Genomic DNA, 72,089 nt, shown 5'->3' with positions numbered 1-72,089 from the left:
CTCTTCATCCTCTTGCATATGGTGTTTGTGAACCATTAGAGGAGTGACAATTGTGACTCTAAGCTTTCTAAAGTCAATACAAGGAGATTTGTGATTGTTATTGCTACAAAACAATCAAGGTAACATTATAAACTCATTCTTATGTAAATATGATTACTTGTATGCTAGAATTAGGGTTTGTAGTCTTGGGTAACTTGCATGTACAATAGAGAAACCTAGATCCTAGCATTAGGGTTTGTATGAGCACATAGGATGTTCTTATGACCAAAACCCATCAGTGGTATCAGAGCCTAACTTGGTTTCAATTGTATTGATGCATTACATGTTCAAAAAATTCGTTTTTTGGTGTTTTGGAGGCTAGACTCGCCGAGTCCATGCAGACTCGACGAGTCCAAACCTGACTCGACGAGTCAACTCGTCAGATGGAGGGTATTCTGGGTTTTGTTGCTGTTTTTGCTTATGGATAGTTACCTTATCATGTTAGATCAATATTAATCCGATTATATGATATAGTTGACTATAATTTTGACCTAATTAAAGATATTTATCAATTAATAAGATAATTGTTTCCTTATGTGATAATTGATCAATAATTTTGAGTAAATTGATAAATTGTTTTGCAAGAAATTATTAAATAAATCAAATATGGATAATTATGTGATTAAATGTTAATTTGAATTATATGTTATTTGATCCCTGTTGTTATGAAAAGTTTCATATTTTTCCCTTTAGGTTTCATAGTTTAAATTTGAACCCAAAGGTTTTGTAGTTTTGAAATTTAAATAGTTAAAACCCTAATATTTTGAAAAAGGTTTCAAAACTTGCCCTCAAGTTTTGGAATTTAAATTTTGATTAATTTTTTAATTGTGATATATATTTAAATTCTAAACCGTAATGTTTTGAAATGTTTCAAAACTTGCCCTCAAGTTTTGGAATTTAAAAGTTGATTAAAAGTTTAATTAGGAATGTTAAATTCTAAAACCCAAGTAATGTTTTGAAAAGTTCAAATCACACCCTTATGGTTTTATTTATTAATTGAGGTGTACAATTAAAAGAAGTTTAATAAATCCATAAAAGTTTAGGTTTACAATTTAATTGAATTAAAAGTATAATTGTTAAATTTGATCACCTAATATTTTAAAAGTGTAAAATGCACCCTATACTATATATAACATTAAAAGTCTAACATTATATATATGTATGAGTAAAAGTCAGTCTTACCGTTAGTAGGCCTCATTCACGAAGCTGGTCTATAAGGGGTGTTTAAGGAAATTGCCTATAAAATGGCGATTGAATGGGTATCCACTCTTACCCACCGCACTCTTGACTAGTGGAGGGTCGTTAGCCGAACGGGTAGGATAGGATGAAACCTTCCATTATAAGTATAATGAAATACAAAAGTAACTAAATGTTTTTACAAATTCCCAATCTTAGTTACTTAGGCAAAGTGAATTGATGCAATTCCATGAAATTACACTTTGTGCCCTCGCGAAGACGTTAGTGGAGCGTGTGTGGTTTACCGGCACACTAAATGGTTCTAAGCAAAGATAGCAAAGGGTGACTCAATGTTTGTCATAGTTCGGTGGAGCGTGTGTGGTTTACCGGCACATCGAATAGGTGACTGTAACATGTGAGGGCACCATGTAAGTTTGCATGGTTATTCACACCCGCTTTGTGATCCTCGGCATCCCAGTCACAAACAAGAGGGGCATATCGAGATTTAAACATGCCATTGAAATGTTCAATGAATCTCAAAGGATCTAGGAGTTTTCATAGATTTAAAACTTAAATTTATTTTTCATTTTTCATGGTGGAAATTAGTGAATCCTCATTCACTTACCTTCAAATATTCTGCAACTAGATTACGACATCCCTTTTCTAGGTTGTAGCGTATTGTGTTGGGTCCTAGCCTTAGTATCTCATTTGGGTGATTTACTAAGGACTCAATCGATCAACTAACTTGAATTTGTTTCTCCCGTTTTGTAAATGTCAAAGTTCGACAACTATGGTCTTCCCAAATCCCGTGGAACAAGCATTCCACATGAAGATGATATTCCACGATTCGATCAAGGAACAAGAAATCATGCTTCACTTCCTCCTCCTCCTCCTCCAATGGTTCTCCCTAACCCACAAGATCGAAAAATTGAAAGGTTCAATATCACTAAGGCCCTATTGGAAATGAAACATGAAGATGGTAAATCCGTGTGTGCCCTCATTCTAGGAATGAAATCACACATTGATAGGTTGATAATGTTGGGTGTGTCATTCCCGAATGAGTTGGCTGTAAATTGGGTTTTGCAGTCACTTCCTGAATCATATAATGAGTTCAAAAGAAAGTATTATATGATGGATCATGACGACAACCTCATCGACCTAACTTACATGCTCATTGCTGCTGAATCAGAAATGATTTGGTGAAGCAATGGAGCGTATTTGTTGGAAAAGTCAACCGACCATGCTTCCGAGGACGTTCTAAGAGAAGCGACCTGCGTTTGCTGCCAAGAGAAAGGGCATTGGATAGAAGTCTGCCTCAAGAGCCTGAAAATTCCAAAGATGGGAGAGTCAAAGAGTATGACTACGCTTCAGGTAAAATCCACTATCCAACTTCGTTAACTTCCTATTCATTGATTCAAATACATGATGTGATAAGATTACATTTGAATGTTTTTGTAGGATCGGTGAAAAGAAAGGAAGTTTGGTGAAAGAGCAAGATGAATCTAATCACAAGAAATAGATCTTGATTGCATGGACTTGAAGATTAGATTTTGAGCTTAGATAGTTATAATAGAGTTGTTAGAAATTTTCATTTTGAAATACATAGTTTTCAATGGATTTTGCATTGTAAGGATAAATGTTTTCCGTTGCTTTTATAAATAAAATAATTTTTGTTTGACTTATTTATTTATTTGTTCACTTCCTTGCAATGAAATCGTTATGAAAATTGATGTTTGCATATTTCTACAACAAATGGATATGATGCTTATTTATGGTGATTATGGAAATGTCGAGAATTTACCAAATAGGGAGAGTTTCTCATCGCCCAAATTTCAACTGGACAGAAATTTGGAATCACGCAACTTGGTTGCATGATGAATGAGAAATTTCATATTTGGAAATTAGACTAATTCGTTGACAAAGTGTCAAGTGAAAGGACTAGGAGATTGAGCACACAAAGTTGTGTGTTGATCAAGTCCACCATAAGAGAAACAAAGATATTCGTCATGATTTACTAAAGGTTTAGTAAATATGATTATACTTATAAGATGAAGTATAATTCGGAATTGATTAAAAAGGTTTAAATCAATAGCAAAACGAATAAGAATCAAGTAGGCAGAAAGATAAAAGTTTCTCCATTCTAAGAAGAAGGGAGAGTACCTTTTATGCTTTATGATAGGTCATTATGATTAAGAACCATATCTCAATTGATTCTCTATGTAAGTCTTAGTACAATTGTATGTTTAAGAAGAAGAATCAAGAATTGAAGAAATGATTAAATCAAAAGGTCAATCATACTTCGTTCCAATAACAAGTCTTAAAGTTAAGATTGTGACAATGAGTGACAAGTATTAAGAAGGTTTATAACATTCATCAAATGTGGAAAGTTGTGATGTCATGGATAAGACAAAGGCCAACTAGGACCAATTTATGAAGTGTTTTGATAAAATCTACACTAACTCTTGAATATTTGGTTGTCAACAAATGTTTATTGACAAGAGAATCTTATATGTCAAGGAGTCAGTGGGAGTCTTAATGGTCTTGAAAAGTTTCAAGAACAAATCAAATAAACCTTATCGATCATCACTAGCACACGAGTTGAGGTTTACAACCTATCGTGTTGACATTATTTTGTTTCTGTGCTGTTTCCAATTGAGTTAATTATGCATGTGAGTTCTATGAGTTCTCATTCTGAATGTGTAAAAGGCAAGGCACCTTGATCAATGAAAGGTACATTGATAGGAAAAGGTGAGCTACTTAACTACTTGGAAGACGTGGTGGGTAGTTGTGCTACCATAAGGCAAGAAATCAAGATTAAGAAAGTTCGGTCCATATGAGTTTGAATTTGTCGTAAACTTTGGTTTTAACAAATTCACATGGATAGGAACACATACACCGTTTAAATCTAAGTGTCATAAGATTTCCTCCTTCATGAAAATGACTGTGAGGAAATGCTTTCACTAAGAAAGATTTTAAGAAGATAGTGATTGTAAACTTGCATTCTTGAATTCAATTATGGTTACGGTATCCTTTTCCATGATTTGAATTGTGAGGTTTGGCAATTAGTCTTAATTGTTTAGACACACATATGAACTATCTACGACAAAGGTGTATAAGTTCAAGGAGCTTTGATAAAGGATTATCAAAGTACTAAGCATTATAAACATTGACTTAAGAAATTCAATAGGTATTGTTTTCTGAAAGTTAAGATGTTTATGAATACATGTCGAAGCTAGTGGGAGCATAAGTGCTATGTTTAATAATAATCATCACGATAGTGGGAGCATAAATGTTATGATTGTATGATTATTAAGGAAAGTATTGCAAGTTGGCAATATTAATTATAGAAAACAAGAGTCATTCTTTGCAAAGATGTAAGGATGGAATAGTTGTTTTGCTATAATTAAGGTAGAGAATATTATGCTTCATTTCAAATCTAAAGGCTTAGGTTGAGAAATGTTAATAAATTTAGTCAAAGGTACATAGTGTGTTCTTAAAAATTTGATTATGATTACGGCATTCCTCTTCACAATTCGAATTTTGAGAACATAGCAAATAAAACATTATGCGTCGTGTCCCATACGCTTCGTGTATAGGATCGATTGCAAATGCTTTAATATTTGACCGTTCTAAAATTTTCCAAATGTCTAGCGCATTTAGAGGAAAAAGGGACTAGAATTGGTTTTGACTAAAATAATTAAAAAAACCATCAAAGGACAATCCAAAGTCTGACGAGGATTGGTTGTTTGTGAGTAGTTGGAAGCATGGTATTGAATGGACTATATCGACATTATTATGAATAGATAAGATTCTATTAAGAATAAGTTATCATATGGAAAATATGGAAGCGTGTCCATATTGGAAATTGAATATTGAAAAATCTATGACTAGATTAGAAACCTTTATGCAATAGGATGTTCAAAGGAGTGTACTTTGAGTGAGAGACATCATATCTAAGGAATTGTCTTGTAACAATCTCCGATAGAAGACTTTGTAATATCATTGGCAATAGTCTTTGTGACTTTGGTGCAGTGACATTACGAAAGAATCATTGCATAGAATGTTATAATCTAGCATATTCTATAAGTAGCAAGAATTTGATATTCTTTCACTTATGGAAAAGGATTTGGAGTTGTGAAATGAGAATGTTTGGAAATGTGTTCAATTTGATCTATTTCACAAAGTAAGAACCATAGGTAAACACTGTGTGCATGCTAGGAGCATGGGATAAGTGTTGTAATTCAAGTAAGAGGTTGATTACCCGAAACGACAAATAACGAGTAATCGATATGGTGATAAATAAAAGGAGTTTTATTTATACTCAAAGGTTTGAGGCCATATGGGATTAGTATTATTCTTGTGTTTCACTTTGCATGTTTTGACTTCCAGAATAATTGAGTTTATTAAGAATAATCAAGTTATTCGAACGGGCCACAGTCGTTCATATGTTGGAAGTAGGTATGAATGAAGGCTGTCGTGAATTGGTGTGTGGGTTGTCTAAAAGTGTATTAGACATAAGCAAATGTTTGCTGCAACGTTCATGAGTGCTTATGAATATGAATTTGAGCATTGGATTAAACCCACGCTCACTTGGATCACTCCATGAATTGTATCACGAGTGATTGGTGAGACGATAACATCTTATATTCTTGAAACCGAGATGTGTGAGTTGTATCTTGCTAATCGGTTGCACATTGATAATATGTAAATGCACTAGTAACGTGGTGTTATAAAACATACTGTTGTGTGTGATTCGGTGAGTGAGTGCAAGCAAGAATTGTATCAAAGTTTATCCGTTCCTTTTATTCAAAGTAGAATAAAAGCGATATCTTTGGGCCCCTCGATGGTTTAGTGATGACAAACATAAATGCTCGGCTGGGCTAGGGCTAATTTGATTTGTTCAATTAGTCAGTCGTCATAAATCGGGAATCGAGAAATAGTACAAAGAGAATGATTAGAAATCATATTTCATACGATATCTAGAATGGAGGAATATATGATCCCTTATCTAAGGACATGCATATCTGATAGGATCAGAGTTGACAACGGCTTTGAAAAGCTACCATTGCAGATCAGGATCTGAAGTCATACGCATAATGGTTATTAGACTTATCCAAGTGGGAGACTGTTGGATTAGTGTCTAAGTCCATAACTATTTTGGTATGTACTTGACCCGATGGTGCATGGTCCTTTTGGGTTACCTTCACCAAAGCAACTTGATAGGATGAATTATGGAGAGAAAGGATTAAGTATGATTTATTAATTTATTATGAGAATAATATATTAAAGGAGAAATAATATTGTTTAATTAATATTAGTCAATAATTAATTGGTAATTAGTTTTGTGACTAAAAGAGATTAATTAAACTTAAGGGACTGGAATTGTAATTATAAGATAATTATAATTTGGGCCATGGATTGCCTTATATGTTAAGGTGGACCAATTCCATGGGGAAGCCCATATGAAATCGTCCAAGGCCTTGAGGAAAGGGCTCCATGGGTTGCTTAGGGCTTAAGCATCCAATTTAGGGTTTCCTTGTTAGATAACCCTAATAGCCTTACTATATATAAGACCCTTATGACCCAAAAACGTGGCTAATCATCTTTCTAGGGTTTCACACGTTTTTGGGAAGCCTCCAACGTCTGTCCTCTTCATCCTCTTGTTTATGGTGTTTGTGAACCATTAGAGGAGTGACAATTGTGACTCTAAGCTTTCTAAAGTCAATACAAGGAGATTTGTGATTGTTATTGCTAGATAACAATCAAGGTAACATTATAAACTCATTCTTATGTAAATATTGTTACTTGTATGCTAGAATTAGGGTTTGTAGTCTTGGATAAATTACATGTACAATAGAGAAACCTAGATCCTAGCATTAGGGTTTGTATGAGCACATAGGATGTTCTTATGACCAAAACCCATCATTGTTACCAGGGACTACACCACTAGCAAAAGCACCGTATCGACGGAGAAGAAGGAGCTTATGATGCAACTTCAGGAGTTGTTGAACAACAGTTTCATTCGACCTAGTTCATTACCCTAGGGAGCTCTAGTGTTATTCGTGAAGAAGAAGGACGGAAGCATGAGAATGTGTATAGACTACCGAGAGCTGAACATGGAAACAGTGAAGAACAAGTATCCATTGCCAAGGATTGATGACCTATTTGATCAGCTGCAAGGTTCGAGCTACTTTTCAAAGATCGATCTTAGGTCGGGATATCATCAGCTGAAGGTGAGAGAGCAGGATATTGAGAAGACTGCATTCAGAAGTAGATATGGACACTACGAGTTCTTGGTTATGTCATTTAGACTAACCAATGCTCCTGCAGCGTTCATGGATTTGATGAACAGGATTTGTAAACCATTCCTTGATAAATCCGTGATAGTGTTCAACGAAGATATCCTGATTTACTCAAGAAGTCAGGAGGAGCATGGCAGATACCTGCGAGAAGTCTTAGAAGTACTGAAGAAGGAGAAGCTTTACGCTAGGTTCTCCAAATACGATTTTTGGATACGAGAAATTTAGTTCTTGGGTCATGTGGTTAACCAAGAAGGGATAATGGTTGTGTTGGATTAATGTCTAAGTCCATAACTGTAATTGGTAAGTGTTCAACAAAGATATCCTGATTTACTCAAGAAGTCAGGAGGAGCATGGCAGACACCTGCGAGAAGTCTTAGAAGTACTGAAGAAGGAGAAGCTTTACACTAAGTTCTCCAAATACGATTTTTGGATACGAGAAATTTAGTTCTTGGGTCACGTGGTTAACCAAGAAGGGATAATGGTTGTGTTGGATTAATGTCTAAGTCCATAACTGTAATTGGTAAGACTTGATCCGACCCGACATGGTCCATTTGGTTGCATGGCATCATGCATTTGGATAGACTATAATGAGAGAAATAAGACACTTATGGTTATTAATATATTATAACTTCTAGTATATTAATAATAAGAATAATGAGATTATTTAATTAGTATTGATCAAGAATTAATTAAGTGATCAAAAGAAGACTAATTAAATATATGGGTTGATTGTGTAAATCATCCATACTTGTATAGTGGGCTAATGCTCCATGGATAATCAAGTTGGGATAAAGCCCATAGGATGATCCATGGATGCTCCATGGTGTATTTGAACCCATGGATCCAAGGAAATGGAAAGTCATGAAAATTAGGGTTTACCCTAATTGTATAACTATATAAGCATCTTATTCTTGATCAAAATCGGCCACTAGAGTGAGAAAGAAAGGGCTAGCCGATTTCATGAAGTGTAGAATTCTCTCAAGTTATTCCAAGTGCTTATGGTGTTGTGTGAACCATTTGAGGTGTCACACTTGGGGCACTAGGCACTCAAGCTTCATGAAGACAAGCACTAACAAAAGGTATGTTATTCTAACTTGTGTTATTCAAAGTTTAGTATGCTAGAATAGAACAATACCTTGGAAAGTTGATATTTGCATGTATAATAGAGAAAACATAGATCCAAGGTATTTAGGGTTGCATGTACAATTAAGAGTGTTAGAATGCTCAAAACCCAATAGTGGTTTCTGGGACTAGGCTTGTTTTCTTGTTATACTTGCAAATGGAGCTGAAAAATCGAGTTTTGATGCTGTCTAGCCAGCTGACTCGCCGAGTCCATGAAGGGACTCGACGAGTCCAAGGCAAAAAGCATCCAACTCATCGAGTTGTTTAGTGCACTCGCCGAGTTGGATCCCCAGACAACATAAATTCGACCTTTTTGGCTGGAATTGGACTAGGAACATTACCCTAAGATGTTTTTGGACATATAAACTTGTTTTTGACATGGTAATGTTCATGCTAATCCAATTTCAAAGATAATTGCCAATAGATTCGTGTTTTGTATTAGTTTAAGGTTTAGACTAATTACATGAAAAAGTTTGATTTGAATTATCTTGTTCTTATGAGTTGCTTAGATTAATAGAAAAGTTGAATGAAATAGTTGTTTTCAATCCAAATTAATCTAAGAGATGATTCTAAAATGTGTTTTTGTAACTTGTCCTCAAGTTATTTGAAAAGTCACATTTAAGTTTCATAAAACTCATAAAAGTTGGCAAAGGTTACAAAAATGAAGAGTCTAGTTCTAATTAAATGGTTTTATGACTTCATAACTTGTCCTCAAGTTATGGAGGACCAAGAGTCTCTTCATTAAATAAAAAAATTAAAAAAAAGTGTAACCTTAATTAATTCCATAAGTTAAAAAATAAAGAAAAGTTAATTATTTTATTAGTTTAAAGTCTTCCCTAACTTGTCCTCATGTTATGGAACTTGAAGAGTTTTTGGATTAAAACTACTTTAAACACATAAGTTATGGAATTTATTAGTTTTGAATAGTTTCAAAACTTGCCCTCAGGTTTTGGAATTTGTAAAGTTCTCTCTTATGAATACTTTAATCCCAAGTTAGCCCTTAGAATTTTAAAAGTTATAATTCAACCCTTATACTTTATAATATTATAAGTTAATAATATATATATATATATATATATATATATATATATATATATATATATATATATATATATATATATATATATATATATATATATATATGTATAAGAGTAAAGTCAGTCTTACCGCTAGTACGCCTCATTCACGAAGCCGGTCTATAAGGTGGGTATAAGGTTGTTGCCTATAAAATGACAACTTAATGGGTGTCCACTCTCACCCACCGCTTGCTTGACTGGTGGAGGGTCGTTAGCCGAACGGGTTTGACAGGACTAGAATTCTCCCTTCATTAAAAGTATTAATGATAAATACTAAGTAACTAAACTCTTATAAATACCCAATATTAGTTACTTAGGAAAATGTGAATAAGGTGCTGATCCATGAAATTACACTTTGCACTTTGTTTATGTCGGTTAGTGGAGCGTGTGTGGTCAACCGGCAAACTAACTCCTATTTAACAAGGTAGGCAAAGGGTAACTTAATGTTTATCATAGTGTCGATGGAACGTGTGTGGTTAACCGGCACATCGATTGAGGGGTAAACACTTAAGGGTACCAAGTAATTTGCATGGTTACTTCACACCTTGTTTTGTGATCCTCGGCATCCCAGTCACAAAACCTGAAGTGCACACTCGAGATTGATACATGCCATTGAACAGTTCAATGAACCTCAAAAGATCTAGGAGTTTCAAAACCAATTAAAACCTAATAATACATTTCGTTTATCTTGGTGGAAATTGGTGAATCGTCATTCACCTACCTTCAAATTGTTTTATATCTTGGATTACGGCATACCTCTTCTAAGTTATAAAATAGTTTGTTGGGTCCTAGCCTTAATATTTCATATTGGGTGTCATATTAAGGACTTTAAGATCAACTATCTTGAATATCTCCCAAAACATGTCTGGTTTAGACATTTATGATCTTCCCAAATCTCTTGAAACAAGCTTTCCTAAATGAAGATGATGTCCCATGGAAATCATACTTCTTTCACCTCCTCCAATTATTCTCCCTAACCCACAAGTTCTTGAAAAGTTTAAGGTTACTCGAGCCCTATTGGCAAGTAAAGGTCTAGGTGTGGTCACATCTTGGAGATGTAGTCACATATTGACAAGCTGGGAGAGTTGGGTGTCAAAGTCTTGAGAAAATTGGTGGTTCAATCACTTTCTATGTCACATAGTGAGTTCTTTTGGAACACGTATGAAACAAACTATGACAAGACCCTTAACGATCTTATCTATTTGTTAAGATCAACTTCCTCAAAACTTGATGGACATTGCCAATAGTGACACAGGAAATCCAGAAAAGCATTCTCTTCCCAATGGAAAAGGACCGGCCATAGTCAACTCGGTTGACCAAATGGTAAAGAGAAAAACTAAGTCTATCATAGTCCCGTGTACCATTATCAAAGGGTCCATATGTTTATATTGCCAAAGAAAGGGGCATTGGTTGCGAAGCTGCCAAAATTTACCTAAGGATGTTAAAGTCAATAAGTTTGACTCTACTTCAAGTAAATTCCACTATCTAACTCTGCTAAGTTTCTATTCTGAGATTCTTGATACATGATGTGATTGGGTCACATGGTGATGTTTTAAGAATCAAAGAAAAGTGAAGAAACTTAAAGAAAGAATATGCTGAATCTGATCGCGTAGATGGATTTCTATCGCGTAGTTTGAAGATCGGATTCTTGAGCTACTTCTTAGGAGTTATGAGATGTTGCTTAGGAATAGATAACAACAAGTTTTTCATATGGATTGTAAGAATATGTTTTTCCGCATAGTTTTAAAATAAAAGAAAATTTTTGATTTTATTTATTTTAAAATATCCGTACAATGGCATTTGAGGAAAAATTGTTGCTTATATGATTCCATTAATAGCAAGAGTGGAAATATGAAATTGATTCCTTCATTTGTGGTAATGTCTAAATTTACGAAATAAGGAAAGATTCTCATCACCCAAAGTCTCAATTGGACCGGAACTTGGAATCATGCAAGTTGTATAGCATGATGAATGAGAACTTTCAAGTATTGGAAAATTAAGACTAATTACTTGTTCACATGGATGTGTGAGTCAAGTAAAGGACTAAGGGATCGAGTACACATTCTTGTGCACTGGTCAAGTCCACCACAAAATATTGATAAGACTATTCGTCATAGTTTACTAAAGCTCAGTAAATATGTTTATACTTACAAGCTTAAGTGTAACTCTGAGATATTGGAAAAGGTTCCAACGTATGGCAGAGCGAATAAGAAGAATCAAATTAGGCAGAAAGATAAAAGTTTCTCAAATTTGAAAAGATGGGAGAGTACTTTAGTATCAGTTTTGTGATCATCTTAATGATTAAGAAACCATATCACAATTAGTTCTCTAAAGGAAATCTTAGTGCATTCTTATGACTAAGAAGAGGAACTTGAATTGTTGAAATGGTTAAATCAAGAAGATGAGTCATACTTCATTCCAATACAAGTCTTAGAGTCATACTCCAAGATTGTAACTTGAGTGACATGTATCAAAGAAGGTTTAAAACACTTGTCAAATGTAAGAGTAAACGTTTTCTACTCTTGTACATTTGAAATTGGTAAGTTGTGATGTTTTGGATAAAACAAAGACCAACTTAGGCCAACTGTGTGAAGTGTTTGTCTTGGTTAGAATCCACAGTATCTCTTGGATGTTTGACAAAGGAGTCTTATAGGTCAAGAGGATAGTGGGAGTCTTAAAGGTCTTGAAAGTCTCAAGAACTAATCAAGAATAGAACGTGAAGTTCTTCACTAGCACACGACTTGAGGTTTATAACCTATCGTGTTGACATATTCTGTGCCCATTCTAGTTAAAGTTGGCTTTGCATATGAGTTCTTAGAGTTCTCAATGTGTTGCACAACAACTTGGAAGCAATGGCAGGCCCTTGAGCTTCCAGGTGGCAAGAAGTTAAGATTGAGTTCTGTCCATATGAGTTTGGATTTGTCATTATCGTTGTCTTGTGACTATGGTTTTGACAATTCACATGGATAAGAACACATACACCATTAAATCTAAGTGTCATAAGGTTTCTCTCTGATTCATGAAAATGATGGTGAGGAAACACTTTCACTTAGTAGATTTTAACTAGATAGAAATTGTGATATTTGCATTCTCAAAGTCGTTAGTGGAGCGTGTGTGGTTTACCGGCACACTAACCTGGACTTGTGAGAAGTGGCAAAAAGGTCTAACCATTATGATTACGGCATCCCTCTTCATAATTGTTTAGACACACAAGTGTGCTATCCAAGGGAAGGTGTATGTTTTTGATAAAGTCTTATCAAAACAATCTAGTATCAGAAATCTCAACTTTGGTAAGAAAGTCAATAAAGTATTGATTTCTAGAAGTCCAGCTGATTTCTGAGTACATGTCAAAGCTAGTGGGAGCATAAGTGTTATGCTAATGATTATCATGTTAGTGGGAGCATGATAATTATGATACGTATTGCAAGTTAGCAATGTTAATTATAGAAAACAAAAGGTTTCAATTGGGAAAAAGTTGTTTTGCTATAATTAAGGGAGAGGAAATTATACTTCATCTCAAATCTATAAGCTTAGATCGTGAGGTTTTAATCTCTTAGTCAAGGATATATATGAATTTCATGTTGGAATGGCTCAACATAAGGAAATTCTGTATATGGGTCCATTATTTGCGTTCTTAAATTCGATTATGATTACGGCATCCCTTTTCATAATCTGAACTTGGCAAATAGAAATGGAAATGTTATAGCAAAACACTGGTTTAGTCTTTATGTGAGACATCATGAATCGTGTCCCATATGCTTCGGATATAGGATCGATTACATGTGCTATATTCATCCTTTCTAAATTTTCCAAATGCCTGGGGCATTAAGAAGGGAAAAGGTTTAGAACTGGATATGACTAGAAGGATTAAACAATTGTCGAGGACAATCTAAGGTTTACCAAAGATTGGTTGCTCAAGGACAGTTGGAAGTATAGTGATAATTCTGGAAGGACCATATTGACATAATCTGGAAGGAGGCAACTCTTGTTTAGAAGTGATAGTCAAAATGGAATCTGGAAATGTTTCAAAGTTACAATTTTCAATCTGTTTAAGATTAGGAAACTTAATGCAAGAAGGATGTTTCTAAGGAGCTGATCTCCTTTGGAATGCTCTGTAATGGTTGTTGTCAAGTCTTTCTGACTTTGTGCATAATCATTACAAGAGGATCAATGCATATAAGTTTAGAATCTAACAGATTTCAGTAAATGACATGAATTTGGAATTCTTGTATTTACAGTAATGATTTGGGAGTGTGAAAAGAGAATCATTGAAGTTATGTTCAATTGATCTAGTTCACAAAGTAAAGATAATAGACAAACATAGTATGCATATTTGGTGTATGGCATGACTAGTGTTTAAAAACATCGTGTACATGCTTGGAGCATGGGGCAACTATTGTTTTAAATTCAAGAATAAAGTTGATAGCTGAAACAGTATACGATGAATAATGTGTAATGATATGGTGATAAATAAAAGGTGTTTTATTTATGTTCATAGGTTTTGATACCATATTGGATTCAATTATTATTGTGTTTCACTTTGCATGTTTTGACTTCCCGAATAAACTAGGTTATTCTTCCGGAATGACTAAGTTATTCAAACCATCCACAGTCGGTCATATGTTGGAAGTAGATATGAATTAAGACTGTCATGGGTTGGCTTATAGAGGTCTAAGGTGTTGGAAAAAGGGATACAACACTCATGAGTGCTCATAAGTTCTGAGTATTGGATTTAACCCACGCTCATTGGAATCACTTCATGGATTTTATCACGAGTGATCATGAGACGATAATATCTTATATTCTTCAAACCTAGAGATATGAGTTGTTACTATGAGTTAGTTGTACATTGATTGCACGGAAACGCATTCGATAACTCGGTGTTATAAAACGTGCCTTTGTGTATGATTCAACAAGTAGTAGAACAAGCCATATGAGTCGAAGTTTATCCATTCCTTTTACCTTCGGGATAAAAACGATATCCTGTGGGCCCCTCGATGATTTGATGACGACAAATGGAAGTGCTCGGCCGGGCCAGGACTGATTTGATTTGTTCAATTAGTCAGTTGTCATAAATCGGAAATGGGGAAACAACAAATGGACAGAGAGAATAATTATAATCCATGTATCAGTCCATATGATATCTAGAATGGAGGAATATATGATCCCTTATCTAATGGACAAGTCATTGACAAAGGTTAGAGTTCATCGACAAGGTCAGAGTTCGACAAAAGCTTTTGAGAGCTACGATTGCCAGTCGGTTCTTGAAGTCATACACAATAATAGTTTTAGACTTATCCAAGTGGGAGACTGTTATATTAATGTATAAGTGCATAACTATAATTGGTAAGACTTGACCCGACCCGACATGGTCCATTTGGGTTGCATGGCATCATGCATTTGGATAGACTATAATGAGAGAAATAAGACACTTATGGTTATTAATATATTATAAGTTCTAGTATATTAATAATAAGAATAATGAGATTATTTAATTAGTATTGATCAAAAATTAATCCAGGATTAATTAAGTGATCAAAAGAAGACTAATTAAATATATGGGTTGATTGTGTAAATCATCCATACTTGTATAGTGGGCTAATGCTCCATGGATAATCAAGTTGGGCTAAAGCCCATAGGATGATCCATGGATGCTCCATGGTGTATTTGAACCCATGGATCCAAGGAAATGGAAGGTCATGACAATTAGGGTTTACCCTAATTATATAACTATATAAGCATCTTATTCTTGATCAAAATCGGCCACCAGAGAGAGAAAGAAAGGGCTAGCCGATTTCATGAAGTGTAGAATTCTCACAAGTTATTCCAAGTGCTTATGGTGTTGTGTGAACCATTTGAGGTGTCACACTTAGGGCACTAGGCACTCAAGCTTCATGAAGACAAGCACTAACAAAAGGTATGTTATTCTAACTTGTGTTATTCAAAGTTTAGTATGCTAGAATAGAACAATACCTTGGAAAGTTGATATTTGTATGTATAATAGAGAAAACATAGATCCAAGGTATTTAGGGTTGCATGTACACTTAGGAGTGTTAGAATGCTCAAAACCCAACAGGTTGACCCAGCAAAGATCGAAGTTGTAATGAAGTGAGAATGACCAAAAAGTCCCACATAGATTCGAAGCTTTCTGGGATTAGCCGGATATTACCGATGATTTATCCAAGGCTTTTCTTCGATAGCTGCTCCATTAATAGCTTTGACCCACAAAGGAGCTACTTATACGTGGACTGAGAAACATGAAGAAGCATTCGAGAAGTTAAAGAATAAATTATGTGAAGCACCGATTCTTTCTCTACCCGATGGAGTTGAAGACTTCACGGTCTATAGTGATGCATCTGGAGTCGGGTTGGGTTGTGTTCTGACCCAAAGAGAAAAGGTGATAGCATACGCATCTCGACAATTGAAAGAGCACAGAAAGAACTACCTCACTCATGATTTGGAGTTGGCAGTGGTAGTTTTCGCTCTAAAAATATGGAGACATTACCTCTATGGCATGAAGTGCAAACTCTTCACTGATCATAAGAGCCTCCAATATCTCTTTAAGCAGAAAGAATTGAACATGAGGCAACGATGCTGGCTAGAATTACTCAAGGACTATGATTGTGAGATACTTTACCACCCTGGTAAAGCAAATGTTGTTGCTGATGCTCTCAGTCGGAAAGTCAATCTTGAAAGGAAAAGCCCAAGAGCATTAAGAATAGAAGTTGTCTCGATGATTGTGGAAACTATCAGGGAAGCTCAAGAAGAAGCTTTAGAGAAGAATGACTGAAAGGAAGAACATTTGGGAAAAACGTTAGTCTTCGGTACAAACAGTCAAGGACTAAAGGTATTCCAAGATCGGATTTGGGTACCTAATATGCGAGGAATAAGAGAACTTCTGATGGAAGTAGTGCACAAGACCATGTACTCAATTCACCCCGGTAGCATTAAAATGTATAGGTACCTAAAACCTTATTACTGGTGGTCGACAATGAAGCTCGATGTTGTGAAGTATGTGGCCGAGTGTGTGACATATGCAAGAGTTAAGGCATAACATTAGAATCCATATGGGAGTTTAGAAACTTTACTGTACCCATGGGTAAATGGGAAGACATCACCATGTATTTTGTGACTAAACTGCCCAGGATGAAGAACGGTCACGACATGATTTGGGTTGTCGTGGATCGTTTCACTAAGAGTGCACATTTCATAGCAGCCAACGAAAGGTGGTCTATGGATAAGCTCGCAAGTGCTTACGTGAAGGAGATAGTAAGACTTCACGGTGTTCCTCTAACAATTGTATCAGATCGTGATAGTCGTTTCACATCACGGTTTTGGAGAAGTCTACAAGAGGAATTGGGAACGAAGTTGTGTTTGACTACAGCTTACCATCCGCAGACTGTTGGTCAGAGCGAAAGAACGATTCAGACACTTGAAGATATGCTAAGAGCATGTGCCCTGGAATTCCAAGGTAACTGGGACGAGCACTTACCTTTGGTAGAATTTTCATACAATAAAAGATTCCACTCGAGCATCAAGATGGCACCCTATCAAGCCTTGTATGGACAGAAGTGTCGTATGTAGTCTTCTTGGCTTGAGGCTGGAGAAAAGCAGTTTATGGGCCCCGAGATAGTCCATGAGACTGCTGAAAAGTTAATGGTGATTAGGGAAAGAATGTTAGCAGCTCAGGATCGTCAGAAAAGCTATGCTGACAAGAAAAGATGACCAATGACCTTCGAAGTTGGGGATTCGGTTTTGCTTAAATTCTCACCGTGGAAGGGACTTAAATGATTTGGGAAACAAGGAAAGTTGAGTCCAAGGTTTATTGGACCGTTTAAAGTTTTTCAGAAGATTGGGAACCAAGATTACAAGCTGGAATTACCCAAATAACTCAATGGTATTTATAACACTTGCCATGTGTGTTATTTGAGGAAATTCAAAGGAGAAGTTTTGGACATAATTCCAATTTTGGAGTTAAGAAGGGATGAGAATAAGAGGCTAATCGAAGAGCCCGAGGCAATTGTTGACCGTAAGACTAAGAAGTTACGACACAAGATGGTCGACTTAGTGCTAGTCAGATGGAAATATTTGAATGGGCCAAATCTCACTTGTGAAACAGAGAGTGATATGATGAGTCGCTATCCACATTTGTTTGCTGATGCATGATTCCGGGACGGAATCATCCTAAGGGGGAGAGAATTGTAACGCCCGGGTTTTGGGGCTAAGCATTTTAGACAATGTAATAGTCTAGGTCAACTATTGTAACTCTTTTTGAAGTAATAAAGATGAAATATTTGAGTATTATGTGAATTATGTGAATTTATGTGTTTATACTTAATTATAATGGTATAATTTATAAAGAATAAAAATAAGCATCAGAATTAAAGTGTGAGATAAGCATGATATCTTTACATAAAGTTGTAGTGGTCGAAAAAAGGATTCCGGGGACATAAAGAACTCCGAAATCCGAGTTATAACGAAGAAGTTATGACCCGTCGAAGTTTTGCGATGTAACCGGCACGACACCAGGAAGCGTAAATAGTGAATTTATGATAGAAGAATTTTTAGCCTTAGTAATCTAAACCAAAGTCATAGAGTATGTTAAACCGAGAAAATCCATAAAAAGAACGCCCAAATCTGACTTCATATGAGGTAGTTATGATTTTTCAAAGTTTTGGCTTAGTAGTGTATAGCCCTAAACTTGAATTTTAGGTCGAGCGTTTTTTGGCTTATGCGACCTAAATTAGAGTTGAAGATCTCATTAATAGGAACTCAACGGTAAAAATACAGATGAAAACGGAGTCCGTATGAAGGAGTTACGAATTCTTCGTGGTCATTTAGCAGTCTAATCTCCTCCTATTGCTAAATTTAAAATCGATCAAGAATTAGCTGACGGTGTCTAAATGAAAGTTGTAGATCATGTTTTTACCTACGCGTGAAAAAAAAGAACGTCGAAAACTAAGCTCGTATGCAAAAGTTACAAGGTTTAGAAGTCAGCAGGGTGCTGCTGCAAAAGGGGTGACATGGCACAATGTAGGCCACACACGCTTCACCACCAGAATGCTGACACCTGGCATAGAACTTGACGTGTTGGAGGCCAACTCGACGAGTTTTTGGGATTTCCAGCCTATAAATAGATGTGCCGGGTTCCCTCATTCTTCATACCTTCCCAACTTCACTTTCGCTCTCTAGTTTCTCTCTATAAAGCCCCCCCCCCCCCCCCCCCCCTAAAGTCAAGGTAAACCCCCTAGAACCTAAAGGAAGCCCCGAGGCTCTTGAAGCCCCGAGAAAAGAGTCTTTCGGCTCAGAAACGCTGCTCCAATAAAGCCTGGTTTTGAGAAAAACCCGTTATAAGTGAGCTATGCCTAACCTATATTTAATATAGCTTATGTTTTAATATAGTAATGTTATTAGTACCTTATAATACATACTTGGGCTATTATTATGTGTTATATAGGTATCATATAACGCTTATAGAATAGTAATAATAGCTAGACTATTAATTAGTCTCGTTGAATATTAGACTAGACCCTAGTGGTAATGATACTAGGTTTTGCCGAAGGAAAATTGTGTTAAGAGTAACGAAGTGTTGTCTGAGTGCCAAGTCACCACCTTCTCAGGTGAGTGCATAGTTACTTTCATCTTACACATAGATATGAAGTATTATATATAAATTACAAGCTAAGTGTGCATATTATATGAATACTTGCTGTCTATGTTGGATGAACGATTTTATACATGTTTTAAATGATTTAAATTGTATAAGTATTTTATATCTACAAAAGTGTTGGGGTAAAACATGGGTAGATGTACTAAGATGATGTGTGATAAAATGACGAGAGGCCTCGATGTTGTTGTTGTTGATTATGTCATGTAGCGGAGTATGGATGATGACCACAGACTCTTCTAGACAGTCCAGTGGAACGCTGACAGGCTCGCAACCTGTAGGTGTTTGTGAACGATGTGTTCACCGGTGTACTCCATCCCCCTCATGGTTTCCTTTAGGACATTTATTGCTAAGGAATCCCTTAGCAGTAGTGTCCATCCTGATGATGATCCTTAGGATAGGTCCCTTATGATAGGTGTTTAGGGACGTAATGTGAGGATAACGGGAATGGGTAATCGGGTTATTGTTGGTTGATGAAATTAATAAACTTATTTATTGTGGGTTGAAAACCCTATGTGCTCACCAGGCTCCCAAGCCTTACCCACTCAGTTTCATGTATTACAGGTAGTGGCGCTCGAGCATAGATGTGATGTTTTGGATGCGGGATTACAGATATAGGCCTTTAGATATGAAATAGTGTAGTAAGGTGTATATTGTATTGTTTATACTTTTTATCTGTATCGAACATGACATCCCGAGTCTTTTAATGAAATACATTTCTACGAAAATGCTTTGATAAATCTTTATCATATTTTGTCTTGGGGTCGAATTCCGCAACTCTTTTATTTAAAATATTACTCTGATTTTTTAAACAACGTATAAACAAAATCGGTCTTTTCTGGCTGTGATTTTGGGGATATCACACACATAGACTCCAAGATAAATGATATGGCTGGCCATGAACTACTAACCTTTATGGATGCATCAATGGTGTTTCAACAAGTCAAAATGGAATTATCTGACCAAGAGGATACCTCGTTTATTACCCCAACAGGTATATACTGCTATACCGCTATGCCCTTTGGTATTAATAATGCAGGTGCAACATAACAAAGGTTAGTCAACCGAATATTCAAGGATAAACTGGGGACACCATGAAAGTATACATTACTGGCATGGTCGTAAAATCGAAGAAAGCTAAGGATCACCTTAAGGATCTTGAAGAAACCTTCATTATAGTAGACGAATATATCATGAAGTTGGACCCTTCCAAGCCCCACTATGGATTAAGGTCATGCAAGTTCCTTCGATATATGGTTACTAAAAGAGGATTAGAAGCATGTATGGAGCAAATAAAATCCATCCTCGATTTAAGATCCTCATCCTCGATGAAGGATGTTCGGAGACTAACAGGAAGAGTAGAAGCACTTAACAGGTTCATCTTACGATCCTCATAAATGGGCAAGCCTTTCTATGACATCTTGAAGAAGAACAAAAGATTTGAGTGGTGTAAAAAACACCAAGATGCTTTTCAGGAACTCAAAAATTATCTTAGTTTTGTACCCTCTCTACTGAAAATACGAGATGGGGAACCATTCTTCCTATACCTTTCAGTATCCTCTAATATTGTAAGTGTGGTTTTAGCCAATGATCTCAACAGGGATCAACACCCCATATACTACGTAAGTAGAAGTCTCCTGGATACTGAGACTAGGTATCCGCATCTTGAAAAACTAATACTTGAACTAGTAACTACTTCAAAAAAAAATTAAGACACTATTTTGATACACACATTATACAAGTGAGAACTAACTACCCCATCAATAATGTTTTATGAAAACCAGATATGTCAAGTAAATTGGCAAAGTTGCTCGTGAAGCTAAGCATAGGTGACATCAAGTATGAACCAAGATCATCAATAAAGTTACAAGCGCTATTATACTTTATGCCTGATTTCGGTGATGATCTACAACCTAAAGCAGAGTTTGAAAGCAAGGAACTCTAGAAACAAGAAAGCACGAGAAGATGGATACTTTTTACTAATGGATATTCAAACTTTGGAGGAACAGGCCTAAGGATCATACTAAAATCGCCACACAGGGACATCATACCCCAGGCACTCAGCTGTGAATTTGATTCAACCACAATGAAGTTGTATGCAAAACATTGGTCATGGGATTACAACTAGTCGGGGATCTTAAAATGAAGGATCTTTAGGCATTCGTTGACTCCTTATTATTAACTAATCATTTTAATGGATCCAATTCAGTAAAAGGCAAAAGACTAGCACTATACCTCAAAATCCTCAAAAAGATGGCCTTTGGATTTGAAGCTTTCAGCCTAAGCCAAGTTCCCTGAGAAGAAAATCTTGAGGCTGACGCGCTAGCCATCTTGGATATTCCCTTAGGATCCCGCTAGAGATCAGGATCCATATAACCTATATACTAGTCCTAGTGATAGAAGATACCTCCATTAAACTAGATGATCCTAATCACCATGACCAAACAACTAACATGGAATAATAGGGGATCCTGACCCTCAACCACTTTCTCAGGATCCTAACCTCCAGGATCCTAATATTCATAATCGTCCACAACAGTCCAAATCTTGGATCCAGTCCATTGTGGAATGTTCCTAAAATGGTACAATCCCAAGAGAAGAAAAAGTGAAAGAGCATTCAAGATGAGGGTATCACAATTTGTGATGATCCAAGGAAAACTATACATGAAATCCATGGCAGGTCCATACCTTAGATGCTTAGAAGATCACGAAGCTGCATAAGTGCTAAAAGATATACACGAAGGAAATTATGGAAACTTCACAGGGGGCAGATCATTATACTCCAAAGCATTAAGGACTGGATACTATTAGCTAACAATGAAAAAATATGCTTTCTTACATGCCTAAAAATGTGATGCTTTCCAAATACATAGCAACATCCTACATCAACCAGTAGAGCCGTTGCATCCTAGCATCTCCCTTTATCCATTCATGAAATAAGGAATGGATATAGTTGGCAAGTGACCAAAGGCCTCTCAGGGAAAGGTGTTTATGCTACTGATGACGGACTACTTCTCAATATGGGTAGAGGCTATAACCTTTGTTCAAGTACGAGACAAGGAAGTTGTCTCGTTTATCAAACGAAATATCTTGACCAGGTTCGGGATCCCTGCTAAAATCATATGCAATAATGGATGCCAATTTATAATTAAAAAGACTAGAGACTTTTACACAAGTTGGGAGATTAAAATTATAATGTCCACTCTCAAGCTAATGGTTAAGTTGAATCCAACAATAATATCATGGTTAACAATCTAATGAAGATGTTAACTGAGAATAAAGGAACATGGGCTGAAGAACTTCCTCTTGTCGTATGGTCCGATAAGACCACTTCAAAGGCAGCTACTGGTCAAACTCCATACTCCTTGGTGTTTGGAATAGAAGTCGTGATCCCTTTTGAAGTACTAATCCCAACAACAACATATCAATTGTAGAAACAAGAGATTAACGATAGGATCCTAGCCCAGGATCTCGACACTACTGATGAATTCATGGATATTGCTAGGATTTGCATTGTTTCTCATCAAAAAAAGGATTACTAAAGCATATAAGAAGAACATCAAGGTTAGAAGGTTCCAAGTAGGTGACTTCGTACTTAGGAAAACGTCTGAAAATACCAAGGATCCTAGTCTAGGTAAATTGGCACCTAAAAGGGAAGGATCATATCTCATTGATTCAAAAGCAGGAAAGGGTGCATATTGGCTAGCCACCCATGGAGGTATTGTCCTGCTAATATCCTACAACATCATCCACCTAGAAGTATACCTCATGTTCGTTATGCTGATCATTTTCAAACAAACTCAAGGTACATTCTCTTTACCCTCCACTCTTATTTGATTATGTTTATTATTATGAAAGCCAATACTAACTTAAGCATAGTAGGGGCGTTATCCAGGCTAACGCCTACCCCATGTTAAACTTTTCTTTACGTAGGAAATCAAAGATCCTAACATGTAAGGATCATAACATTAAAGGATCATAACAGGTACGGATCCTGATGTTCATTGATGCTGACATTCGAGGATCCTAGGATTCAAGGATCCCAATAGATACATGGTTCAGTAGTCTTGACGATTGCAATAGGTACTTATCCATATAACAAAAAATAAAGACTGATAATTTCCCATACGACTAAGGGTACTTAATCCCCTCTAAGGTTTAAAGAGTTAATTACCTCTTTCATACAAGTTAAGGTTTCTACACCTCACTTGGACACATAAAATCTTACTGTGGGTTGTGAATAAGGGGATCATTTCATGCCTTACTAACTTGGAAACCCTCTTATTCCTAAACATATGTTGAAATCCTTACATTTAAACATAAGTTCTAAAACACTTATGTGTTATCCTAAGTTGGGATCTTCCCCAGTGATTTCTTAAGGTTAATAATGCTTACGTGTTATCTAAAGTTGGGATCTTCCCCCGAAAAAACTTAAGATTTATAAGATTTTGATGTTATCATCCGATTTGGTATTTTCCCTAGTGATTTACTAAAGCTTGTGACACTAATGTGTTGCCTTGAAATTGGGCTTCCCCAATGATCTGCTAAGAGCTATAACATTAACGTGTTGTCTAAAGTTGGTATACTCCCCTGAAAATATGCAAGGCTTGTCACATTATCATACAAAATAAGAGTTTCCCTGGTTTCTTCTCCAAGATGGCATTATTTCCAATTGATTCTTAAGGTGGGATCCTTCAAAGTTCACTAAGTTAAGGATCCCCCCTGCTGAACTCCTAAAGCAAAGATCTTTTCCATATGAAAACTTCAATACTTTTCATGAGTCAAATGCTCGCAAATTCTAAGGATGACTAGGTATTATGTATCCTTTACAATTATTTTTCCTACATACCAAATATTTTTTTATCCTAAAAGATATTAATTATTTTAAGATCCCAGTTTGATGACCAATTGTTTCAGGCTAATCAGATCTTAAAATATTCTTGTAAGATTTGAACTTTTCAGGATCGTGACTATGAAAGGATCCTCAGAAATCTTACAATCTTATCAAGCAAATTAACCATGCAAGCAGAGAAGTATGAAACAACCACACATAAACAAAGAAGCGGTACATTAGTTCCATAAGAAACAAACACTATTTTGTACAAAATGGTGCACAATATTCTTATTTACCAGGCCTAGACCTTGTCTTGGTCGTCATTGCCTGGGGTGTTTTCCTCCTCATGTGCTTTCGACTACGACCATACGGATCCTCATTAGTTTTAGGAGGATCATCTTTTAATTTGGCTAAGTCTGCTCTCCATACAACCAGATTACGGGATCCTGCGTTGGCAACATCTTCGTCTAGTTTGATCTTGGCCACCCAAACAGCCAAGGCATTGCTGACCTTTACCGCGGTGACCACTTCTGTCATGTCCACCTCGTGCTCCTTTTTCTCAGCCTTCTCTTTACTCAAGAGTTACACCCTTTTAGAAAGTCCTCATTGCTTTCTTTCCACTTCTTCTCTTGCTCTTTAAGGACTTGCTCGACCTTTTCAGCCCTAATCCTCAGATCAGTAGAGATAGGGTTAGAGACCTGAAACAAAGAAGACATTAGAAGCAATATAGAAGAAAATATGAAAAGAAAAATGATGTTGGTACTTAAAACCTTAGAAAAGGAAACCAGTTTCCATAGTGTGTTCTCTACCATGAGATTCTCCAAGCTCAAATCCGTATGACCGATGTTCTTTCTATTTTAGATCCTGGAATTTTCGCTATTAGATCTATGGGAGCTCTCATGATGGGAAGTGGACCAACTCTTTGCTTTCTTTACCACTAGTATGCTTGTGGACATGGCCGTATCCACGTTAGCAAGGGAGAAGTGGGCAACAGAGTGAGTACTCTTAGATCATGAGCATGACAAAGGAAACATTATGAATTTAGGATACTTCTTAAAAAGGAAAATGTAGGAAGGATCCTTACCTTTAGACATGGAGATAGTTACATAGGAACTTTCTTGATGATTGAACTGACCAAGTCTAAATGATCTCTCTGAATCGGACAGAGTTAGGAAACTCTAGATTCTTTCCTCGGTATATTTAGTAGGAGGAACAAGCTCGTCGAACTTGAAGGCTGCAAAACATCAAACAAAATAAGAAGTATGAATGTCAGGATTCTTAATACATAAAAAAGGAAACCCTACCCTTTTTAATCCAATATTGAGATAGAAGATTTCCAACATAAATTGAATCACATTTCATGAAGAAATATCTCCCTTTCTAAGCACCATCATTATGCTTGGATTTCAACATAAGGGATGATTTATGGGTTTGATGTTCAATAGGAAGTGAGAGTTCCCAAAAGTGGTAAGATCATAAATATAGGCTAGCTCATTTAAGCCAATGGTAATATCCATGGAGTGGTTTAAATGATCGATCGAATAGTGGATCCTACAAATCGTTGGCATGGTTTGAATGTATGAGATTTTAGTGATCTTGAAAAATTAGGAAATGATTCCAGAGAACGGGTAAGAAGGCCCTAGGGTGAAAGGATATTTGGGAAAACAAACCAAGATGGATAGATAAAGTCAAGTTGGATCCTAGCATTAAAACCCTAAAGATGGTACTGGTAGGAAAAGTTCAAGTCAACTTTAGGGCCTCGATGTCATTGTCATTGAAGGTACAGGTTTCCTCATAAGATAAAATTGTATGGTCCTTGAAATCATCATCAGGGACATCGATGATGCTAGAGCGAGAACAAATAGATTTTTTGACCATAACTAAAGAAAGAAGGAAAAAAGGGAACAAGATTAGTACCTTCGATGGTATGCAACTGACAATATAAGGAAAGCTAGAAGAACGAGATAAAACTACAGAGTTGGACGTCCTATTTATATTGGAATCACTAATAAGTAGAAGGGTGATTTGACTCATTCCAACTGCTAGAAATATACACGTTAAAATTCAAATTACTGCATCCGTTAGAGATTTTTACTTCGTTTTTTACTTAAAATTATACCTCTAAATATTTATACACTAATGGTTATATTTTTCAGGAATAATTTGGGGGAAATTGATAGGGGCATTATCGTTGAATCATATTCAAGATCCTTAAATATTTCTGAAGCCTCAAGATCCTTCAACATATCTGAGGATCCTTACTGTTACAACTAATATTTCTAATATTTTTACCGGCTATATTTTTTGATTTTTCTGACAAGTGCAAAACTAGTCAACACAAGACTCATTCTCAACAGACAAGCATCTTAACCAGGAAGAAGACCCGAAGTACCAAGTCAAATAACGTTCATATGATGATACTGGAGGATCCTAGAATTATCAGACTTCTTGTTACTTACACTAGACTATAAATAACACATGTATCTAGCACACATCATACACGATTATCCCTAACATTACTCTTTTACTCATATTACTTTCACAATCTTTGTAACCTCATATTAAAATCAATAAAACACATATCAAGGCAGGTGATTGTTATAACCTCCCAAGGTTTTATTTCGAAGATCCTACAAAGAATCAAGGGCTTTCCTTGTAACTCATTTGTCTCACTTTGATTACCATTTGATAATTAAATTACACTAACACGACAACCTCTCATACAATTTGGTCGAATTACACTTGATCAATTTTGACCAAAACACTTTTAATATGTTAGAACATTCTACATTTAAATAAGTTAGAATGATCTCATGAAACATTGTATGAATAATTTGAATTACAAGACCATAAACTAGACATTTGGGAAAAGAGTTGTCTATTGATCCCATGAACAATAGCACGAGCTCGATATTCATGATCAAATTACCTTTTCCATGTTTTAGTCTTATCACCTCATTTTAGTCACTGCAGATTCTCGCAAATGTCAGTACTTAATCCTTAGTAAAATACTTAAATGATTAAAATTGATTTTCAATGGTATTGTAATTCATCTATTTGATTGAACACCAAACACATGAGAACTAGTTGTGTTTTGATCCTATGGTTAGTTGCATGGGCTTGTAATCCATTATCAAATTCAACTTTTCGATGTTTTAGTCTTTGCAGTTCATATATATATTATTCGACATGTATACTTTGTTAGTCCTTTCTTGTTATGGAAACGAATAGCTATCAGAACATGTCTCAGAATAAGCCTTCTTTTGTCCTTGGTATATTGGCCCAGATTATGTATACCAAGACTAATCACCTTTTAACCGACAAGAAATTGGCTTTCCTCTTCTTGATACTTCTGTTCATGATAATGAATATATAAGAGTATTTGAAGTTTAAGTATCTATGATTCGCCATGTTAGTTTCAAAAGGAAGCCTCAACATACTACACAACTCCTTCATGTAAGTTTCAAGTTGTTCATATCAAAATTAGAGTGAAATAATCATATGCACGCATTAGCTGGTCGATGAAACCTAGTTAATTCTGAACTAATAGAAATTCCATTTTACTTTAACATGTTAGTTTACAATGTACACCTAAGAATTGCACTTTCTGATATATTAGAATGCAGTTTTTAGAGTAACCCAGGAAGAGCTTTCTCAAAGGCATGACCTTTCCTTTCATCCATGAGAACTATTTTTAAACTACAAATTCGGAGAAGATTGATCATCCTCATAGCTAATCCTTTCAATGCTTTTATAGCAGTAGATTTTAGAGGATAAGGTTATAAACATCATTCAATATCAATTTCCATTATAGTTTATTTTACTTATCCTTAGAAAATAATTACCAAAATAAAATTATTTAACAAGGCCAGGATCCATATTTAACTCCATGATGTGTAAATGGATGCCATTAACACACCATAAAGTTATTTAGGTAGGAAAATCCCTTTTCCAATATGGATCACTATGAAATTCCTATTACTTTGATATTCACTAACAATCAATGGCATGTTAATCTTAGATTAACTTCATCTCAAATTTAATGACGAGGTCATTGTGGATCACTGAACAGATGGTGTATCATCCATACAAAATTGTATCTCAAATTCAATGACGAGGTCACCATGGATCACTGAACAGATGGTGTATCATCCATACAAAATTGTGTGGTCTTCGGCTCAAGTTACACTTGAGATTCGCTATTTCCATGTCATTCTCTATTTATACTCTCAAATTGACGTGTCGATTAACCACACAAGCTCCATCAACAAGTGATAAGGAGAATGTGAAACTTTCATGTGTAACATACAATTCACATTTAATTAAAGAAATTATGAATTAGCCATGAAAAATTGTGTGGTCCCTGGCTCAAGTTACGCTTGAAATTCGCGAGCTCCACATCATTCTCAACTACACTCTAGATTGATATGTCGGTTAACCACACGAGTTCCATCAAATGAATAAAAATAGCTTGTGCAATTTTCATGGATAACATAAGATTCACATTCTACTAATAAAATATGATTTTTTATACTTGTATTGATAATACTTTCAGGTTCACCATTATCACTATCAAACTCTTTTGGTAACTCCACTCTCAAAATACAATAGGGAAGTGATGGTGGTAAGCCGAAGCATATTAAAAACCAATCTCATTAGGAATCATAAAGGCCTTCTTAAACCGCTACATCATAATAGGCGAGCCTAGTCATGGTAAGACTTATAATGTCAATATTTAAAACATGCAAGGGTGCATGTTTTAACTTTCTTATACATATAGTAGATACAATTCTAATAAAAGGGTAAATTTAGAACACTTTAAATTTAGATGACTAATTCTAATTGATTGCAAGGACGTAATATAATGCTTAATAAATCATGAGGGTTAATATTCAAATCTATAATCTCTATTAATAATATTAAATATTTAAATTCATTATTTAAATAATAAATAAATATTCAAATTCAAATAATCATATATAAATAATATTAATTGCTTTTCCAGATCTAAAGAATTTTAAATTGGGTATTTATCCATATAAAACGATCCTCAAATTTGAAAATTAAAAAAAAAAGTTTGCTATGTCTTGACTGCAACTAAAAAGTTTCTTAGTTTCGATTTTTTTTTTCTTTTCAATTTCAAAAAGGCATTTACAAAAAATATAGATTAAGGGTGGATGTAATTATGAACCAATGGCTCTGATGCTATTGTTGGGTTTTCTATGCATCAAATACACTTAAACTAGGTTGTGGAAAAATCAAACTATGATATACCTAAGTGTACATGAACCCTACGATCTATGGCTTCATACAATTACAACTATCCTATAAAGTCATGCCTTTTATGTAGCCATTGATCTCCATGTTTGAGATCTTGATCTTGTCCTCCTCGAAGTTGCTTGGATGAGAGGACCCAAACTAGAATCCTTCTAAAGGTATCGCACCTAATGGCACCAAAGAGTTGAATAAAAATAACTAGAAGAAGGGTCAATTTCACAAACCCTAAGAGGGTTAGAAATTATCCCTATTGGGGGGGGGGGTGGTTGGTGAAACTTTAAGTCACGGTGAAAGGAATAATAAGATCCCTAAGGCCCTATATAGCCTTGGATCCCTAAGGCCCTATTCACTCCCTTTCCCATGTACGCTGGAATGATTGTCATCCAACCCTAATTCCATAAGGGTTTTGGAACATTCTCGATTAACCAACTACTTACTAATAAATATAAAACCCTATAATTATTTAAATTGTTAACTAATTCCCAAAATATAATCTAGTTAGTTTCTAGTTAATTATTAACCATGATAATTAAAAAACCAATAGTTAGTGACCTTGGATACTCATTCCATGTGACAACCCGTAATTTCAAATCTTGTAAATGTCAATCATAATCAACGAAAGTCAAACATATCAAATAAAAGTCAAAATTATTTTTTTAATTATCTTAATATAGTTACATTAATGAGTAATAGGTATATAAACCTAGTATTCGAAGGTGTTGTGTGTTTAAGGAGGAAAACATTTGGAAATGAGAACCTTCACCCGAGCCGCAAACCCTCTCATTAGTCGCAAATGAGGTTCGCAGCCGCAAACGGCGTTCATAGTCGAGAACCCACTCCTTGGGCGGTAAACCTCGGTCTTATCCACTCGGTGTGGAAACCAATGAAGGTATCCCATCAGTTTTGACCCTATATAGGGGTTGGACCGTGAACTCCTCCTCACTTCTTCAATTCCTGCCGAAAACACACCTTTCTCTCTCAAGTACTCCAACCGTGAACACCTCTTCTCTCTCAACTATCATCCTTCATCCTTTGTATCTTCTTAGGATCTTGCTTGGATCTTCAAGTGTTCTTCATTTCATCAAGAACACTCAATCATAAACCCTTGAATCTCCTTCATTTCATCAAGAAGACTCAACCGTAAATCCTTGAATCTCTTTCATTTCATCATGAACATCCAACCGGAAACCCAAGAACACCATGATCTTCTAGAGCAGTGAACTCTTGGGTTAGCCGTGAACTCCTAGCAGCCTTCCATTTTTCCTCTGACACTCTTCTGTGTAAGTTAAACTAAAAAATTAGTCCAATTCCTTATAACTTTTATTATTATATACACTAATTGTATATATATATATATATATATATATATATATATATATATATATATATTACATAATATGCTATTTAGGACTCGATTTTGCTACGGGACTTCACTTGTGAAAACAATCATCCTATATCGATCTTACAAACGAATCACTCACATAAGGTGAGTTCATACCCCTACAATTACCTTTTTAAATGCTTTCAGGAGGGGGGGGGGGGAGTACAAGTAGAACATAATTTAATTGTGTGGAAACAAACAAAAGGATTTCTTATGCTTAAATATTGTCAAAATCATTTTTGAAAAATCTTTTAAACTATTTTTAGAATTCTATTTATATCAAAATCATATTCATTTATATTTTTATGTATAAGTATGCTTTAAAAAACTTAGGATTATTGCTAAATACCATAACTTCTATTCCTGGTTTGGTTGTGGGCTTAGGGTAGGATCACTAGTCTGACTGTCGGATAAATCATAGTTATACTTGCTACATATATATACATGAATATTAAACCCCATTTTCAAAGAACGCACTTAACTCAGTTGCATACTTTGGACAATTGAGTCTTTTCTCACAATCAGTAACAGTTCAAAGATACATACTAGTAAGCTATAATAGGTATAGTTTACAGGATCAATACATATTATTTTCTAGAACAGAGAAACATACATGAGTCAACACATACATACTATTTACCATTAATTACAAAGTATACTATTTATTTATGAGAACAAGAAGGAACTTACATACTATAACAAGAACAAGATAACTAAAATGTGATGATACTATTTCAAGGCATAGCAATATTTTTGCTATGTCACATTTTATAACCAGAGTCTCCTGGAGAGAGAGAGAGCATGAGTTTGTGTATAGATCTATACGAGATTGGAAATCCCACACCTTGTTCGTAGCTATAGTGGGATATGGAGGTCTACGAGTGACAAATGTCATAACATTTTCAATGCCTGAAGAACGCGTGTTTTACACTAGTCAATCAAGCATGGTTATAACCTTAATCACATTTGAACCTTAATTAATCAGTTTAGTTTCAAGGCAGTTAATGCATTAGTAGTGTATTTGATACAATACTACTATAAATCTTCATTTTCCATTACAGTCATACAATGATATTCTCTCATGCGAAATGCATACTATTTTTCTAATAAAGATGGTTTACAAATATGGTAAACATACATTTTATACTATTTCAAGTACAAACATACATTTTACATTATTTTCAAGAGAACAGAACATACAAACAGTCTGGTCTTTGGTAGAAGACTACTTTTCATTTAAGACGAAAATATAGGATCTTTTGGCAAGTATACAAACATTTTCACTAGAGAAATACAAATATTTTCATGAAACAAATACAAACACTTGATATTAAAATACTTACAAACTCAACAACTTAAATGTTGATACTCTCTTTCAAAATAACTTGTATTCTCAGGGAACCAGTAGATAGTTACACGAGCACAAGTTTTTGAGAAGACGGAGCATGTTAAAGACTCATCTTTTATTTTGTTATACATTTATGGTGTCATACAACTATACAGAGAACACACATGTATTAACTATTCTATTAATGCAATGGATGTTGTTGCTTGAGTTACTATTATGCATTATTATGATACTGTACATATCGTCCTCCACCCCTGAATATTTGTGCTATGTCAGTTTGGGGGTGTGACAGATTGGTATCAGAGCACTGTTTATAGTGAACTAAGTATATATAAACCCATAAAAGATATACAACTATAAATACAATGGGATTAAAACACTCAGGCTAAGAGAACATACTTTTTCAATATAAATATTTTACTAAAGTATACATACATGCATCCATACCAGAACAGTGTCATACTAGAACAGAACAAAAGTATTGCAATTGTTGAACAACACAAGTGCGCTTGGGGATATATAATCAAGTCTCGGATTGATATAGCATGATCAACTATATGTATCTGAGAAGTGATAAGCATATGCCTAGGAATGGTTGTGGTATTGCAACAAGTCTAAAAACTTACCAGCTATACTACTAAGAAACACTATAGTATAACATAAATTTAAAAATACTATAGGAGTATTTTTTGGTACTATAATTACTTATGTGAAAACTAAAAACGACCCTTACTAGTAGGCCTATAATTGTTAAGTGGATACGTTTTAGTTATATGTGACCTATATGTTATAGACTTAGAATCTGTGATCTTTGCTTTACTTCATGTTCCTTATTTGGTTATGGTATTAGAGTTTGATCAGTTATTCAAAGGTCTATTCTATGTATAGTTATATATAGTTGGTATGCACTACGTAATTTTAGAAGTAACTGGTAAGGATCAACCTATAAATATCTTTAGTAATACATCTATTTCATGTTTCTTACAACCCTATTCTCGCTTAGATAACACGGCTGGATTTCATCTATTGGGAGACCTGTACCTCCCCGATCAAAGGAACGGTGGATGGCTTGAAGCTGAACAAGAAGAAGATAACTCGATGGTCCCAAAAGGAGAAGATATCGAGTATTTTTCTGAGGAAGAGAACGAAGAGGAAGCTCAAGAAGACTCTGAATCAGAACCTGAGGTCTATAATCCACCTCAAGTTGCCCAAAATCCTAACCCTCGGTAGGATTTCCAAGCTCTGACGCCTTTGTGGGATCAATTGATAGAATCCTCCCTATCTGGTTCATCGTGTTGCTCGCAATGCTGAACAAGGAAGAGAAACCATCGACCTAGTCATGAAAATTAGGGGTAACTCAGGAGTCAATACAGTTCGCCTCCACCATCTGACTGATGACCAGGAGTTGGCAAGGACTCCCACTGATGCACTACAGAGGGAAGTGGATGTAAGTCGATCCGAAGTTAGAGAACTTCGATAGTGCCAAGTTGCATTGGAAAGGCGTGTGTGGGATACAGAACACCAATTGGCTAAATCCAGGGCAGAATCTAGTACTAATCAGGACAACACTCCTCGCGAGTATAGCATACTCTACTCTCTCTTTTGGATATAGATTAGTTCTACTTTTAAGACTCTAGTATTATTTTCCTACTTATGTTTAAACCTTGAACTTTCAAGTTTCATTAGGCCTTTGTGCTGTCAAAGTTTTCTCTATATTGATATGTTGTAGACCTATTACAAGGTCAATTTTCCTGAAATCTATATATCTATAATACCAATGATATTGATAGGCATCTAATCCTCTTGGGAAATCTCTATCCAAACTATTTCATATTTCTAGTGGTAAATCTCTATTGCAAACAATTACATGTTGAACTATGGTGAATTAGTTCAAGGAACACTCTCATTATATTCACTATTGAATACTTACAGTTATCTTCATCTTTGTAAACTTATAATTGAAAGATGCCTCCTAGCAAATCCAACAGGCGCAATCCGCCAATAACTCCAACTCAACCACCATCTCCACCTCAATTCGATCATGTGGTTTTTCAAGCTGCAGTAACCATGGCTGTAACAGCATCCTTAACTCAGATCAACGCAAGTGGTACTATTAGGGGTGGAACGAGTATTAACTCAACCCAAGGTGATAGTTATGGACACCTTAGGGAGTGTTCATATAAAGACTTCACCAACGGAAAACCCAGAGCCTTTTAACGGGACTGGGGGAATAATTGCTCTATCGCAATGGTTTGAGAAAACACTTGGAACTGGGAACCTTCAACCAAGCCACAATCCCTCGCATGAGCCATAAACATGTCCGCAACCACAAACGGAGTTCACAGCCAAGAACCCGCTTCTCAGGCTATAATTCTCAGCCTTATCCACTAGGTGTTGGAACCAACGAAGGTGTCCCATCAATTTTGATCCTATATAGGGGCTGGACCGTGAACTCCTCCTCACTTCTTCAATTCCTACCGAAAACACACCTTTCTCTTTCAAGAACTCCAACCGTGAACACCTCTTCTCTCTCAACGATCATCCTTCATCCTTTGAATCTTCTTAGGATCTTGCTTGGATCTTCAAGTGTTCTTCATTTCATCAAGAACACTCAACTGTAAACCCTTGAATCTCCTTCATTTCATCAAGAACACTCAAACGTAAACCCTTGAATCTCCTTCATTTCATCAAGAACATCCAACCAAAAACCCAAGAACACTAAGATCTTCTGGAGCCGTGAATCTTAGGGCTAGCCGTAAACTCCTAGCAGCCTTCCATTTTTATTCTAACACTCTTCTTTGTAAGTTAAACTCAAAAATTAGTCCAATTCCTTATCATTTTTATTATTATATACACTAATTGTATACATATTTATTACATAATATGCTATTTAGGGCTCGATTTTGCTACAGGACTTCCCTTGTGAAAACAATCATCCTATATCGAACTTACAAACGAATCACTAACATAAGGTGAGTTCATACCCCTACAATTACCTTTTTAAATGCTTTTAGGGGGGAGTACAAGTAGAACATAATTTAATTGTGTTATACATTTACATGTGGAAACAAACAAAAGGATTTATTATGCTTAAATACTGTCAAAATCATTTTTGAAAACTCTTTTAAGCTATTTTTTATAATTCTATTTATATCAAAATCATATTCATTTATATTTTTATGTATAAGTATGCTTTAGCAGATTGAGGACTATTGCTAAATATCGTAACTCCTATTCCTTGTTTGGTTGTGGGCTTAGGGTAGGATCACTAGTCCGACTGTCGGATAAATCATAGTTATACTTGCTACACATATACATGAATATTAAACCCAATTTTCAAAGAACGAACTTAACTCAGCTGCATACTTTGGACAATTGAGTCTTTTCTTACAATCAGTAACAATTCAAACAAACAAACTAGAACAGAGAAACATACATGAATCAATACATACATACTATTTACCATTCATTACAATGTATACTATTCATTTATGAGAACAAAAAGGAACTTACATACTATAACAAGAACAAGATAACTAAAATGTGATGACACTATTTCATGGTATAGCAATATTCTTGCTATGTCACATTTTATAACCAGAGTCTCCTGAAGAGATAGCACGAGTTTGTGTATAGATGTATACGGGATTGACAATCTGACACCTTGCTGAAGAACGTTGAGTTTTACACTAGTCAATCAAGCATGGTTATAACCTTAATCACATTTTAACATTAATTAACCAGTTTGGTTTCAAGGTAGTTAATGCATCAGTAGTGTATTTTATACAATACTACTATAAATCTTCATTTTCCATTACCTTCATACAATGATATTCTCACATGAGAAATGCATACTAATTTTCTAATAAAGATGGTTTACAAATGTGGATAACATGCATTTTATACTATTTCAAGTACAAACATACATTTTACATTATTTTCAAGAGAACAGAACATACAAATAGTCTGGTCTTGGGTAGAACACTACATTTCATTTAAGAAGAAAATATAGGATTTTCTGGCAAGTGTACAAACATTTTCACTAGACCAATACCAACATTTTCATGAAACAAATGCAAACACTTGACACTAAAATACTTACGAACTCACCAAATTAAATGTTGATACTCTCTTTTAAAATAACTTGTATTCTTAGGGAACCAGTAGACAGGTACACGAGCACAGGTTTTTGAGAAGATGGAGCATATTCAAGACTTATGTTTTTTTTTTTTTTTATACATTTTTGGTGTCATACAACTATACAAAGAACACACATGTATTAACTATTTTATTAATGCAATGGATGTTGTTGCTTGATTTACTATTGTGCATTGTTATGATACTGCACATGACGTCCTCCACCCCCGAATATTTCCGCCATCTTGGTTTAGGGGTGTGACATTCCAATAGTTACAATGAGTTCCTATAATCACGTTTTTGACTAGTGTAGAATATGATGCTACACGAAGCCTCATCGGATGTCGTAAAAGTTTACATAGTCATCGTTGTTGTGACTTGATCACCACGATATGACATGCTTATGGCCACCACATGGCACACTAAAAAGTATATAAGTGTGTGTTTTCGTGTTGTTTTAGATGTTTTGGCATGCGTGATCAGAGATGCTGCTAGGGAATCATTCTCTAGAGATTATAATAGAGGAGATATACCGTTGTACGGGGGATACGAGGTTGAGTATAAGATTTTTTGAGGTATCTTTTACCCCATTAATTTGTAATTATGATTTATGATAGATATCAAGATTTGATAGAGTTGGGTATATGTTACTGTAAGGTTAAACCTTATAATCTGTTGAGTCAAACCTTTATTATGTTGAATACAAAATCAATATCAGTGCCATGATAAATTGATCAAGTTTCAGAGACAACATGATATGTTTCTTGTTACTTAAGTTATATGATTTGTTATCTTTGTGATACGATCTGTTTTGTATAGTATATATTTATCATATGGTAGTTATCATAGTTATTCAAATCCCTTATATGTAGGGATTTCAATCTAGAATAGTCGTCAACCTAGTATATAAGTTACACTAGGTTATTATGTAATTAACACTTGTTTCATTCTCTATGTGTGTGCTTTATTTAATCGAAATTGGTTTTTGATTAACTTTGTTATTGTTCTTTACATTGTTTGATATTAACTGTTCTATCTTGATCCTTCCATTGGTATCAGAGTAGGCTCTTTTATCACAGGATGACAAAACCATCTTCTTCTTTTTCTTCTTCAGTTGCTAAACCTTCTTCTAGTTCAAATTTAGGAAACAAAATCCCTCAGTTTAATGAGAGAAACTATGCCATGTGGAAAAACAAAGCAATGATTGTCCTTGGAACCACGGATCATGATATGATGGATATCATTGATGAGGGTCCACATGTTCTCACTTTTTATGAAACAAAAGATGTTGTAAAAATTGGTGTTAACAAGAAGACTCCTAAACACCAGTTCACTAAAGATGAAAAGCATCTATATAATCTTGATGTTCATGCTCGCGATGGAATAGGAAATTCTTTGCTCTATGACATCTAACACTTCGTTCATAATTGTGTTTCTGATAAAGAGATGATTAACATGCTGAGTATTGTATTAGGAAAAAGTGATTAACTGTAATTCAACCAAATTGTATAAGTGGTTGTGGTGTTATTGCAATGTAAGTGTAGAATAATGATCAAGGTGAAACATGAGAGTCACAAGGAAAGCCCTTGATCCTTTATAGGATCTCCGACATAAAACCTTCGGAGGTGATAATGATCACCTGTCTTGATGTGTTTTATTGATTTAAATATGAGATTACAAAGATGATGAAGGTAATATGAGTACAAGTGTAATGGTAAAGTTAATCGTATCTGTAGTATTTGGTTTACATGTGTTATTTATAATCTAAGTTAATCAAAAAGAAGTCCAAGATTTTAGGGATCCTCCTTGAATAGGTATTTACATGTTATTTGACTTAGTATCCTTGGGTCTCAACCTTGGTTAAGGTGACTTTCCATTGAGAATGAGTCTTGTGTTGACTACTTCTATACATGTGAGAAAAATAAAGAAGAACATAGTCGTTACAAAGTGTTAGGAAATATTAGTGGTAATAATCAGGATCCTGGAATATGTTTAAGGATCCTGAGGCTTCAGAAACATTTAAGGATCTTGCCCCAAACAATTACCCCTAAATTTTACCTGGGAAAAAAAAATATAAACATTAGTGTTTAGATATTCAGAGGTATAATTTTAAAGTAAAAAATGAAATACATATTTATAACGGACCAGGGTAATTTGCATTTCAAAGGATAAATTTCTAGCCATTGGAATAGGTCAAACCACCCTTCTACCTACCCTTGATTTTTTTATAAATAGGGTATGTAGCCTTTTAATTTCATCTTACTCTTTAGCTTTTCATCTGGAAGTTCATCCAATATCGTCGAAGGTACTATCTTTGTTTACTTTCTCCTTCCTAGTTTTCTTTTTCTTTTAAAAATGGTCAAAAAAGAGCTCGCTCTCGTGCAAACATCATAGCTACACCTAACGATGATTTCGAAGATCAAAAACTCCTTTCCTATGAGGAAATGTGTACCTTTGATGATGATAGTATCGAAGCTTTGAGTTCTATAGAAACCTTTCCCACTAGCACTATTTTCAAACTTTTGATGTCAGGATCCAACCTGATTTTATTTCTTCTAGTTATGTTTGTTTTCCTGAGTATCCCTTTACCTTAGGCCTTACTTATCCTTTTTTCAGAATCTCTGAATGTTTTGAAATTACCATGATTTCATTTATCCAAGTCATGTCAGTGGTTTGGAGGATCCTTTATTGCATTGATAATGTGAAATGCTCCATGGGTCTCAACATTGATCTAAATGAATTAGATTATGTTTACGACCTTTCTACCTTTGGGAATTCTCGCTTCTTTATTGAAAGTCAAAACTGATGGATCACCTCTTCTACTAAAATTCAAGCGTAACGATGGTGCTTGGAAAGGAAAATACTTTTTTCATAAAACATGACTTGATTCACAGTGGAAATATTTTACCTCAATCCTAGGTTAAAAAGGGTAGGGTTTCTTATTTTTACATCGACGATCCCAATATTGACACTTCTTATTTTGTTTAATTGTGTGCAACTTTCAGGTTTGACGACATAGTTCATCCCACTAAAGACACCAAAGATAGGATCAAGAACTCCTATGCTCTGACTGAGATTGATAGGACATTCAAGCTCGATCCTTTTATTCATCAAGAAAGCGTAATTGTTATCATCCCTATGGATACAAATAAGTATCCTTGAGTACTTTCATCTTTAGTCTTGTGAAATTTTAAAGATTTTTTGGGTTTTTCGAGGATCCAAAGTCACACGCGTCAGTGCTCATTTCCCCCTTTCTGATCTTGTTACAACTATGTTAAGTGGCCAAATATATGTGAAGAAAGAAAAGACTAGCTCATCCCTTACCTTAAAAAGCCCATATCAATCTGACTATGAAAACTTCCGAAGCTACGAGCTTGAGCATGGAAAATCATGGAGCTGAGGATGCACTTGAAATTTTTTTTTCCTTTTCTCAATTTGTACATGTTTGGGTTACTTTTTTCCTTACACTTTTCCTTTCACTCTTTCTGATGTTACTCTTATTCTGGGTCTTTGATCATGTTTCCACAAACGTGAGGATCCAGGATGAAAAAGTTGAGCAAGCAATTATGGAACAAGAAAAAGTGTGGAAGCCGACCAAATAGGATCTCATGAGATGAGTGCAACTTCGGAGCAAGGGAAAGGCTGAGAAAGAGGAGGAGCAGAATGCATATATGGTGGAGGCGATCGCCAAAGTGAAGGCTACCACCATCATGGCTGTTTGGGAAGCCAAGATCAAATTAGCTGAAGATGTGGCCAACACAGGGTCATGGAACCTGGTTTGGTGGCAAGCAATCCTAGGTAAATTAAAGGGCGAACTTGTAAAAACCAGTGAGGATCCTGAGGGGAAAAAACCAAATGGAATAGAAGAAGAAGACCTCGGGAAATGATGACCAAGCCACGGTCTAGACCTATTAGACAAAAACATTTAGCATGACTTTTGTATGTGACAATGTAACATGACTTTGTATGAGACAATTTAATATGACTTTGTATGAGACAATGATGACCTCACGCAATGATGACCAAGCCATGGTCTAGGCATGTTAGACAAAAACATTTAACATGATTTTGTACGAGACAATTTTCCTTTTTTTTATGGAATTGATGTATAACTGTTTCTTTTATCTATGAATGTTTTCATATTCTTTTGTTTGCAAGGTTAGTATACGTGGTTGTAGAAATAGGATTTATTGCATAATCAAAATCATAAAAAGTACTCTGAACAATCTATTAATAGTTAGTCATCAAATTAAGATCTTAAAATAGTTAAGATCTTTTTAGGATAATAAACCTTTGAATATTACCTAGAAAATATGATTTTAAGAGATAGATAAAACCTGGTGCTCCTTAGGGTTCATAGTCTCTTCAATTAGGCATACTCTGTGAGTTAGCGTATGGAAGGATCCTTACTAGAAAGATCCCTATTAAGCTTCTACTTAGCGAACTGAGGAGGGTCCCTCTTAAGGAATTAACCAAGAATAATCCTAACTTCAATGCAACATGGGAGGATCCCTTTTTATAATGCTACATGCCTTAGATGTTTCCCAGAAAAATCCCATATATTGAAAACATGATTACATTTACCAAACTTCTTAGGAGAATTCAAATTTAAGATAACACATTAGTGTTATGAAATTTAGGAAGTAACTCGGGAAAATCCCAACTTAGGATAACACGTCTACATTATAAATTTTAGCAAATTAATGTGCAAAATCCCATGTTAGGATAACATGTAAGTGTTATAACCCTTATGAAATCACTCGTGAATATCCCAACTTAGGATAACACACAAGAGTTTTAAACCTTATGAAATCACTGGGTTAGGAACCTTATGAAATCACTAGAGAAGATCCCAACTTGAGATAACACGTAAGTTTCATAAACCTTATGTTCAAACGTTAGGATCTTGACATATATTTACAAATTAGAGGGTTTCCAACTCACTAAAACCTAAAATGATCCCCTTATTCACATCCCATAGTAAGATTTTGTGCGTCCAGGCGAGGTGTAGAAACCTTAACTCGTATGAAAAAGAAAATTAACTATTTAAACCTTAGAGGGGAATAAGTACCCTTAATCATAGAAGATATGATTAGTCAATGTTTGTAGTTATCTAGACAATTACAAATTGCAATAATAAAGATCACACACTCATGTATCTAGTAGGTTCCATAAATGCTAGGATCCTTGAATGTTAGGATCCTAAAATGTCAGGATCATTAAATGTTAGGATCCCTATGTGTCAGGTTCCTTAGGTGTTGGGATCCTTATGTGTTAGGATCCTTGATTTCCTACACATAGAAAATGTTAGCTCGGCTAACACCCCTCTGATGCTTAAGTTAGTATTGGTTGTCAAAAGAATAAAAAGAATCAGATAAAAGTAGATGATAGAAAGAGTGTACCTTGAGTTTGTTTGAATATGATCAACATAACATACATGAAGTATGCTTTTATATGGATGACATTACAGGATCTTGGCAGGATGTTACCCTCAAGGGTAGCTAGCAATATGTCCCCTTTCCTACTTTTGAATCAATAAGACATGGTCCTTCCCATTTAGGTGCCAATTTATCTGTAGTGGGATCCTTGGTATTTTTGAATGTTTTCCTAAGTACCAAATCACCTACCTAGAACTTTTTGATTTTGATGTTCTTGTTATATGGTTTTAGTGATCCTCTATTGATGAGCAACAATATGGATCCTGGCAAGATCCTTGAGTTCATCGATAATGTCAAGATCTTGGGCTAGGATCCTATTGTTGTTCTCTTGTTCCTACAATTAATATCGTGTTATTGGGATTACTACTTCAGTAGGGATCACGACATCTGTTACAAACACCAAGGAGTATGGAGTTTGGCCAATGGCTGCCTTTGAAGTGGTCATATATGCCCATACGATGAGAGGAAGTTCCTATACCCATCTTCGTTTCTTTTCATCTAACCCTTTCTTTATATTGTTGAATATGATCTTATTGTGGGATTTAGCTTGACCATTATCTCGAGGGTGAACGGGATTATAGATTATTAATTTATTCCCCAACTTGTGGAGAAGTCTCTAGTCCTTTTGCTGATGAACTGGGATCCATTATCGCATATGATCTCAGTAGGGATCCAGATCCTAGTTAGGATATTTTGTTTAAAAAACAAGGCCAGTTACTTGTCTCGTACTTAAACAAAGGCTTCAACCTTTATCCATTCCAAGAAGTATTCTGTCATCACTAGTATGAACACCTTTCCACCATGAGCTTTCGGTAGCTTGCCAACTATATCCGTTCCCCATTTCATGACTGGCCAAGGGAAAATAATAGGATGCAACGACTCCGCTGGTTGATGAAGGATGTTACTGTTCTGTTGTCAAGCATCACATCTTTGGGTATGCAAGAAATCATCCTTTTTCATTGTTGGCAAGTAGTATTCGGTCCTTAATGCTTTGGAGCACAAGGATCTGCCCCCAGTGTGGTTGCCACAATCTCCTTCAAGTATATCTTTTAGGAGTTCTGCAGCTTCAAGATCTTCTAAGTAGCTAAGGTATGGACCTACCATGGATTTCTTGTATAGTCTTCCTTAGATCATCACAAATCGTGAGACCCTCATCTTGAATGCTCGCTCACTTTTTTCCTCTCTTGGGATTGTGCTATTTTAGAGATATTCCACTATGGGCTGGATCCAAGATTTAGAGTGTTACGGAGGATCCTGAATGTTGAGATCCTATTGAATAGGATCCTGAGGAAATGGTTGAGGGTCAGGATCCTCAATTATTGCCATATTGGTTGTTTGACCATTGTGATTGTGATCATCTGGTTTATTGGAGGGATCTTTTATTGCCAGGATCAATATATAGGTTATAGGGTCCTGACCTCTGGCGGGATCCTAAGGGAAGATCCTATGTTGGCTAGTTCGTCTGCCTCAAAATTTTCTTTTCTAGGAACTTGGATTAGAATAAAAGTATCGAATTCGAAGGCCAGCTTTTTTAGGACTTGGAGGTAGAGTACTAGTCTTTCGCCCTTAACTATGTAGGATCCATATAAATTATTAGTTAATAATAAGCAGTCAATAAATACTTGAAGATCATTGATTTGAAGATCCTTGGCCAGCTTCAATCCCATAATCAATGCTTCGTATTCAACTTTGTTTTTTGTTGCATCGAATTCACAGATAACAGCCTGGGGTATGATGTCCCCCTATGGTGATTTTAGTAAGATCCCTAGACCTATTCCTCTAGAGTTTGAGGATCCATTAGTGAAGATCGTCCATTTCCCCATGATTTCTTTTTTTTGGAGTTTTTTGCTTTCTAATACCGCTTCAGGTTGTAGATCATCACTGAAATCAGAGACACATTATGCTAGTGCTTGCGACTTTATTGTTGATCTTGTTTTATATTTGATGTCATATGTGCTTAGCTTCACACACCACTTTTCCATCCTACTTGCATCTTTGGTTTTTGTGTAACATTCTTAATGGGGTAATAGTTATTATGTGTATATTATGTGTTTCTACATAGTGTCTTAATTTTTTGGAAGCAATTACTAATGCAATTATTAGTTTTTCAATATGGGAATATCTGGTCTCCGGATGTTGGTCCCCGTTGAGATCCTTGTCAAAAACGACACTTATATCATTATAGGATACTGAAAGGTATAGGAGGAGTGGTTCCTCATCTAGTGCTTTCACTAGCAAGGGGGCATAAATTAAATAATTTTTAAATTCCTGAAAAGCATCTTTGTGATCTATAGTCCACTCAAACTTTTGTTCTTCTTCAGGATATCATAGAAACATTTGCAACGTTTTGAGGATCTTGAGATGAACCTGTTTAGTGATGTTACTCTTCATGTTAGTCTCTAAATATCCTTCATTGAGGATGTGGATCTTAAATCGATGATGGCTTTTATTTGCTCAAGACTTGCTTCTATTCCTCTTTTAGTCACCATGTATCCAATGAACTTGCTTAACGTCATTCCAAAGTGACACTTGGAAGGGTCCAAATTCATGCTATATTCATCTTGTATGTTGAAGGCGTCTTCAAGATCCTTGAGGTGATCCTCAACTGTCTTTGATTTTACGATTATGTCATCGATGTACATTTCCATGGTGTCCCCTAGTTTATCCTTGAACATCCGGTTCACTAACCTTTGGTACGTTGCACCTGCATTTCAAAGACCAAAAGGCATAGTATTATAGTAATTTATACTTGTTGGGATATCAAATGTGGTATCCTCTTGGTCATATGGTTCCATTTGGATTTGTTGGAACCCCGCTTATGCATCCCTAAAGATTAGAAAATCATGGCCAACCATTGCATCAATCATGGAGTCTATGTGTGCCAAGGGGATAGGATCCTTGGGACAAGCCTTATTCTGATCCGTAAAGTCCACACATACTCTCCATTTTCAATTCTTCATTTACATGACAAACTCATTGGCTAGCCATCTTCGGTGCTTGAATTCCTTTATCATCCCTGTTTTAAGGAGCTTTTGTACTTCTTCTTGGACGATCTGGTTTCTTTCAGTGCAAAGTTTCTTCTCTTTTGGTGTATTGGTTTGAAAGAAGGATTAGTATTAAGTTTACGAGTTATAATGTTCTTGTCTATAGCTGTCATATCCTCATGCTCCTAGGCGAATGTTTTGCATATATCTTTTAGGAAATTTATTAGTTCTTTCTTTATTTGTTCTGGCATTGAGTATCCTATGAGGACTTTGGCATCAGGATCCTCGAGGTTCAAAGGCACTTCTTTTACATCTTGCTCAATTGTTTCCAAAACACCTCATACCCCTACTTTAATTTTTATCCTTGTCGTGGTACTGCTAAAGAATTCATCGAAGTCTTGTAACACTCTTTGGACTCTTGTTGATCACTTGTGATCTTTATTTTACCCTATGGAGTGGAATTTTTGATGCATTGATGACTTTTCGTGGGAGAAACCTTCATATCTTGGATCCATAGTCTACCTGGAATAATATTATAGTAGGAAAATGTATCAATTAAAAAAATGTGTTGCATAGAGTTTACCCCCTCTATGTAAATAGGTAGCTTTATCTCGCTGAATGTATATTTTGTTTCACCACTGAATCTGATCAACACTGAGGATCTTTTGACTATTTCAGCTTCAGGGATGTTAATCCTTTTTAAAGTGTCTAGGAGTATGAATTTGTCTAAGGATCATCCGTCAACAAGGATCCTTCTGAAAAAATGGTTGACGATGTAAAGAGTGATAACTAATCAATCATAATGAGGATCTTGGATGTCTATTCTATCTATTTCATCGAAGGTGATATCCTTCTTGTTTCTGATCGATATGTTGTTTTGTGGCTTTTCTTCTTTCTCCATCTTTGATACTTTAGCATGTATTTTTGCTGCAGATTAAGAGGTCCCACAAATGTCAAATCCTACAGAGATTACATTGAAGACCTTAACATCCGCAGGAGGGGATCCTGGTTTTTCTATGGTCTTATGATGATCGTGATCCATTTCTTTGGTTCTTTCTTTTCTTCTGCGGAGGATTTCCTAGAGGTATCCCTTGATAAGTAGGTTACTAATCTCCTTTTGTAGGGCTATGCAATCTTCAGTAATGTGACCAAAGTCCTCATGGTATACACACCATTTGGACTTGTCTTTCCAAGTGGAGGACTTTTCTCCCTTACTTGGCCATCTCACTTTGTTGCCAAGATCCTGCATGGCAAGTATTAAACCTAAAACATCCACAAAAAACACTAGTCCATGATCTTAGGAAATTCTTATTCCTCCCCTTCAACTTCAAGGGCATTAACTATATGATGATCCGATCTGGAATAAGGTTTAGATTTATAGGATCTCTAGTCCATGAATTAGCCCTTCCTATTGGCTTTATCATATGAGCTTGGTGGGTTGCCCCTCATTTGGATCTTCTAATCTTCTTCGAGCCTTATGATTCTTAGTGATGCTCCTTACTTCATCCATTCTTTTGCAAGGATTCATTAAAAGGTCTTCATAGAAATGAGAGTCTTTCTTTAGGCCTATTTTGAAGGCATCCACATTAGTTTCCATGTCGATGTTGGGGATACTCAGAGCTTCCTTGCCAAACCTATTCAAGAAATCTCTAAGGGATTCCTTAGGATCCTTCTGAACCACCCGATAGAGATCACTAGTGATCTTCTCTAACGTTCTGCTACAAGAAATTTGGTTGTTAAAAATATTAACTTAATGTGAAAACGAAGTAATAGAGTAAGGAGAAACATTTAGTATCCATTTCAATGTTGATCCTATGAGGGTTGAACCAAAACCATTGCATAGGGAAGCTTCCTTCAATTCTGTGACAATGGGGATAATCCTCATTCTTTCCATATATTGTGCCATATGTTCTTTAGGATCTGTGGTCCCATCATAAGGCTTCATGATAGGAGTTTGGAAGCACTTTGGGACCTCATTGTTAGTGATTGTAGGAGCAAATCATGAGATCTTGTGGCTTGTTGCGGTGACTTTCGGTATAGGTTGGACTACTCCAGGTACAATTGAGATCATCTGTCACAGCTGTTGAAGTTCTTTGGCCTTGACATACATCAACATCCATAGAGTTAGTAGTAAAGGTATTATTATTAACGAAGTTACCATGATACATGTTATTGGGAGTAACAAATGTTTTTTCTGGATCCTTGGTCGTACAAGATTGCTCTATTGGTGCTGTTTCTTGGGTCTTGTGGATCTCTGCCCTCATTCTCTCCATTTCCTTAATTATCTTCCTATTGTCCTCCTTCTGTTGAGTGAATTATCACTCAAATTTCTTCATCATAGCAAAGATTTCGTTATTGGAAATCAGAATATGAGGATCCTGAAATCCTTGGGTAGTGACAGAAGAGGTGTTTTTCTTTGGTGCCTCAGAGGTTTTCTTGGGAGCTCCACCTGAGGGTGGAGGAAGATTTTTAGAGGAAATGGTAGGAATCTAGGAAGTGGATAATTTTTGTAGGTTAGACATGATTTTCAAATGATTATGAACACCACAACCCGACAATGGGTGCCAAATTGTTTTGGTTAAAAAATGATCAAGTGTAATTCAACCAAATTGTATGAGAGATAGTGGTGTTAGAGCAACATAAATATAGAATAATGATCAAAGTAACACAAGTGAGTTACAAGGAAAACCCTTGATCCCTTATAGGATCTCCATCATAAAAACTTCGGAGGTGATAATGATCACTGCATTGATGTATTTTATTGATTTAAATATGAGATGACAAAGATGATGATGGTAATACGAGTACAAGTGTAATGGTAAAGCTAATCGTGTATGTACTGTGCAATTACAGGTGTTATTGATCGTCTAATTTAATCAACAAGAAGTCAAAGATTTCGGGATCTTCCTTGAATAAAAATTTGCACGTTGTTTGACTTAGTATCCCCAAGTCTCAAGATTGGTTGAAGTGACTTTCGGTTGAGAATAACTCTTGTGTTGACTAGTTCTACACATGTGAGAAAAATAAATAAGAACATAAGCGTTATAAGTGTTAGGAAATATTAGTGGTAATAATCAAGGTCCTAGGATATGTTTAAGGATCTTGAGGCTTCAAAAATATTTAAGGTTCCTGAATATGATTCAAGGATCCTAACCCTAACAATTTTTGCATACGAAGGAACAAAAGAAGTTAAAGCAACCAAGGAAAATAGTCTCAATCAGAAGTACAAACACTTCTTTGCTCAAAGGAATGAATCTCTTACTCAAGCCTTTAATCGTTTTAATTATCTTATTAGTGATATAAGAAGGTTTGATATTTTTAAACATGAATTTGTATTAAGTTTTTAGATTCTCTTGATGAAAAAAGGGAAAATTATGTGGATGTACTTAACAACAATGAGAAAATTCACTTGATGGATCTTCGTAGTCTATATGGAAATATGAAGAACCTTGAAGAAACAAAGGTCCCGAGGAAAGAACTAATTAAGGACAACTTCAAGGAAAAGTCCTTTGAACTGTTCACTAGGAAGTCAAGCTTTGTCCCTTATAGTGAAATTGACAAATCCGATAATAATGACTATGAGGATGAGCTCAATGCTAAGCTTTATTCAAGTGTTGCTATGATTGTGAAGCACATTGAGAAGTCAAACAACAATAAGTTAGGTAGATCAAAAAGGTTTTCTGTGAAAACTAAATCATCAATGTCAAAAAGGTCTAAAGTTGGTTACTCAAAAAAGGATGAAGGTAAATGTTTTAACTATGGTAGTGCTAATCATTTTGCTCGAGATTGCAAGGCTAAGAAGAAAAAAAAAAGAAGAAGAGTGAAGGTTTGTATCGATCAAATACACTCAATTAAGTATGAATAATAAAGAACAAACAAACAAAATAACAGTTTACAAGAACAGAAGAACAAGCATGATCACTAACATACTTTCACTAAGAAAAGGTTACCACAAAGAGAACAGTTGTATTGTAAGCGAGACACAAAGCTCTATTAGGGTTTAACCATAATAGTATAATATACATGATTATAGAAACGGAAATCCCGTTGTTTTTGGATATATTCTAATCTATGTAAGTTTTGATCCTAATCATTAAGATTATGGATCAAATACCTCTTCTACATTTCTAGAGTATATCGACCTAATATACAAATGATCACTAAAATCATAGGATCATGTTGTCGCTGATGAAGCTGTTGCTGGTGATGGGGCTGGTGGACAACATGTTATGTGTTTGACTCATCAGATCCTAAGGTGTGACCTTACAATCCCCCCTTATCTAATGATGTCAAAACTAATCTTTAAAGGTATTCTTCAGCATTTTCTCCCTTTGAGAGTAAGATTAAAACTTTGAGTTTCTCCTTCTTTTCCTCCCCCTGAGAGTAAGAACTTTCTTTCTTGTGTTTTTCAAACTCCCCCCCCCCCCCCTGAGGAAATGAATGCATTTTGAAAGTATCTCCCCCTAAGAAAATGAATGTGTCTGATTATATGATGATCTCTCCCCTTTTTAACGTTAGCAGCATTCAATTATTAGCGGAAGCGGTCAGCATATCATAGTTGCATTATCAGTGGACCAAAGTTGTAGCTGTCAAACAAGTGAGATTGTGATGTCTCCTAATAGCATGGATGTTTTGGTCAAAATTGATCAAGTGTAATTCGACCAAATTGTATGAGAGGTTGTGTTTTTAGTGTAATTTAAGTGTAAAATAATGATCAAAACGAGACAAGTGAGTTACAAGGAAATCCATTGATCCTTTGTCGGATCTCCGGCATAAAACCTTCAGAGGTGATAATGATCACATTCCTTGATGTTTTTTTCATTGATTTTATTATGAGATTAAAAAGATGATGAAGGTAATACGAGTACAAGTGTAATGCGAGAGATAATCGTGTGTGTAATGTTGTATTTACAAGTGTTATTTATAGTCTAAGTTAATTAAGAAGAAGTCTGAGATTTTTGGGATCCTCCTTGAATAAATATATTCATGTTGTTTGACTAAGTATCCTCAGGTCATAAGCTTGCTTGAAGTGACTTTCTATTTAGAATGAGTCCTGTGTTGACTAGTTCTACACATGTGAGAAAAATAAAGAAAAATATAGCTTTTGTAATCATTAAGAAATATGAGTAGTAATAATCAGGATTCTGGGATATGTTTAAGGATCCTGAGGCTTTAGAAATATTTAAGGCTCCTGAATGTCATTCTGGGATGCTGACCCTAACCATTGTCCCCAACATATACCTATGACATATTGAGGTTAGTTTTCCTTTATTTAAAGGTAAAATTTAAAATAGTAAATGAAAGAGATAAAAGATTTGAATTTTAAACTCTAATCGGATAGGGTTTATCCGCCCAATGTTAATCATCACGCATTCAAATTGTACCCTCTCTCTTCTGCCATTAGGTTAAATAGGGTAATCCTTTTAACTTCTTTTACCTTCCCCAACACTTCTTATGATCATCTTCGGCTACCTTCACATGTAATTTCTTTCTCTTGTTTTTCTTTTGTTCTTTTCTTTTCTCCGATCATGGGCAAGAAGGCGACTCATTCTCACGCCAACATTACTGCTCCTCTAGAGAATGACTTTTTGTATCTGGGGATTCTAGCCTATGATGAGGTCTCCTTATTGTTCTTATCTTTTTCATGACTAGGATCCTACACTTATAGGGATCCTTCTTAATATGCAGGATCCAAAAACACTCGTTCTAGTGCTCGATTTGTCTTGTCTGAACTTGAAGATGACATGTCCAGCGGCCTTCTCATGGTGAAGAAGGAAAAGATCGCTCCCTCTCTTGCTCACAAGAAGGCTCTGCTTGATCTTACCATGAAAACCCCGACATCTCACGAAAGAAAATCACTGACATTTGGGATCTTGAGAATGTTGGAACATATGAGGCGTTAAAAAATTGATCTCCCTTTCCCAATCTGTAAGCACACTCGTATTTTTCATTATGCCTTATCTTTTACTCATCTTAGGCTTTTGATCACATCTCTCGCTCCCATGAGGATCTTAAGGTTAAGCCTGCCCAAACAGAGCATGCCTTGAAAGAGCAGGAAGGATTCAACAAGGAGCTCCTACAGAAAGTGGAGAAGCTGTCTAGAGAGAAAGTTGAGAAGGAAAAGGAGCATGTGGTCGAAATAGATGATGTGATTGTTAAGGTGAGGACGAGTGCCACTATTGTTGTATGGGAGGAAAAAATCAAGCTTGCAAAGGATCTTTAGAATGTGGGATCCTTTAATGTGACTGGATGGCGTGAGACCTTGGGAAAATTGACCGGTGAGCCCACTGGTACCTGTTAGGATCCTACAGTGCAACCAAAAAAAGGAGGAGAGTAGATGGAGTTGGCTTCGGGTAGTGGTGATCAACCTGCAGCTTAAGATTCATTTAATTTAAAAACAATTTTTGAATAACTTTGGGTATGTAAAACAATATTTTACTCTTTTATGTTATGGGATTGGTAGGCAACCCCATTTATGCTATGGTTGTTTTATATTCTTTTGTTTTCATGGTTTGTTTATTTGCTCGTAAAAATAGGATTTTTAGGTATCTTTGCGTATTCAGAATCATAGAAAGAACGTTGAAAAACCTGAAAATTGTTAGTCATCAAATTATAATCTTAAAATAGTTAAGATCTTTTGAAGATAATAGAACTTTGAACATTATGTAGAAAATATGATTTTAAAGGATTGACAAAACTTGGTGCTCCATAAGGTTCACAATCCCTTGAGTTAGACATGGAAGGATCCTTACTTGAAAGATACCTATTAAGCATATACTTAGTGAATCATGGAGGATCCCTCTTCGAGGATTAACTGTCAATAATCCAAATTCAAATGCAACATGAGAGGATCCATGTTTATAAAGCCTTAGATGTTTCCTAGAAAAATAACATCTTTTGAAAACACAACTACATTTCATATCAACAATGTTTAGGCTTTGGTATTAATTGATATTGGTGCCGCTAAAAGCTTTATTGACCATAGGTTTCGAAACACAACAAAAACATAAATTTCACAAACTTAATGAAACTTACACAGTAGATATGGCAAGCATCCAAATAAGAAGATCACTTTAGAGATACTCACCAATTTCCTTCTCATCCTAAATAACCACATCATTCATATTGAAACTAAGGACCCTTGCTAGTAATCCATGATTGCTAAGTGTATATGTTGGGTGTAACTCCCCGATTCACATGTATTCATTATATAAGAATTCCTCTTGATTTCAAGGCATACTCAACGAGTTAGTTGCCCTGACTCGTCGAGTAGTAGTAGGTTGGTCCGCTTGTTTAAGTCACTTACTCGTAGAGTCCAAGAAGGGACCCGACAAATAGGAGGTTGAGGACGAAACCCTAATTTCCAGGGTTTTGCACCCTATTTAAGGACCACTTATCCCCCTTAGCCTCTCTTACTGCCTCCCTTGACTTCATAAACCCTAATTCGAGTTTACTCTCTATATTGTCTGCTTCTAGCTTGGAAGAGGGATTTTTGGAGTAAAAAGCTTGGAGTTCAAGAAGTTTGGAGAAGGGGCTGTTGTAGATCCAGATTCTTCTCTATATTGGCATCATTTTGGAGGTAAAATGTTGTACCTTGGATTTCCTTTAGTTATATCTCTTCATTTATGGATTAAGGGACCTTTTTAGGGTTTTGTGTGATGGTTCTCCGATTAGGGTCAAGATCTAAGGTTACAACCTCTGATCTGCACTCCTTTAGCCCCTCTTTGTCATAAAGTTTCAGTTTTTGTCAAGCTATGATATTTCCCTCACCTTAAGCCACTCCTTTAGATTGTTTTGGGCCATTATGATCTTGCATGCACGTAAAGTTTGCAACTTTACGTGATAAACATGCCTTAGGAGCTTAGATATGCAATATAAAGCCCTTGCATGGCTTAAAAAGCATTTGTATGGACGATGGATTGAAGGGACTCGACGAGTCATATGAATATGGTCCTGAACTCGGCGAGTTGGATGAACAACTCGGTGAGTCCGATGAAGATTGTCGTAGACTCAGCGAGTCAGTTAGGGTTTTTCCCAACCGTTGGATGCGTGTGGACTTCTCCGGTTGCAAGAAAGAAAACTCGACGAGTGGCCAAGGAGCTTCAACCGTGAGCCTTAGGAACTCGAAGAGTCACTCTGGTGACTCGGTGAGCGGATGATTTGTGCAAGGAACTCGGCGAGTGGCTGGTTGCACTCGACGAGTTTAGGTCAACATGCACTGTTGACCCTGACAGTTGACTTTGACATTGAGCAAGGATTGACCAGTTGACTTCTAGGGGTATCTGGGAATTTATGAACCTAGTGATGTGTTGGATATAGGTGGGGGAGTTCGTGGCGGTGATTCGAGAGTTCAACTTTCTATTTCCAGTCGGCAGTTGCAAGGTGAGTTATCCTCACAATACTAAAGGGTCTAAGGCACCAAGGCCGACCCTTTGGATTGTTACCTGGTTATGTTATGCTAGGATGATTTGTTCGACCGATATCCTAGAGGGTAACAGAATATTGTGTGGTATGTGGTATGATCTGTTAGATCGGTATCCTGGTTAATAGGATGGTTTTATGTGTTATATGGTATGATCCGTTAGATCAGTTGTTGTCTATAGACTATTATGTGATTATCTGGTATATATATATATATATATATATATATATATATATATATATATATATATATATATATATATATATATATATATGCACATATTTGTTTGGCGGTTGAGGCTTATCTGATTTGTGCGAAAGCCAATAGGCCTCGACATTCCAACCTATTGGTTATGGGCATGGGGTATTCCATCTCGATGATGTTTGGACCTATAGTATGTTGGCACTACAACATGTTGGTTGTCGGCCTGGGTATTCCAACCTAATGGTTGACTGGACCCATAGTATGTTGTTTATGACTCTATGTGTATTGTTATGAGTATGGGTATCTTGCGGAAACTCACTAAGCTTTCGTGCTTACAGTTTCAGTTTATTGTTTCAGGTACATCGGGGGATCGCGGCAAGGAAAAGGCGTGATCGTACAGCTCCTCACATTTTTGTTATGGTTTCTGGGAAAATTCTAATATAGACTATTTTGGAAACAAAGTTGTAATAACTGTTGATTTAAAGTGTTTTAGAAAGTGTAAATTTGGCTTGAATTTTGTGGGTGTTACAAGTTGGTATCAGAGCCTTGGTTTGAGTGAATTGGAGGAACATTCGTGTGAATCAAGTCTTAAATTAGGGAAAGATTTTCAAATTGGTTTTTAAATGGTTTTCAAAATATGTAACAGAGGATGCAAGGTGTATGATCAGCTGGAGCCAGTAAGTAGACCCCAAAACACTATACAATATTTGATTATGTGATATGTTAGAACAACATGCTGATGCTAGGCTAGGGATCTTCAGGAACTGCATGATATAATTGTGTGATTATATGATTCCTGCTTGCCTAGGGTTTCCCTTATATGAGATTGACATCATTATTATAGTTGCTTGTGCATGCATCATGGCTGTATATAATTAAGATCTTATAGCCTGAGAATATTTGATTTGGCCTTATGTTCTGTTCTTAATGATTAGGGGTTAGTGTAGGATTGGATATTCGAAAGTCTAGAAGGTCCAACATTATTTATGGCTAGCATACATTAGTGCTATAGGGTTGGTGTAAATTTCATGGATGGGTGGGTTGTGTAGGACCAGTAGATAAGTTATGGGATGTTCAGCCTTCCTATAAGGACGAGGGTTGGGTGGGAACGATTGGCTCTAGAGTTTTTGAGCTTGAGACAAGATGGGGAGTTGGTGACGGAGATCAACCATATGTTCACTGAGAGGGTGATTTTATGCCCAAAGTTTGCTTCCGAGTAGGCTCAGATGACTCGTTATCTGAGCATGCTCAAGACCAATATCTGATAGTTTTTTTTCTACCCAGTGATGTGATACTCTTTTGGAGTTATAGGAGGGCATGAGACGACGTGAGTTAGACAGCCAGGCTGCACTTGTGGAAAGTATGGAAAGGCCCATTCAGGGACGTATCAATCAGGGAGTGGGTGCCACCGGTGTGGCAAGTAGGGCCATTTGGCCAGGGATTGCAGACAGCAGACTCCAGCTTCCGGATTAAGACTTTGGTATCACTGTGAGCAGGTGGGCCATATGAAGGCCCAATGCCCTTTATTATAAGCCATGTCGGCGCAGGCTTCAGCACCGGCTACTCTGAGGATTGCATATGGGAGGCCAGTTAAGGCAGAGCCTCCGAAGGCTCAGGGTCTTGCCTTCCAGCTTACGGCCGATGAGGTCAGGGCAGCACCGAATGTGGTTACTGGTATGTTTCTATCCTTTACCTCATTTATTATATCTGTGTTATGCTTATCCGTTGTATCTTTGGTTAGGTACGTTTTTAGTAAACTCATTTCCCGCTTTGGTTCTATTTGACTCGAGGGCGAGTCGGTCCTTCGTAGCTCAGGAATTTAGTAGGGAGTTCAGTGCACCAATGGGCAAGCTATAGTGTCTTTTGCAAGTCTCTGCCGCCAATGAACACGGAGTTTCTGCTTCTTTGGTTTATCGAGGATGCAAGTTGGAAATCTTCATAGTGTCCTTTCCTATTGATTGGATTCCAATTCCCATGGGGGAGTACGCATGATTGTGGGGATGGACTGGCTTAGTCGATTTCATGCCATGATAGATTGCGAGGGCCAACGAGTGGTAGTTCAAACCCCAAGTGGGAAACTGATTGTTTATCGCGAGGGCACCATACTGGGATCAGGGTTCTGTTCAGGTGCTAGGGCTCGACAATATATCCAGCATAGGTGTGAGAGTTTTTTTGGCATTATTGGTGGATACATGAACCAGGGATCAGATTTCAGTTTCCGAGGTTTCGGTACACTACTAGAAAAACAGCCTTTTACAACACGCAAAGCGAGTCGTAAAACGCTCAGACGATGTGCAAATGTGTGTCAAGAAAGGCCCTATCACAATGAGAGATGACATGCTTTTGCACGTCGTCTAAAGACGACGTGCATTTACGACACACAATGCGTATCAAGGAAGTCCTTGTCATAAAGGAAGACGACACGCATTTGCGTGTCGTAACCTTATGAAGCGCATTTACGACTCGCATTGCGTCTCATTAAAGCCCCTGTCAAGAAAGGTCATGTCATAAATGAAGATGACACATATTTTTGCGTTTCATAATTTTAAATGTTTAAAAAATATATTATTTGTAGATTTACTAATTTTCAAATGAAATTTGTATTTAATGTCTCATAATAGAAACCAAAATATCATATACAAAAAATACAATCTATTGCATAAAATTTAATATCATACAAATAATCGTTCCATTGAAACATAAAACAAATCAATAGAAATTGTAACAAAAAATTACAAACTAATTAGATACAAGAAATATGAAAAACTTGAAATCCCTGAGATTAGTAGTTCTAACAAAAGCTTCACGTGAGATACATACAGTTGGACCAGTAAGCAAGGATGTTCCCGAATCGACAATAGCAACACAAGAACACATACACGATATCTTCTGTTAGAATTCACAACTATATTTTCAGCCTTGCTCCTTCTTCTTCTTCTTCTTCTAAACTCATCTATTGTAGCCATTGCTCTAAGCCTAGTCTGAATTGATACATAAACTCCTTGTAAATGCTTGTATGATGTTCTTCCTACACCTCCTTAAATACTTTTAAAGGACATGAAAAAGTTAACCGCCAAGGGCAGGAGATTCTCTCTTCTAGAGGACATAATAATGTAAATAGTTAATTGTAAATACCAATTTAAGATCATTATCCATATCTGCCTTGTCAAGGATGCTCAATACTTACCATCGGGAGTAAAAGTGGAAATATCTCATTTTCAGATTCAAATTTTAAGGTGAATGAATCATAATATCATACCACAACAACCACAAGATTAACAAGGGATACATCTACGCCAAAACATGCATTAGACACATTAGGGACCTGTCAAAAGATTTAAGGTCTCCAGTCAATATATTTTACTAATATTCAAATTATTTCATTTTTTAATATTTTGGGACAAAAAAGTACTGAAAATAAAGATACATCTGTGAATGTCTTAACACCAAGAATATTCGGAGGTAAAGAGACTCCATGGAGGGAATCTCCTTTTATGACCCAGCTATGCAAAGAATTATCCTGTAAAAAATAAGAAAAATAAAAAAGAATTTAACCATTAAAATTTTACATATTATATTTTATAGTTTATTCATAATCCAATGAAGTACCTACCTGACTACAATTGTACAAATAGTGTCCATCATAAGCCCAAGCGAGATCATTCGCAATAGTGTATGGTAGGTTTGTTCTAAAGAATAAACTATGTCCACAACCATACAATTGATTTTAAATTATCATAGTAAGGGTTTTTAAATTAAAATGAGTGTATTTATTAGTGGGGAAAAGGGAAAGATCTTACCAAGAGTGATAAGTAGACATCCAACTTGTTTAGATTCAAATAAATAAAGTTGATGGCATCTCTGATCTCACAATCAGACCACTAAGAACTTTCTTGGCTTACATATGGCAGTGTCTCAAACATCAAAGGAAACGAGTAACTCCTATCAACGAAAAATCCAATTTACAAAATGCAAATTTAATTGAAAGTTAGCAATCTTTTTTCCCATCCAAAAAGGTAAAGAACACATATTCTAAACATCCAATCAACTTGAACTAAGATTGTGTTTAGCATCCAGCCTAGTTGAAAAAGAGTAGTGAGTGTGGATGGAGAAGTTAAGAGAAGTAAGAGGCTAGGTCATAGAACATCAAATATATGGCACTGATCAACGTCTCCAATAAAAAAAACCTTAGCTAAGACTTAGAGAAATTAGGAGAAGTAAGAGGCTAGGTCGACGAACATCAAATTAATTAAACATGATATGTGAAATCAATAAAGAGAGGACAAGAGTCTGTTTGTATTGAAATCTAACAGATAAGGAAGATGATAGAAGAAAGAAAACATTGGGAAGAGAGGAGAAAAAAACATACCTTAATCAATCAGACCTATGACTTGTAAACTTGAGTAGTCGTTGTAGTCACTGGCAAGGTCAGGTAAGCCTAAGGTCACCGACAAGGAGAGGCGAGTCAGAGGTTGTCGGCGAGGTGAGGTGAGGTGCGGCAAGATCGCCGATCGATGTTGCAGAGAACTCTCATCTATGTTTTAAACCAACCCTTGCATTCTATTCTAATATCGAAATTCAAACTCAAGATAACATATAAGATAAGAATCGAACCTGCTTGTGCGTCAATTCGACGTAGGGCTTAGAAGGGATTTTCGACTGGTGAAAACCACGGAGAGATGAACACTAAGGCGGGATTTTTAATTTTTTGAATTTGTTTAACCCCTTCCCTTATTAACAGAGAACGTGTGTAGGGCTTAGAAGGGATTTTCGACTGGTGAAAACCAGGGAGAGAAGAACACTAAGGCGGGATTTTTAATTTTTTGGATTTCGTTTCCCCCTTCCCTTATTAACAGAGAACGCGTGTTTCCTAAAAAAATTTATAAAACGAAATGCTCATACGACGCGCTTTTTTTAATAAGCACCCTCCATTTTTTTTGTGTAACACAAATTTTAGGGCACGCAAAAATGCGCGTCCTATATTCTTCAAATTTCTAAAGATCTGACATTGTTTTTAGGGTACACACTTTTCCGTATCATTAATCAGTGCGTGTCATAAATTACGCGTCGTAAAAGGTTGGTTTTCTAGTAGTGGTAGTCAGTGAGTTTGAAGACATGTTTCCAAAGGAGTTTCTAGGGATACCTCCGAAAAGGCAGGTCGAGTTTCGGTTCGACCTGATGCCTGTTGCGGCTCCTATCGCCAAGGCACGGTACCGATTGGCACCACCAGAGATGCAGGAGCTGTCGTCATAGCAGCAAGAACTGTTGGGCAAGTAGTTCATTCGACCTAGTAGTTCTCCATAGGGAGCTTATGGATCTTGAGCCTACCGCAACTCCTAAGGAGGTCGCTGCATATGAGGCACATGAAAGAGATGCTACAAAAGTGGCATGCATCATGATTGCCACTATGACCGTCGAGCTCCAAAGTCTTAGGAGGACTACTATCCTTTTGAGATGCACCAGGATTTTATGGACCGCTACCATCAGAGTGCTTGTCAAGAGCGATATGAAATCATCTCCTCCATGATAACAACCCAAATGAAGGATGGTGAACCCACCATGGGCCACATGCAGAAAATGCAGAGGTATGTGGATCGTTTGTAGAAATTGAATGTGAACTTCCCTGAGGAGTTGGCAATTGACATCATTTTGCACTCCTTACCTTCTTGTTATGATCAATTCTGCATGACATACCACATGAACAAGGAGGAAGTCACACTCAGCAAGCTTCAAGGACTTCAATAGACCATCGAAAGTGGTTTTAAAGGTAAGTCGGTTGTTACTACTCCTACTCCTACAGCTACCCCTGTTTGGGCTATCGGGCAAATCAAAGGGAAGAAGAGGAACACTCGTTCGAAGGGTACCAAGGGAAAGTCTCTTGATGGCTCCTCATCAAGTGGAACCAAAGGTGGTTCTGCTACTCCTTCTGCCATCCCTAAGGATGTTGAATGCTTCTATTGCCAGAATAAGGGGCACTGGAAGCGAAACATCCCAAAGTACTTACACGATGTTAAGGGTGGAAAAGTGAAACCATCCAATGTAGGTATTTATTGGTTCTTATGAAATGGGTGAGGGTTTGTTAGAACTTATACATACCGATGTATGTGGGCCCTTCAAAACTGGCACAAGGGATGCAAATCGCTAGTACCTGACTTTTACTGATGATTACAGTATATATGGTTATGTCTACTTAATCAAGCATAAGTCGGAAACCTTTGAAAGGTTTAATGAGTTTAAATAGGTAGTAGAAAATCAATTGGGCAAGAACATTAAGACGCTTCAATCCGATCAAGGTAGTGAGTACCTTAGCATAGAGTTCCTCGACTATCTGAAAAAGTGTGGAATTGTCTCACAATTGACACCACCCAGGACACCTCAACTGAATGGTGTGGCTGAACGGCTTAATCGGACCTTGTTGGACATGGTTCACTCTATGATAAGTCGAGCTTCGCTACCAATCTCTTTTTGGGGGTATGCCTTAGAGACTGCCGCCCATATCCTTAATTTGGTCCCTACAAAGAAGGTTGCTAAAACACCTCATGAGATGTGGACTGGGAATGTTCCCAGTTTGGACCACGTCAAGATTTGGAGTTACGAGGCTTTTTTGAGATGGGAGACTCACGATAATCTCGAACGTTGAAGTGAAAGGTGTATTTTCATCGGCTACCCACATAAATCCTTTGGTTACCTCTTCTACAGACCCAGTGAGAATGTGGTCTTTGTGGAAAGGAGAGGAGTTTTTTGTGAACGATAGTTCATGAGCCAAGGAAACAGTGGGAGGCAAATTGATCTTGAAGAACTTTAAGAGTCAAGTGGTGAAGAAACCTCAAATCCTAGCAATCAACCTGAGGAGGAAACTCCTATTGATTTGACTGACGAGCTATACCTCTGAGGCGTTCCACGAGAGTTAGGAATGCACCTGAGCATTACTATGGTTTCCATATTACTATGGAAGGTGACACACTTATCAGTGATAGTACACTGATAAATCTAGATGAGCCTAACAGCTACACAGAAGCCATGACAAGCCCTGAGGCTGCTAAATGGAAAGAGGCTATGAACAACGAGATACAGTTCATGTTTGACAATCAAGTTTGGAACTTGGTTGACAATGTGCCAGGTCGTAAGATAGTTGGGTGTAAGTGGATCTTCAAAAAGAATACCGACATAGATGGTAATGTACACACTTATAAGGCACGACTGGTTACAAAGGGTTTTTCTCAAACTCCGGGAGTTGTTTATGATGAGACCTTTTCACCAATAGCAATGATTAAATCTATTAGGGTTATGTTAGCCACCTTTCATGACTATGAAATATGTCAAATGGATGTCAAAACCGCTTTCCTTAATGGGAAGTTGGCTAAGGATGTTTACATGAGTCAGCGATAGGGTTATGTCAGTACAGAGCACTCGAGTAGAGTGTGTAAGCTTGAGAAATCCATCTATGGATTGAAACAAGCACCTCGCACATGGAATCTTTTTTTCAATGAGAAAGTCAAAGAGTTTGGCTTTTCAAGAAGCGAAGATGAGTCTTGTGTTTATGTCAGAGCTAGTGGGAGTATAGTTAGCTTCTTGGTGTTGTATGTGGATGGCATACTGCTCATAGGAAACGACATCCCAACTTTACAGCAAGTGAAGTCCTGGCTTGGGAAGTGTTTTGCTATGAAGGACCTTGGAGAGGTTGCCTATATCCTAGGGATAATGATATTAAGAGACAGGAGTAAAAGACAAATTGGACTTAGTTAGAGTACCTACTTGGAAAAGGTGTTGAAGAGGTTCAACATGTAGAACTCCAAGAAAGGATAATTACCGATCCAAAGCAATGCCAAACTGAGCAAGACTCAGAGCCCGAGTACAACGGCTGAGATAGTTGAGATGAGTCGATTGCTATATGCTTCTACTGTTGGCTCGATCATGTATGCTATGACTTGTACCCATCATGATGTGGCCTTTACTTTGAGCATGATCAGCAGATATCAGGGGAACCCTGGCAAGGCTCATTGGACTGCGGTAAAGAATATTCTCAAGTACCTACGAAGGACTAAGGATTAGATTCTTACCCTTGGTGGGGGTGATGACTTGAGAGTAGTAGGGTATAGTGATGCTAGTTTCCAGACTGATAGGGATAACTTCCGCTCTCAGTCAGGCTGGGTCTTTATCCTAAATGGAGGGAAAATCACTTAGAAGAGTTCCAAGCATGAGATAATAGCTAATTCGACTTGTGAATCAGAGTACATTGCAGTGAGCGAAATGGAAAAGGAGGCGATATGGATGAAGAACTTCATCGGGGACCTTGGAGTTTTACCAACTATTAAGGAGCCTATGTAGATTTTCTGTGACAACAATAGTGTGGTTGCCTTAGCCAAGGAACCAAGAGATAATGGTAGATCCAGACACATTGACAAAAAATATCACTTCATAAGACACAAGATAGAAGAAGGACTCCTCGTGGCAAAGTGTGTATCATCATAGGATAATCCTGCAGATTCCCTCACGAATGGACTGACGAGGGTTAGGCACTTAAAACAAGCGAGGCAGATTAGATAGTTATTTCTGAAACTTGTAAAATGTAATCGGCATTTTATGATGAAAAAAAGGTATGTTTATTTATGAGTAAGGTGTTACTATCTTTTGTCAATTATTTACTATTGTTTCAGCTTTGAATGTTTTAACTTCCAGAATAAATTACTTTATTCAAACTTCTACAGTCGGTCATACGTCAGAAGTTAGTATGAACTAAGATTGTGATGAATTGGGCTTGTAGATGACAAAAGGTGTTTAGCCATAGCAATGATTGCTACAACATTAATGAGTGCTCATAAGTTCTGAGTATTGGAATAAACCTACGCTCACTTGCATCACTTCATGGAATTCATCTCGAGTGATCATGAGAAGGACTATCATATAAGTCTTCAAACCTAGAGATATGACTTCTTGCCTATAAGTTGGTTATACATTGATTGTACGTAAACGCATTGGTAACTCAATGTTATAAAATGTATCTTTGTGTATAATTCAACAAGTATTAGAACAAGCATATGAGTCGAAGTTTATCTGTTCCTTCTTGGATTAGAAGTGATATTTGGGCCCCTCGATGATTTTGTGTTGACCCATGTATCGGGCCCGATCAGTACTAAGTTGATGTGTTCAATTAAGTTATATGTCAAACAAATCGGGAAATCGAGAAACAAACTGATGGACAACAAGTAAGACATTGTTCAATGTTTTTGTTTGGCTGATATCTAGAACACGGGATTGTATGATCACTTATCTAAAATGGCGCTTCATAGTTCAACAAAGTTTTGAGAGCTACGATTTCCAGTTGGTTCTTGAAGTAATATAGACAAATATAGTTATTAGATTTATCGAAGTGTGAGACTGTTGGATAAGGTGTCTAAGTCCATAACCTTTTTTGGTATATATACTTGACCCGACCCGACATGATCCATTTGGGTTGCACTTCACCTGAACTATTTATGGTTCAACCTGTGAGAATTATATGTTTATGATTTGTTAATATGTTATAAGTTATAATATATTAATATGAAATTATATTTTTTAATTAGTATTGATCATAAATTAATTTAGAAATAATATGGGCTCTTGTATTTATATAAGTGTTGGCTAATAATCATTTGGAATGGGCTTGGCATGCATGGGAGTCCATGGATAGTCCATGGAGCTTTTAACCCATGGATCCTTGGAAAGGAAGTGTCATGGGTATGAGGGTTTACATGGATGTAACCCTAATCCTCCACACTATATAAAGGAGCTTGAGATGCTTGAAATAACACTAGTTGTGTGTGTGCAAAGAGGTAGCCAATTTCTATAAGCAAGCATACACTCTCATAAGGTTTTTCCAAGTTTGTGGTGATTTGTTATTTACATTTGAGGCATCAATATTATTGGTGCTAGGCTCTCAAACTTCAAGGAATCAACTCACAAATTGAAAGGTATGTAATTCTTCTAGCCATTATGTTTAATGTTCCCCATGCCATGCTAGATAGGTTATGAACCTTGGAAAAATCAAAGTTCTATGTATTCATAGCAAAACATAGATCCAAGGTTTTAGGGTTGCATGAACACCTTAGGAGTGTTAGTTTGCTCAAAACCCAACAATTCCAACCTGGTTGTGGGTCGTGCATATTCCATCCAGAGGATGATTGGACTCACAGTATGTGGGAATTCCAACCTGTTGGTTGTGGGCCTTGAGTATTCCATCCCGTGGATGATTGGACCCATAGTATGTTGGCTTTCCAGCCTGTTGGTTGTGGGACTGGTGTATTCCAACCCGATGGTTGACTGGACTCATAGTATGTTGTTTATGACTCTATGTGTATTATTGTCAGTATGGTATTTTGGGGGAACTCACTAAGCTTTCGGGCTTACAGTTTCAGTGTATTGTTTAAGGTAGATCGGGGGATCGCGGCAAGGTAAATGTGTGATCGTACAGCTTTAAGGTGAATGTTATGGCCCCATTTTTACATGTTTTCAGGGGGAATACATGTACTACTTGTACTATATCAAATATGCATGTTCCTAATTCTTTGGTTTATACAAACAACATCATCACTTTTATGCGATATAAATCATACAAAAGTATTATATACTACTCTGCTACTTACGGTATAGGGAATCTGGTTTTAAGGGTCGCATAGGGTTTTTGGATTACAGAACGGCTTAATTGCTAAAATGATCATGACCTATGGTGTTTTATGTCTGGCCCTCGTCTGTATGTGGTAGTACGTGTAATAAGTAATATTTATCATACAAAATACCACTGAAATAACGTTATTTTGTTTAAATGCATTACTAGTTCGTGAAATATGTGTTTAAATGTTTATAGGTCATAAGTAAAGAAACTAGTTTTAAACCTCAATATCAATATATGTTATGTTATTAAAATGATACAACTAATAAGAACATATACTTTCTGACTACAAAAGTGCTATGAATGTATAGATGGTTATCAACTTGGTAGCATCAACATACATCACACACACACACACACAAACACACACACATACACATAAACACACACACACACACACATATATATATATATATATATATAGGTTTATATATTTATACAAGTTATAAAACTTGTATCTTATGCTCGTACATGTGCTTGTGTACACTACCCTAAGATTTATCAACTGTCTAAACAGGTAACGTACACTTTTACGTTTACGCTTATCAAATATACTTGTCGTTTAACCGTATCTGCAGTTGCTAACTACAACTCTGGAAAATAACTATATCCGTGTATCCATATCTGCGGTTGCTAACTACAACCCTATAACTAACTATATCTATTTATTCATATCTACGGTTGCTAATTACAACCCTAGCAGAAAATTATATCCATTTATCTGTTGCTAACTACAACCCTGGTATATAATTATATCTGTTTATTAGTATCTACAGTTGCTAACTACAAATCTTGTAGATAACCATATTCATCTATCCGTATCTACGGTTGCTAACTATAACCCTGAAAAATGATTATATCCATTTATCTGTATCTACGGTTGCTAACTACAACCCTGGCAGATAACTATATTTGTTTATTTATTTATCTATAGAACTTAAACTGTACTACTTTATCTATTTTTTCGTATAACTTAAATTGTATTACTATATCTGATTATCCGAAGAACTTAAACCATACTACACTATCTGTTTTTCCGTATAACTTTATCTCTATAAACTTTAACTAGATTTCATTATCTAGAGACCACAGTTTTCCTTTCACCACTGTTTAGATTCCTTTCTTTAGAAAAGCATTGCCAAACACGATTTTACTTATAACAAAGTCAATACTTTTCTTAATCATATTAAAAGCATCATTATTATAAAAAACCTGTGACTCTCACCAACCATTGTGTTGACCCTCAATCTTACATGTATTCTCAAGAGATCATTAGATAAGCATTCAGATAGAATATTGGTCATGGTTTATACACGACCTACCTATTTAGTTTTTGTTATTTGCTTACCTGTTTAAGGCAACTACTATACTATTATTATCCGTAAGAACCTTGTATTCAAAATTAACGATGGAATACAAATTCTATTTTGTTTATCATTGTACTTGTGCTATATATTCGGTTTACCTGTGATCTATGAACTTAGTCGCACATCTTGGCATGTTCCACCTCGGCCGAGCGTGTGACAGCCATCCTATTAGGATTGTCATGTGAATTCAGGGAGTTGGTCCTTCTCTGGATTTTCTTGTCTTCTTCCAATTTGATGAACCTCATTGCTCTACTTCTAACTTCATTTATTTTTCTACGTGTGTTCATTACAAGATCTTCATATAAGGGATAATCCTTCTTTAGACCCATTTTGAAGGCTTCCATGGCAATGACTATGTTGATGTTGGGAATATTCAGCACTTCTTTGCCAAATCCTCTTACAAAATCCCTAAGGGATTCCTTAGGATCTTGGACTACTCGATAGAGATCACTAGTGATCCTTTCAAATGTCCTACCATAAGAAAAATTGTTATTGAAAAGGTTAACTAAATGAGCAAAAGAACTAATAAAGTAAGGAGGAACATTGAGAAGCCCTTTCAAGGCTGATCCTATGAGAGTGGAACCAAAACCCTTGCATATATAGACTTCTGTTAAGTGTGATGGAATAGGTCATAGGGATGATTTCCATCCTTTCCCTGTATTGTGCTACGTGTTCCTCAGGATCCATAGTTCCATCGTAGGGCTTCAATCTAGGATTCCGGAATCATTTTCGAACTTCAATATTAGATCTTATGGCTAGTAAGGGATACTTCCAGTATAGGTTTGACCACTCTTAGTACGCGTTAGATTATATGTCTGAGTTGTTTAAGTTCTCTATCCTTGAGCAGACTTATCCATGCATCAAGATCCATAGAGTTAGTATTAAACACGTTATTATTCAATAAGTTACCAACGTTTTTATTATAAGGAGTAGTGAAAGTTTCGTCAAGATCCTAGATCACAAGAGTTTAGATGTTTGGGATTGTTCTCCCTATCGGGGTACCAACGGTCGTTGGAACTATCAATTTAGGGGGTTTCCCTAGATATCTTGGATTGTTGAAATTCAGGATCCTTGGTTATAAGATTGAAGGTGTCCCTTCCTAAGGTTTGCAGATCTCTGCCCTTATCCTTTCCACATCCTTGAGCAATGTTCTATTGTCTTCATGTTGCTGATCCACCTATTGTGCCAACGTCTTCCTCATGGAGAAACGTTCATTGTTTGAGACCAAGGTAGGAGGATCTTGGGATCCAAGGGATCCTAGAGCAACCGGAGGAGTATTCTTCTTTGGCACATCAGAAGTTTTCCTCTAACCAGGCAGCCTGCTTGGAGGAGGTGGAAGATTTTTCAGAGGAATAGAGGGCACGCAAAAACGCGCGTCCTATATTCTTCAAATTTCTAAAGATCTGACATTGTTTTTAGGGTACACACTTTTCCGTATCATTAATCAGTGCGTGTCATAAATTACGCGTCGTAAAAGGTTGGTTTTCTAGTAGTGGTAGTCAGTGAGTTTGAAGACATGTTTCCAAAGGAGTTTCTAGGGATACCTTCGAAAAGGCAGGTCGAGTTTCGGATCGACCTGATGCCTGTTGCGGCTCCTATCGCCAAGGCACGGTACCGATTGGCACCACCAGAGATGCAGGAGCTATCGTCATAGCAGCAGGAACTGTTGGGCAAGTAGTTCATTCGACCTAGTAGTTCTCCATAGGGAGCTTATGGATCTTGAGCCTACCGCAACTCCTAAGGAGGTCGCTGCATATGAGGCACATGAAAGAGATGCTACAAAAGTGGCATGCATCATGATTGCCACTATGACCGTCGAGCTCCAAAGTCTTAGGAGGACTACTATCCTTTTGAGATGCACCAGGATTTTATGGACCGCTACCATCAGAGTGCTTGTCAAGAGCGATATGAAATCATCTCCTCCATGATAACAACCCAAATGAAGGATGGTGAACCCACCATGGGCCACATGCAGAAAATGCAGAGGTATGTGGACCGTTTGTAGAAATTGAATGTGAACTTCCCTGAGGAGTTGGCAATTGACATCATTTTGCACTCCTTACCTTCTTGTCATGATCAATTCTGCATGACATACCACATGAACAAGGAGGAATTCACACTCAGCAAGCTTCAAGGACTTCAATAGACCATCGAAAGTGGTTTTAAAGGTATGTCGGTTGTTACTACTCCTACTCCTACAGCTACCCCTGTTTGGGCTATCGGGCAAAGCAAAGGGAAGAAGAGGAACACTCGTTCGAAGGGTACCAAGGGAAAGTCTCTTGATGGCTCCTCATCAAGTGGAACCAAAGGTGGTTCTGCTACTCCTTCTGCCATCCCTAAGGATGTTGAATGCTTCTATTGCTAGAATAAGGGGCACTGGAAGCGAAACATCCCAAAGTACTTACACGATGTTAAGGGTGGAAAAGTGAAACCATCCAATGTAGGTATTTATTGGTTCTTATGAAATGGGTGAGGGTTTGTTAGAACTTATACATACCGATGTATGTGGACCCTTCAAAACTGGCACAAGGGATGCAAATCGCTAGTACCTGACTTTTACTGATGATTACAGTAGATATGGTTATGTCTACTTAATCAAGCATAAGTCGGAAACCTTTGAAAGGTTTAATGAGTTTAAATAGGTAGTAGAAAATCAATTGGGCAAGAACATTAAGACGCTTCAATCCGATCAAGGTAGTGAGTACCTTAGCATAGAGTTCCTCGACTATCTGAAAAAGTGTGGAATTGTCTCACAATTGACACCACCCAGGACACCTCAACTGAATGGTGTGGCTGAACGTCCTAAGCTCATTCTACGAATTTCTTTACTAATTCTTATTCAAAAATCACTATAATATTTTTTTTATATCAATAAAATCATCAAGGCAGGTGATCATTATCACCTCCTAAGGTTTTATGTCGGAGATCTTAGCAAGGATCAAGGGCTTTCCTTGTAAACTATTGTGTTGCTTTCTTTTACCATTTGCTATTACATAATCTGAACATTAAGTCTCTCATTCAATTTGGTTGATTAGTAGTTATGTAATTTTTTACCAAAACAATCATGTGCATGAACTAAAAGCTAGACTAGAGAAGAGTAAACTAGTTAAATAATGTGTGGTCGAAGCCTTGTGAAGGCTAAAGACTATCATAAAACTTGGGTCAAGCATGGATCAAGGAAGATCCATAGAACTTTGGAATATTTGTTATTGTTACTATGTAGATAAAGCCTAGTTGATCATCATTCACAAACATATTATCACCTCCACTTGATCACTTCTACACTTACTATAAGATTTACTAGCACTTGTAATTTTATTTCAGTCAGTATAAGTTCTAAGGCTGGTGATTTCATCACCTCCCGAGGTTTTATGTTGGAGTTCCAAAAGCATTAAGGGCTTCCTCACAATTTATTGTTTCCTCGCATTTACTTTCACGTACTTATTGTTGTTTGATCGATAACAACTTATTCTCTTGTTTACTCAGTGGTTCATTTGTTTTCACTATCAAAATTACTAAGATACTTTTTGGTATCTTTGTATTTTTTTAGGTAACTTGAGATTTATCATACGAAATTACTTGTTAATTAACTTTAACACTATTTTTGTCCCAAACATTTATGAGTCACTTATTTACATCATAATATAAAACACATTGATAAACAATTTTTGGAACATCTTTAGTTTCTTCCTAGGAACTTGGGCACGACCAATATATTCGGCATATTTCAAGATCTTTAATACTTTAATTTTACATACTTTATTTAAAACATCACACGACACTTTATAATTTGGCTACAAAATTAGTTTGTTAATTTTTGACCAAAACAATTTCGCGCCATTTGTGGGACAAGTGATGTTATCACATCTTTTTCTTTAAAGTTACTCAAAAAGCTTTTTTTTTCTTCAAATTTTCAATCACTTATACAATTTGCAGTAAAGATGTCTAATTTACCAAGATCCACTTCTAGTATCATTCCATCCATCTTCATTGGTCAGATTTTACCCCTACCTCCTACCAATAACCCACAAAGAATAAGTGTCGAAGCCCTAGAAGGATTGTCCCAACATCTTCACTAGTCCAATATTCAGGAGGTGCAGCCAAGAAATACTAGTTATGGTCTCGAACAGTGAGATTATATCTATGTTGACCAGAATGGTGAAACATATCATTGAGCAAAGTGAAACCAACAACATCATCTGTCTCCCATGATTGAAAGAATAGAGAGGGTAAGCTCAGAATCAATAAGACATGTGGAAACTACACCAACTTCATCTTCATTCATGTATCCCAGGATGCTAATCTTTAAAATCGACGCATCTTCAGAACTCCAAGACGGAGACTTCATACCAAAATCAACGCATCCGTCTCCCATGATATTGGAGGGATATTCAACATCCTGTATGGGACATCCCCAAATTTATGACCATTTTAAAACTTTTTATTTGTGCTTCTTTAAAATAGAGTTTATAAATGCGGAATTTGGTCCCATAAAAGTATTTCCGAAGACATGATTTTTTCATTAATTTGTAAAAGCTTGGGATGTCATAATTTATACAATACATAAGCGTAAACGTAGGCCTTACATCATCTTTTATTCTATAACCTATATTTCCTCGAATCACTCATCAGGTCCGAACATCAATATTTTTGTACTGCTTCCTGTGACACAAAGAAATTGATTGGGTAAAGCTGGGAAACCTAGTGAGTACATAAGGTTTTCAACCCACAATAGTGTAGTTAATGTGTTTAATTATCAAGCAATTGACCCGATTACCCATCCCTATTTTCTTATTTATTCTTCCTTAAGGGTTTATCCTAAGGGTCATCGTAGTCATCTTGCTATGAGTACTAATACAGGGATTTCTCCACAATACTTGTCAGTATGTTTCTTTCCAGTTTCATTCCTAAGGATTTGTCCTAAGGATCATCTTGACAGGACTGTTATAGGGATTTCTCCATGGTACGTGTCAGTAAGGTAGAGTACACCAAATGGGCACAAAGTCCATCACATACAGGTTATAAACATGTGTTTCACGGGATCGTCATTAAATAGTTTGGTGGTCGTCAGGTATACTATGTTAGATGACTACATCGTTGGTACGCTAGTACGATTCCTACATCGTTGGCACACTAGTACCATTTGTACTTTGTTGGCACACTAGTACCATTTTGTTAGGGGCAATATCTTGAATCATATTCAGGATCCTCAAATACTTTTGAAGCCTCAGGATCCTTAAACATATCCCGGGATCCTGACTATTACGACTAATATTTATAGCATTTGTAATTTTTATACTCTCTTTATTTTATCACATATGCAGAACAAGTCAACAGAAGAACCATTCTCAATGGAGAGTCATCTCAACCAGGCAAAATACCCAAAATACCAAGTCAAATAGCGTTCATATGTTGATCCCGGAGGATCCCAGAATTATCGAACTTCTTGTTATTAGCATTAGACTATAAATAACACATGTAACTAGCACACTATAGACACATTTAGCTCATTTATGATACTTGTACTTACATTTATAAATTCATCTCTATAAATCAACTTTTGATATCGAATAAAACATCAAGGCATGTGATAATTATCACCTCTTAAGGTTTTATACCTAAGATCCTATCAAGGATCAAGGGCTTTCCTTATAACTTACTTGTGTCAATTTGATCATCATTTCATACTTGATTTATTATGAACATCATAGCCTCTCATAAAATTTGGTTGAATTCTACTTAATCGGTGTTAAACCAAAACAAATCGGCACCCACTGTCAGGTCGTGGTGTTCATAATCATTCGAGAATCATGTATACCAAATCAACCTTATCTTCTTCCTCCATTCCTCCTATTTCCTATAATAACCTTCCTCCACCCCCATGGGGAGCTCCCGATAAAGTCTCTGAGGCACCAAAGAAAAACACATCTCCGGTCGCTACCCAAGGATTTTAGGATCCTCCTGTGCTGATTTCTAACAATGAAATCTTTTCTATGATGAAGAGACTGGAACGTAAAGTCACTGAATAGCCGGAGGATAACATGATAATACTTAAGGAAGTCGAGAGAATGAAGGCAGAGATATACAAGCCTCAAGAAGTAGCACCCTCGATCTTGCAACCCAAGATCCTAAACTTTGATAACATGAGATACTCAGTGAATTGTCGCAAGATAGGATCCTCAATATTTTCCTCTGTTCCCGCTTGGGGCGCAACTCCAAGAAAGCAACCCCATACGACCCAGGATCTTAGAGAAACCATCATTACTGCTAATAACAAGGATCCTGGTAACTTTTTCGATAATAATATCTTTACTGCTAACCCTATGGATGTTGATGCAGGAATGAGAATGCTCATGGCCAAAGAACTTAAACAGCTACGCCAAATGATCTCAAGTGTACCTGGTGTAGTCCAATCTATACTGGAAGTCTCCCCAATAAGCCACATGCTCTTGATATTCTCTCATACTATCACCTACACAAGGTTCCAAAGCGCTTCCAAACTCCCAGTATGAAACCTTATGATGTGAACAGGGATCCTAAAGAACATGTGGCACAATAAAGGGAAAAAAATGGAGATCATCCCATTCCCACACCCTTGAAAGAAGCTTGCTTGTGTATGGGTTTTTGTTCAACCCTCACAGGATCATCCTTAAAACGACTTCTT

Source organism: Lactuca saligna, chromosome 1 (assembly GCF_052625555.1).
Source record: "Lactuca saligna cultivar CGN05327 chromosome 1, ASM5262555v1, whole genome shotgun sequence".
Taxonomy (NCBI): Eukaryota; Viridiplantae; Streptophyta; class Magnoliopsida; order Asterales; family Asteraceae; genus Lactuca; species Lactuca saligna.
Note: the sequence above shows the minus strand (reverse complement) of the source record.